This window comes from Peromyscus leucopus, chromosome 4 (genome assembly GCF_004664715.2).
Source record: "Peromyscus leucopus breed LL Stock chromosome 4, UCI_PerLeu_2.1, whole genome shotgun sequence".
In the NCBI taxonomy this organism is placed as follows: domain Eukaryota; kingdom Metazoa; phylum Chordata; class Mammalia; order Rodentia; family Cricetidae; genus Peromyscus; species Peromyscus leucopus.
Window position 1 is genome coordinate 64,462,222 of NC_051066.1, and position 72,089 is coordinate 64,534,310.

Genomic DNA, 72,089 nt, shown 5'->3' on the forward strand with positions numbered 1-72,089 from the left:
GGAGCAGATCCTTGTGAGAGCAGTAGCCAACTGTGGCAGTCTCTGGTGATGTGATTATGTCCCAGGCTAGAATGACAAATTTTGTTTTTTGTTGGCTTAGTGGCTGAACCTGAATCTACTGATATTTTAACTACTTTCTATGCCCTTTGGCCTCACAGTCAGCACTCTGCCACTTAGACAGTGGCATGGCAGGTTTTCTGGTCCTGCTGAACTCAGCCAGGCCACAAAATGTAGGTTTCAACTCAGTCTTTATACTTCTGTTTACCAACAAAGACAAGGGAGTCAGATGTTAGAGTGAAAAACTGCTAGATCAGAGAGGCCGAGAACCAGCCAGCTGACCTTCCTTTATGGCAGGAGACCCAACAAGAGAAGTGTCTCTCCACTTGTCCAAAACAAAAAGACAAGGAATCTCTAAGTCCCTTCCTCCTCCTTCCTCTGCATCTCTCTGTCTGTTTTCCTGGCTCCGCCCTCCTCTTTAACACTAATTCCTGTCAACAAGTCACTGGCTCCACCAAGGTTAATTTTATTACATAGTCTCAGAGTTTCACATTGTGATCAAATATCCCTCAATAAACTTGTGTGAGTCAGTTTTCTCTAATGTGAAATAGTATTATTAGTGCAGTATTTGCAGAATAATTAAACAAATTATAAATAAAACTTATGTGAAGTGTCAGACACAGAGACTAGTATGTTTTACTGAAAAAATTTCATACAATATATTCCTATCACACTTTCTCCTCCAACTCCTCCCAAACCCTCCTGACTGCCCCATCCAACAACTCCACTCTTTCTTCCCCTTTCTCTTTGAAAAGCAAACAACAAAAGGGAAAAAAAAGAAACACACAATGCAATCCACAAAATGAATCCAAAATCTAAAACAAATTATATGAGCAAAAGAACAATAAAACAAACAAACAAAATCCCAAAACCAAACAATATGAGACCAAAAAAATCTACAAAAATACTGTTGAGTTTATTGTTGGTTAACAACTTCTTAGCATGGGGCCTACCCTGAAGGGTGACTTATATACCTGATGACACCCCATTGGAAGATATTAAAATTTCTTTTGTAAGCAGATATAATTGTAAATAACTTTCTGGTTGGTGTGAGAGCCCGTGTCTATTTTCCTGTCTAAGCACTGAACCCCACCTGGCTTGAATCTGCTGTAGGCATTGTGCCTGCTTCCACAATCTCTGTGAGTTCATATGTGCAAAAACACATGCACACACAAACACATATACATACATATACTTATATGTGTACATATACATATATATGATATATACACATGTATGTACATATATTATGATATGCATTTGACATGCTAGTATATATAGTATAAATATCCATGTTTAATGAAATAAAATTATTTTATTAAAAGTATTCCTTCAGACTGTGAAGAAGTTTCAGTAAAGAAGTAGTCACATGAGTATGAAGACCTGAATTCAAGCCCTCAAAATAATATTTTTAAAAAGGTAGGCACAATAGCCCATATCTTTAATCCAAGAACTGCAGAAGTGGAGATGGGAGGATCCCTGGTACTGTCGGAACCATGGGAGACTGTGAGACTTTTCTGGAAGAGATATGATCAAATATCTAATCTATTTATTCATCCCAAGCAGGGATTAAAGCAGCAACAGAACAAAGTAATTAGTCCAGTAAAGTCATTCTGGATATACTGAGATAACTTACAGGAGTATGGGTAAGGAGTTATTCACAGGACTACTCCAGTGTATGTATGTCACTAGAGAGCATACTTATTGGAGGGTTTGAACTAGAAAAGCTACAAATCTGGACCTCTCTCAAGACCATGCAGTCCACAGATTGGGCAGTCTCTTAAAGGCTGCTTGGCTAGTCAAAGTGTCTCTACCTCCTGTGATCATTTACTGTTCACAGGATCTTTTAGTGAACAGTTTATGCATCTTGTTATTTTAAAGGAGTTCCAGAGACGGATGAGCTGTTCATTTCCTGAATCTCATAATTCTTCCTTCTCTCTCCTGGAAGGAATGTTTCAATTCACACAGTTGGTACATTACAGCTGCCATCCAGTCTGGTAGGAAAGGTATCTTGGCAAAAGTAACTGAGCATGTAGAATATGGCTGCTTTGTCACATCTTAATTGATCATGTGGCAGAGAGAGAGAATTTGGGTATGAATATGGGCCAGACTACAATCAATAATCCCTGCCCTATGGCCATAAGGAGGCCAGATAAGCCAGTGTAGAGAATTTTCCACAAAATTACAGAATAGCACGCCTAGGTGGAGACTAATGTTTCAAAAAACAAAAGCCTGAGTGAGACTGCTGTGGGATGGTTTGTATGTCAATTGTGTTGCTCTGACTGGTCAATAAATAAAACACTGATTGTCCAGTAGCTAGGCAGGAAGTATAGGTGGGACTAACAGAGAGGAGAATGAGAGAACACGAAGGGGGCACTGCCAGCTGCCACCATGACAAGCAGCATGTGAAGATGCTGGTAAGCTGCCTGCCATGGCTATACAGTTTGTAAGCAATATAAGTCTCTTGTGTTTACTTGGTTGGGTCTGAGCAGCTGTGGGACTGGCAGATGACAGAGATTTGTCCTGACTGTGGGACAGGCAGAAAAACTCTAGCTACTTGAGACATTTTATACTCACACCACAGCAAATTATCAAATAACCTGAGTTATCAAAGCAAATAAAAATTTATTTAAAAAAATCAAAGAAACGAATTACTTGCCTTGTAATGGCTGAGGGTATTTAGTAGTGGTCACAATACTTGGTGTATGTTTTTGGTCTGTAATCTATGCTCTAGACAGAAATTCTTATTTGAGAACATAAACTGTCTTCCCTGGATTCTACATATTTTTTTCTCTTTGTGCTATGAGATTGACATTACATTCTACCCATATGTTTACAAACACACTTCTAGAATAACAAGAGACCAGAAAATTCTCCCCTCTGAAAAAGGCCTTTTGACTTAGGAAGACCTGTGAGAATTATTTGTTTTTGCAAATAATAGTTGTATGCTGTATAATTTCATTAAAAATATTGTTCATGGTCCTAATTTTTCCTTTCTTATTTGATAGGATAACTTCAACATTTTCTTGATTTATACCACTTATAGTAAATCACATATAATATGTAGCCATGACTATATCTCAGATGACTTTATTATAGAGGGGAATGTTTGCATGGATTACATAGACTAAATATGAAATCTATAACCAAATAGTGCTAGTAAACTTTAAAATTTTGATAGAGTAACACAGGGAGGCAATTTGAGGCTTAAATATGAATTATCTTTTGAAAATGGGATAACTAGAGTTCTGGAGAGGTGGCTCAGTAGATAAAAGTGCGTACTGCTATTGCAGAAAATCTGAGCTCAGCTCCAACATTCACAACAGGTGGGTGGCTCTTCTTGTTCTACTCTATCTCCAGAGGACTTGACATCCTCTTGTGAACTCTGTGGGGATTTACACTAACGTACACATATCTATATATTCAGACCCACACATATATACATAGTTTAAAAATTAATAAAAATATATCATTAAAAATGAAAAGAACAAAACTTAAGGCATTGGAAAAGAAAACTGGGTTGACACAAGTTTAAGATGAATTTTTTTAAAGTATGAAATGATGAATCATAAGGTACTTTCAGAACCCTGAATTTTTTCTCTCAATTCATGATATAACTGATCCATCAAAAGTCATAGCCCTGTAGGAAACAAATGGGAAGCCATCATATGACCAGTAAATAGTTATTAAAAGACTCTCTCTACTTTTGTTATAATTTTTTGTAAGATTTTATAAATTCCTGCTATAAATGTATCTTTGGTTGAGTCATGTATTGATCTTGAACTTCTGATAGTTTATACACAGAGTCTTGTATATCACTGATAAACAAATAATATATTGTGGCAATTATATATTGTGCTTTTATATCTTAGTATGGCAAATTTATATGCATGTAAAAGTATTATTTTAAAATGAATTACTTTATGATTTATAATAAGAACATGTTTAATTTTAATATCTGTTTTATACATCAAGGTTTATATTGTTGCAGATGGTAACATTACAAGAAGCCCTGCTCTGAGCAGCCTTGAGCACCTTCACTCAGGAAGTCACCAACCAATTTGCATCTGTACTCACTGAGGTCAGCTTGGAGGACTGGGATGGTAGACACCTTCCCCTGTGTCTCAGTGTGAAACTGGTTATTGATAGAAGACAGCAATACACACTTGAGGTTTATGACTGGTACATTTGGAAATCATGACCCCCCCACACAAAGAGAGAGAGAGACAGACAGACAGACATACAGACAGACAGACAGGGGAGGGGGTTGAGAAAAAACTGCTTGGTGGAACTGGAAACTGAGCTAAAACATACTATTCTCCCTTCTGAAGTTTATAAGGAGACTAGTTTTCATGAGTTCTTAATAAAGGCTTCTGAAAGGCTTTTTATAGCCTATTATGAGTTTTACATAATAAAACTCCTGAAACAAGACTCAGAGATCAATGATCAGGTTGCAAACCTGGGCAGAAAGATTGTAAGAGCAATAAGATCATGGAGTTTGCTGTAGAATTGTGTCTCCTAGTTATGTTGCAAGTTCTACCCATGAAGTTTTAGCAACACGGCTGACTAAATGTGAGCTGAATATGAACAACAGCGAGAGACACTATACACATGCTAACAATGATGGGGAAAGTCCAGGAGGCCTCAATTCTACAGAAAGAGCTACAGGAAACTAAGGAATGCTAAGAATGGGAGAAATAGTCTTCCCCATGGAAGATCACTCCAATTGGTTACCCAATACCTAATGGTCAGCCCTAAAAACATACATACAAGTAACAATATACAGATTGAGAAGGTTATATTTAATGTGTATAAAAATGAATATCAACAATTTAAAATGAGCCATGACTGTTAACCCAGGTAGAAATCCACTAACACCATGGGTCACGATGCCAACACTAAGGAAAAATTATATCTTGACTAATTTGTGACTTTTTCTAACTAGAGAGCAAAAGGGAATGCCATCCATCCATTTCTGATATCCTGCCTAGCACTCCAGAGGGCTGAGAAGCTCAGTCTATGTATTGTATCCTAAAATATGTAGCTGTAGAATTTGGACTAAGTCAATGGCTATGGGCTGGTGATTAGGACTCCTGGTTCAACCTGGTGATGGAATGAGACTAAAGACTAGTATGGTAAGGCAAGATTAGATCAAAGATAGTGGAATTATTTTTGGTACCAGAGAAATCTTAGAAGTACATTCTATGAGCACAAGTATGTAGCCTGACACTTGCTATTGCTTTACTCTGTAAGCTGAGATAGTAAACCTTCCATTACTTCATAGAACAACTTAAAAATAATATATTTAGCCGGGCGGTGGTGGCGCACGCCTTTAATCCCAGCACTCGGGAGGCAGAGCCAGGCGGATCTCTGTGAGTTCGAGGCCAGCCTGGGCTACCAAGTGAGCTCCAGGAAAGGCGCAAAGCTACGCAGAGAAACCCTGTCCCAAAAAACAAAAACAAAAAATTAATAATATATTTAATATATTAAAGGGAATAACATACAATATATTATATAATATATAAATATATTTATATAATATATTACATTAAATAATAATATTATATATTATATAATATAGTCATTTCAGAAGCTTTAGTCCATGGTCATTTGGCTCATAGCATTTAAGGCTATGGTGAGGCAGAATAGTCAGGTATACGATGCATAGTAGAGCAAAGATGCTCACTTCATGATATCCAAGGAAAAATGAGAGAAAGGGACTTGTACATCTCAGCATAATTTTTTAAAGTGTACTTAAATGATATATCTCTTGCATTTTGGACCTCCCAGTAATATTAATGGCTGAAGACCAATCTGAAACCTATGAGCCTTTGAGGAACATTATGGATCCAAGATATAAGAGAGCTGAATTTGTGGTTCCAGTTTTATGACTAGGGCTCTGGGACCCAGGGCTCTTTAATGCCCAGAGTCAAGCCACCCATCATGATTTTCATATTACTAAATATTACTGTCCAGTTCCTCTTTATTGCTCCATGGTAAAATATTGTGCTTTCTTCTCTCACCTTCCAACACTTGTAGGTACCTCTGTCCATGCCAGGGTTAGAAAAACCATGTGATACAGAAAAGATGGGATTAGTCTTAGCTTTAGCAATTACTTATTTTTATATGCCCGTGATAAACTCATAGGCTGTTATCTTATCTATTTCCCTAGTTCTCGTGAATGCAGAGAACATATTGGTACATACATAGACCATTATTCAAATTCAGGTTTCATTACAGGGAGATGAATGTTAGAAATTCCTATCTCATCAATTTGCCGATGAGCATTAAATAAATTGGTGTCATCATTCCTAGTAGGAAAGTCCTACTTGCAATAATACACCACCATCAGGATTCTTAGTATTAAATAAATAATGGACATAATCATTACAATAATAGCATACTTATACTATATTGAATGATTCTTGAAGCAAAATTGTTTAAAGAGTTAAAATGTACAAATACATTTCTCTCTTCACTTATTTCCTCCAAAGCTAGCGTATCCTTTAAATTCATTACCTCTTTGCCACTAATTCTTACTGTACACAAAATATATATGTATACATATATATAGTAATATGCATATATTATATTTATGTGCATATACATATATAGTACTATACATTCACACACACACACACATATGTATTACTAAATATAACCTGTTCAGTTCACACAATATTATTCTTATGTATGTTTTCAGAGTTGTCCATTTGTCTCTGGATAAACCATTGTCGTGCTCTATGGTGAGGAATATCACCTATCCCACTCCCAAAGGAAAGAGCAATGAAGTTTTATTCAGCTATGATACGTATAAACCACACTGACAACCAGCATGGTGGGGTAGCCCTAAGGCTGCAGTAGTGGCATGTATACATTGGCAATCACTAACAGCCCTCTAGTGGAACTTTAAAATCACACAACAAAAGGAAAATCATGCCTAGTACTGGACACCCAGATAGCCACTCCATGCTAGTGAAGTCATTGTTATTGGAGAAGAATCTATAATGACTGATTGACTAAACCAGCACAATCCTTCAAAATAAAATAATCATTTGTCCTTATGACCAGAGGTAAGTGCTGTCCTCACCCCTCATCAAAGAAGCTTTTCTTTAAAACAGGTAGAGACCACTATAGAAAACATTGACCAATTAAAATGCAGAGGTGTGGAGCCCAGTCTCAATGGATATATCTACAAAATACTCCCATAATTAAGTCTCAGGCATCATTGCAAAGGGGGGGGGGATTGTGAGAGCCAGAGAGTATCAAGGAATTTTCTGTAAGGTTGTGTCTCCTAATAACATCATAAACTACATGCATAAAGTTTCATCAACATGATTGTGAAATATGAGGTAAATGAGTATAAACCAATAGACATGCCAAATACAGTGGTGAGAGCACCAGAAAGGATCTCTATGACACCTATCTCAGACAAGTTATCAGTATCCCAAAGTAGAGCAAAAATTGCCAAATTATATAGTTTTCTAATTTTCACCAACAACAATATTAATAGTAGCTATTATGCCTAGGAGCATGAAGGACAAAATAAGTTCCATTTACCTAAAATGGAAAAGACTTGTAATTGATTCATCCATATACACAGTCCCCATGGCTAAGTGTCTTATCTCTTTGTGGCTTGCAATTTTTGATGGCCACTCCCCATCTTGCTATCTTGCTGTGTTGCTCACATTTATTCTGTAGAAAGAACAAGATTGAGAAAAAGGACTCCACCAGAAGAGACTTCACTTTCCTTCAAACAGTTTTTCTTGGATCCATACTTTCTTCATAGCATTCTTCATGTCTGTATTCCTCAGTGTGTAGATGAGAGGGTTGAACAAAGGGGCAATCATGGTGTAAAATAGAGCAAATACCTTGTCATTTCCAACAGTATCACCCATTGGGACATAGGTAAAGATGAGTGGCAGGAAGAACATGAACACAACTGTGATATGTGAGCCACAAGTAGAAAGGGCTTTGTGGCGGCCCTTGGATGAGTGGGTCCTCAATGTGGACAAAATGATGATGTAAGAAATGACCAAGGCAACAAAGGTCAAAATGGACTGCACCCCTGTGGTGGTAATGATTATGATAATAAGGAGTCTTGTGTCAGTGCAGGCCAGTTTCAGCAGGGGGAATATGTCACAAAAGTAGTGGTCTATCTCATTGGCACCACAGAAGGGAAGTCTGATAACAATCAGTACATGCACAAGTGAGTGTATAAAAGCACCAATAACTGAGACTACCACAAGAATATAACACACTGGTCTGTTCATGGTGATCATGTAGTAAAGGGGTCTACAAATGGCTACATAACGATCATAGGCCATAACCACCAAGATAAATATCTCAGTGGCACCAAAGAAGTGGGCATAAAACATCTGGGCTATGCAGCCATTGTAGGATATAGTGTTACACTGTACCAATAAGTCTATAATCAATTTAGGGGCCACTGTGGAAGTGAAACATACATCCATGAAGGACAGGTAGCTGAGAAAAAAATACATTGGATACTCACGAAGATTGCTGCCCCTGATGGTGAGAAGAACCACCAGGTTTCCGAAGAGAATTGCAAGATAACAAAATGAGAACAAAACAGAACACATTGTCTTGACCTCCTCATTATGGAAAAGTCCCAGTAAGATAAACTCTGTGATGTTCCCATACCCCTTTGCTTCTATGAGCTCAATTATTTAGAGGGAAAGAAGGCTGTGCCTGAAGCACTGGTCTTTCAAGGCCTTTGTTTCATTTTCAAAGTCATTTTTTAATCAGTAAGTATATGCATTGAGTGTTTAGGATAATTCAATTGTAAATCTGTTACTATGGATAGAATAATAATTAAGATACATAGAAGGCTTGAAAGTATATTATAGTTCATGAGAACAAATGCACACAGTGATACTGTAAATACTAAATTAATGGTAGTTGTTGGAGATATTCCAAAACTTTACATACATTTAGTAGGAAGAACAAGGTAGATGTTTTAAAAATTAAATTCATACTTGAAGTTCAAAATCAAGATGCAAGTTCACTATAGTACTTTAAGAATAAATTTTTATATTATAGGTGTATATGTTAACAGCCATGGAATTATCCAATTTTATTCAAAAGTGAGTAGGTTATAATTATTCTCAGCCCTTCATAATGACTAAAACTACTGATTTCCAAAAGTATGTGCTAGCACTCTACTTCAGATGACTCATGATGTCACATTATTGAACCACTTCACAGCAATCTCAGGAGTGCCATTGAAATTTATCATAAAATAAGTAATAAAGGCAATAAACAACACAAGCAAAATTTTAGAGAAGAAGGCAGATTTCTCCCCAGGTTCCAGAATGACTATGATGTCCTAGATTTCACCTAATTTCCAAGTTGATTTTCAGGTCTTTTCTGGAGGTTCTTGTTGTTGTCATCTAGGATCACCTTGGATGTTAGCACCTGCAGGGGCACAAAGTGTATCTATTGGAATGTCCTCACATCACCTATTTCAACAACTTGAGTTTCTAAATTAAACCACATGTTTTCATTTTACCAGACACTCTGAATGTGCATAATGACAAACCTTAACATATGTCAGTGAAAAAAGAGAAACTATAAAATATTTTCCTCATTTTCTTTTTATTTTCTATACCTGTAGTAACCTGATCTAAAATATGTTACATAGATGCTCAATTCAATACAGTTTTATAAAAGTACATCAATCAGCCTTATACAAGAATGAAAATGTCACCATACTACAAAGAATTAGAACAGCAAGAAATCAATGCCCTTTGCACTGTATGACTCCTGAGGTAAAACTTCAGGAAAGGTACATTTTAAACAAAAAAAAAAAAAAAAAAGAGATTATGAAAGGATTTTATAGATTGACTCAAATTCCACCAATTGATCTCAAGTTAACACATTCTTGCATAATTATCCCCCCAAACGCTGAAAGTGTCGCATGAAAAAAGGTCCACTTATAAATCTAAATCAGGGAAATGTAAATTAAGCAACAATATAATATTACTCTGATTTGTCAGCATTATGCGCATAAAACTTAAAATATTTTTAAGACAACATTTAATGATGGATTATGGAATAAGTATTTACCATGCTAAAAGAATTCCACTAAGGATTCCAAAGAATAGTCATTGAAACCTAGTGAAAATTTGAAAATTGGAAAACGTTTAAATATATAGTAGTAACAAAGCAGAAATAGAGTATGGTACTATTTTTTTTTAACTGTGGAGTACAAAGCAGAAGCTTCAATAGCTTAACTGGATCTGTATGACAGTAAGGAGAACCACATACTGTAGGCATAAAACATAAGCAGTTAGAAAGTTGGTCCAAATGTAATGAACATGTGCAAGAAGTCACACCTAACTAATTTCTATGAGTACCTGAGTGCTTATAAACGAATTAAGAAAGGTGTGGAATGGCATGATTACATTTGAGGAATAAAGAAGATGATGATCAAAAGATATTATAATCAAACTAGATGTTGCTTTCCTTACCAAAGATATTTTCCTTACTTCTTTAATTAAATACACATGCCCATTATTTTAATATGGCTTTGGAAGAATTCATTATATATCAGATGGAATTTAGATCAATAAAGAAGAAATTATAATCTCTCATTAAAACTCTGCAAAAACTTGAAGGCCCTTTTCTTTATTATTTAACATTCCGTTTCCTCCTTTAATAAGGTAATGAAGTTGTAGAAGCATTAGAATCCTAAGCATTCAAATCCACGAATTGTCACACATTATGTAAATATAAGTAAATACACTCTTGTGCCACACACAGACAGCCAAAGAAATAGTCCACAGAAGAAAACAAGGAACACTTTAGGTGAGCAACTGCATTTACACATATATCCTTAATTCTACATTTGCTCTCAGAGTGAAGAAAACCAAATCCCCTTGTTCTTTAAAGTCGGTAGGATTTGACTAAAATTCATGAACTCTTAGATCTAAAGTTGATATTTTGGATGTAAAATGTAAAGGAAAGGGAGAAATTACTCAACGTCAGATTTCCACAATGTGTTGGATTTCTTTTCTCTTTCATAAATTATTCTCTTTAGAAATAAGCTTTGCCAATTATCTCTTAAGATGCAATTGAAATCTTTCGTTGTGTCCACAAGGAAGGCAGTCCATCACTGTTATTGTACTGGTTATTTTCTATGAAATTAGCTTTGGTCGTCTCTTAATCATTGCCTATCTTACATAACTCTGACCTTTGATTTTTCTCATGTAAAATGATATTATCTAATATTTTACACCACAGGGGATTCTTGTTAAAAACAAAAATATCCACATTAAACAAGTAAGTGTAGACATAGATTGCTAATATGTTTGCAAGAACTAAGTAAAGATTAGGCATTTTGTTATTATTTTCTTTTCATGAAACTGCATCTTCTTTAATTGGCTGATTTCTAAAAGGACAAAAATTCTGAAAATTTCTGAGGCATTTGTGAAACAAGGAAAGCCCTAACGATAGATTTTCTTCAGTGATTTTAATGCTTCCCCAAATATGGATTTCTATAGAAATGGTAGGCTATTTTCACCACTACTTTTCTGGTAAAAGTCTTATATTAATAAGAATACAGAGAACATAACAAGATCTGGCATCATGGATAAAGTGATTGAAATCAGTTAAAAAAATTTCTCAAGAAATTCTAATATAATGACTGCAAAAGAAAATCCCCTTTATAAAGTGGAATAATCAGACAATACTTGCAGAAGATAACAATTCTCTTTCTGTATTAAGATGTTTTTTATTAGATTGTTTAAAGATTTGTGGGATTTATTATATATTTGTTTATTGTTCTTTTATTTCATTACTTATACTATTTTTAAATGTTTTAGTTTATCATCACTTTTCTATCTCAAGTAATTAAAAGCATATTCTCACTTCCTTCCACAGCCTATCCCACCAGCCTTTAACAGTCCCAAATTTAAAATTAAGACTTAATAAAGTATTCCTGTGACTGGTTTTCTATTGTAATACATCCTCTAAAATATTCTAGCAAACTATTAAAATATGAAGTTAGGATACAAATGAAAAGGATTTAAGGTTATCCAAAATAGTTACCAAGCAGCTAAGTTCAGAATACATAGTTCATCAAAATTACAGTTATCCTGGAAAACAATTAAATAAAAATATATTAATCTATGATTTCATTTAAACTCAGTGTTTTTAAAAAAGCAAAGGAAAGAATAAAGAATGAAATAAGAAAGTAAAATAGCAAAGCTTTCACTTTTGATGTTGGTCAATTCCTGTCAACATTTGAAATAATATCTATAATTCATAAATTCATGACAATAATTTTAAAAACATATTCTAAAATGCAATAACAAGTAGCTCTTTCAAGAGGTAAAAATGAAGTAATATAATTCACATGCTTTGTGTACTGCTGTCAAATTGTAGTTAAAATCAATGGTGTCACTAAAACTTACTCTGTGAGTACTAGGAATAAGAATGAGAGGGCATCAGATTCCTTTGAAAAATTTGAAATGCATCTGGGCTCTCTGCCCTTGTCTTCCTCCGTTGTGGTGATGAAATTCCAAGTCCAGCCCTGCAGGTCTCAAAGCTTTCGAGAAGCTGCAGTTCAGTAAAGGAGAATTTAAGGGCACTGGAGGGACTTGGATGCAACCCCACAGACAATCCCCTAGGAAATTCCTGAAGCAATCTGTCAAAAATAAACTCTTATGATTTTAATTACCTGTGTTTAGCTTTTCAGCTGTACCTTTAAAAATACTTGAGATTGTTTAGATATATGATGCACCATACCACATGATTTATGTTAAGTGGAAAAAAAAGCATTCTAAAAAATTTGCCACTATCTACACTGGAAAAAAATCTTTACATGTTCATTGCATGTTGAATATATTGATAACAATAAAGCTTGAAATCTATTAATAATAGGCAAATTTGCCCTTTTCTTAACAGAATTAAGGTCAAACTTAGATGCATCCATTTCAAATTTCTCATAAGATTCACCTCTTATAACATCATTCCATGTTTCAAGTTATCTCATCAGGTTTGCAATATAGCATCATTCCATGTTTCAAGTTATCTCATCAGGTTTGCAATATCTATTTTATTTCAGATCACATGATTCATTTTTCTATGTGATATATTTTATTTTATCTCATTTAACACTATTGTTTCCTTGAATTTTTATTTTTAGTCATATCTTTTATTGTTTGAGATTATAATTACATCATTTCCCCTTTCCCTTTCCTCTTCCCAAACCCTCACATATGCCCATTCTTGTTCTCTTTCAAGTTCTGGTTTCTTTTTTTTTTTTTAATTCTCTTATAAAATGTATCCTGAATACAGCTTCCCTACCGTCCACTCCTCCCAGTCCCTCCAGCTTCCTTTTCCCCCACCATCCACCCTCAGCTCATTCCTGTCTTCCGTTAGAAAGGGGGCAGGCTTCCCAGGGATATCAACCAAACATGGCACAAAAAAAAAATACAATAAGACCTGGCACGAACCTTAACATCAACACAGTAAGAGGAAAAGGATCCCAAAAGCCGGCAAAAGAGTCAGAGACATCCCAACTCTGTCAGAACTGTTGTAAAGTACATATATGTATATTCATATATTTTCCTAAATACATAAATATAACCTGGTTCAGTCTATATAATGTTGCTTGAAATATGTTTTCAGATTGACCATTTAGTATTGGATAGCCAGTTGGGGCACTTTCCATTGGAGAAAACTTTTTCTCACATTCTCAGCATTCCCTAGTTGTCTCTAACTTTACCAAACATCGTAATAGATGAAATTAGGCTGCTCTCACTTGTTTTTTAGGAAATTATTTAAATTATATGTTGGCAAAAAGTGGAAGTTATAATTTGAAATACCCATTACAACATAAAATTATGGTTAGATTTTAGAAGAAAATTTTATTTAATATATTTATTTTGATTTACTGAATGGCAAGGTATTTAATGGTTCTACAGAGGTACCAGGAAGGAATTTGACCAGGCTAAGCAGATGATAAAAAACAAAACTAGAACTTAGTTTCTATTAAAATATTTCATCACTTAGACTGTGTGAAACTGAGATATAATAAAACCCATGTTGCTTTACTTTATGAAATTGCTATTTCTTTCTTTTAGTCAAATAGAAAAAATTATATAACGGTACTCCTCTATGTGACTGTAAGTGCCATGTCTTAAGGATCTCAAAAGAATATCCCTGATGAATTGAGTGGCTTAGCTAATAGAAGTTTCTTTTCTCATAGTTCTGAAGGCTCATGTTTGAGATCACACTAGTAGTAGAATAAGTTACTGTGCAGGACTCTGAGGAGAATCCATGCTTTGCAACTCCTAGAGCTTGGGAGTTTATTGGCACCTGTGGAAGTTCTTTTATTGTAAAAGCATCATTTCAATGGCATCAAAATTTTTTAAAACGTCATCATTTGCATAATGCATGCCTTTCCATGTGCCTATCTTTATTCCTTACTTTCCCTTTATACAAGGGTTCACGTTAAGGAGTGTTTTAGCATTATTATCTCTGTAAGGTCTCTATTTCTAAATATAATTGGTCTAAGGTACAGGGAATCAAGATTCATCCTATTGTTTTCTTAGGGGCAAGTAACCAAATCACAGTAATATCCATTCTTAAGTCATGACTTGGTGTCTCTTATCAAATGGTTTCTTACTCTCCAACTTGTGTTCTGACAACCTTTATTAAATCTTCGGAACTCACTTTAATAGTGAAGTTGTCATCAGGTCTACTCCTGCACCTATTCATTAACTCCTGATATTTCCTGGTATGTCTCATATCTTTGTAAGATAAGTATGTACTTTCCTAGCCAGGTTTTCCTAACATGTTTCACTGAGTTGCTCTTGTAAGCAAAAGGTGGTATAGGAATATGCTTGAGTAAAAAGCAAACACTACTGAATAACAGGTTCTTCTCATAGGCAACAGCCTTGTCTAGATGTGAAGAATATCTTTCTCTTTCAAAAGAGAGGAAGCTATTAGTGACAGCCCAAGACATGTAGTCTTTTTTTTTGGGGGGGGGGGTTGAGACAGGGTTTCTCTGTGTAGTTTTGGTGCCTGTCCTGGATCTTACTCTATAGAGCAGGCTGGCCTCAAACTCACAGAGATTCACCTGGCTCTGCCTCTCAAGTGCTGGGATCAAGGCGTGGGCCTCATTTCCCCACACAGATGTTTCCATTTTACTACTCAGATTTCCATCTTTTCCTCCACTAAAGTGTTTGCTTCAAGCTCAATACCTACTGGAGTTACACATTCAGTCTTATCTGCATCTTTATTGCAGATCCTTGAAATGGTTTAGTGAAGGGTCACAGTCTACAGGAGATGCATGGCAGCAAACATGGGGGCTCTATGTTCACTGCATGTCCAGAAGTAATGTTAGATAGACCATAAAGAAGGTCTGATGATGGAAAAATGACCCATTGATTCCTGAAGAGTTTTTCTTGAAGAAGACCCAGGTCTTATTGTCAGCACCTGCACTGAGTTTCACAACCTGTTGTGGAATATTGTTTTAACTTATCAAAGATTTATTACTTTTTTTTATGCTGAAGAATATTACTTTAACTGTGTAAAGGAGTGTTACTCTTGTTTATGCTGCATTTATTAAATTATGTAAAGATGTGTCACCTTGGTTTCACCATACTGGCCTAAGGCACCTGATTGGCCTAATGAAAAGCTGAACAGCCAAGAGCATTCAAAACTAATAAGGCTCCCTGTCATGGTTTGGAGCTTGGTGGTGGCCCAAAATAAAAAGCCTATTACAAAACCCATTTACAATTCCAGCTCCAAGGCATCCAATTTTCTCTTCTGATATCTGTGAACACCAGGCACATGCATGCTGTACAGATATACATGAAACCTAAACACTCATACATAAAGTAAAATAAATGAAAAGGATGCATTTACATTCAATATACATTTATTTTAAATCAATATATATTGTATAAATCAATAAACAATTATTTTCCTTGTCTTTTTATTCTTCTCTCATATATTGCATCCCAGCTGCAGTTGCCCCTCCCTCCTCTCTTTCCAGTCCCTCTCTTACCTTCCCTCTTCCCCAGATCCACTCTTCCTCCATTTCCCTTCTGAAAAGTGCAGGCCTCCCAAGGATATCAACCAAACAAGGCATATTGAGTTACAATAAAAGTATGCAAATCCCCTCATACCAAGGCAGGATGGAGGCAACTCATTAGAAGGAAAAGGGTCTCAAAGGCAGACAAAAGCGTCAGAGACAGCCCCTGCTCCCACTGTTAGGAGTCTCACAGGAAAACCAAGCTATGAAACCATAACATATGCAGAAGACCTAGGTCAGACCCATGAAGACTTGCTGATTGTCAGTTCAGTCTCTATCAGGACCTATGAAACCAGGTTAGTTGATTCTGTGTTTTTTCTTATGGTGTCCTTGAACTTCTGGCTTCTACAATCCTTCCTCACCCTCTTCCACAGGATTCCTCCAGCACCTTCTAATATTTGGTTGTGTATCTCTGCATCTGCTCCTATCAGTTGCTGGATAAAGCCTCTGTAATAATGATTATGTTAGGCTCTTATCTACCAGTAGAACAGAGTAATCATTAGGAATCATTTCATTGACCTTTGTTTTCCCATTTGTGTTTGGTTCTATCTTAGGTCTCTGGGCTATCCAGCTTCTGGTTCCTGGCCATGCAGGCTGAGTCAGTCATTGGTTCCCTCTCATGCCATGAGTCTCTGTCTGGACCAGTTTGCCACTCCCACAAGTTCTGTGCCTTCTTTTCCAGAGCACATCTTGCAGTTAGAACAAATTGTAGGTTGAAGGTTTTGTGACTGAGTTGGTGTCAAAATCTCTCCACTGGAAACCTTGCCTAGTTATAGAAGATGGCCAGTTAAGGTTCTATAACCCCATTACTAAGAGACTTAGCTAGCATCACCCTTGAAGATTCTAAAAAATTGGAAAATATAAAAGAAATGGACAGTTTTCTTGAGAAATACCACTTACCAAAGTTAAATCAAGATAAGATAAATGATTTAAATAGACCTATAACCCCTAAGGAAATAGAAGCAATCATTAAAAGTCTCCCAGCCAAAAACAAATCCCAAGGCCAGACAGTTTTAGTACAGAATTCTATCACATGTTCAAAGAAGAAATAATACCAACACTCCTCAAATTATATCACAAGATAGGGACAAATGGAACATCACCAGATTTATTTTGTGAGACCACAGTCATCCTGATATCAAACCATACAAAGACTTAACAAAAAAAGAGAAGTACAGGCCAGCTTCCTTCAGGAATATTAATGCAAAAATACTCAATAAAATACTTGCAAACAGAATCCAAGGACAAATCAAAAAAGATCATCTACTATGATCAAGTAGACTTCATTCCAGAGATGCTGGGAAGGTTCAGCATAGGAAAATCTGTCAATGCAATCCACCATGTAAACAAACTGAAAGAAAAAAGTCACCTGATCATCTCATTAGATGCTGAAAAAACCTTAGACAAAATCTAACACCCTTCATAATAAAAGTCTTGGAGAGATCAAGGATAAAGGGATATACCTAAACATAGTAAAGGCAATTTACAGCAAGCTATTACCCAACTTCAAATTAAATGGAGAGACACTCAAAGCAATTCTACTAAAATCAGGAACAAGACAAGATTGTCCACTCTCTCCATATCTATTCAATACAGTACTTGAAGTTCTCGCTAAAGCAGTAAGACAATTTTCTTTTTCTTCAGAAAAAGAAGGTACAAAATATTATTCTGTCAAATGGAATTTAGAACTGAAAATCCTGTGATAACAGAGTCAAGCTATAGGTATTACATACTGACAATATTCTCAAAATTGACAGGAGACTGAAACACACAGACTATAACAGGAAGAAGTATATACTACATATACCAGTGTAGTTTATTGTAGACTTTACTGTCTTCTGCTAACACACACAAAAAATATGATCATATTTTGAGCTAAAGAAATTATAAGATGGAGTTATTTCTCTGTCATAGAGCCCATGACCTACATGTGCAATGACCTACATTTAATCTCAGGCATTCAAAAAAAAAATCAAAGGAATACAAACAGAAGAAAGAAAGAAAGAAAGAAAGAAAGAAAGAAAGAAAGAAAGAAAGGCAGGAAGGAAGGAAGGAAGGAAGAAAGACAGAAAGAAAGCAAGAAAGAAAGAAAGAAAGAAAGAAAGAAAGAAAGAAAGAAAGAAAGAAAGAAAGAAAGAAAGAAAAAGGAAGAAAAAAGGGAAATTTTATGGTTTCTAATATAACAAAATTGATAAAATTTTGCTATATAATTTACTGGTTTAAAAAAGTAATTGAAATCTTAAGGAAAAAATAATACATGTTAACTTTTTCAATTAAAAACCACACAAGAAAATATTAACATTAGCAATATTATTCACATTAATATTCTTTAGTACTAGAGTATTAATTAATAATGAAAAAATTAACTCTAATGTAAAAATATCATCTAAATGTCGGCTTTTCCTTTGCTAATATTTTCTTCTGGATTGGATACAAAATTCATTAAATAATTTATATTTGCAATATGAAACTTCTGTTCCAAGACCTAAAATATTCCCTTGTGTCATCCTTTTTCTGTTTAATCTGTTAATATATCCAAATACCCTATCTTGAAGTGATTGTTCTTTTGGTACTAACCTGTATAGAAATCTCTACCTTAAACTATCTTATACATGCTGCACTAAATCTAATACTTTGCTATAAAGGAAATATTATAATTAGTATGCCCAGGAGAAATCTTAATATTTAAAGATGAAGAGATCAAGTCAGGAAAAGGGAATAAGGATTACAAAAGAATCATTGTGATTGCAACCCTAACATTGACAGCAGAACATCCCAGAGTCTCAAGAGTGAATTTTTCTCTGTGTATCTTATTAGTGTTCTAGAACAATCTAAATAAATACATGGCAAGAGTTTTGAGTCACAGGGTGGTGTTGGTGCATGCCTTTAATCCCAGCACTTGGGAGGCAGAGCCAGGTGGATCTCTGTGAGTTTGAGGCCAGCCTGGTCTACAGAGTGAGATCCAGGACACGCACCAAAACTACACAGAGAAATTCTGTCTTGAAAAAAAATGAAACAAAACAAACCAACAAACAAAAAAAGAATTTTGAATCAATCTCCAAATAAAATATATTCCTCCAAGTGTATGCATTTTCACCTATACTCACACTTGCTACAATTATTTGAACATAGCACAATTTACTGAATCCAGAGAAAAACTTAGGTTGATGATAAGACCAACATGTCTTTATAAAAAAATAACTAATTGGAATATATATGCATATACATATACATACATGCATGCAATAACAAGTGGCAGGGGAGAGGTTACAATTTATTTCCGATTTTCTTTTCCTTTTTTTTTAAAAAAATTTATTTGTTTTATATACCAACCACAGATCCCCCTCTCAACCCTCCTCCCACTCCTCCCACCCCTGCCTACTGCCCCTGTCACTCAAACCCATCCCTCATCTCCTCCTCCAAAAGAATAAGTTCTCTCATGGGGGGACAGCAAACCTTGGTACATTCAGTTGAGGAAGGATTCAGCCCCTCCTCCCTGCCTCAAGACTGAGCAAGGTGTCTGACCATAGATAATGGGATGCAGAAAGCTGGCTCATGCCCCAGGCATTGATCCTGATCACACTGCCAGGGGCCAAGAGGTTACAATTTTGAAGGAGAGCAGGAAGGTATATATGGGAAAGTTTTGAGGGAGGAAAGCAAAGAGAGAACTATTGTAATTATATTAAAATCTCAAAAATAAAATGCTAAAAATAAGGAATCACTAATCAGGAAAGTAAATCTTATCAGGCTTCAAATAGGAAATGTGATTATGTAGATAGATATATATTAGGTGGAAACTTCAGAAATCTACAGGAAGGTGGTCAGAAAGTTACAAATACAGCCAAAAGTTGTTGAGACAGAAAGGCTGGAAATGCAGAGAAACAGGATCAAACATCAACAAATACAAAAGTTCTTCACACTTAATTTATATTTCACAGTTTATCCCTCTATGTAAATTGATTCAACACCATTTCACATTGTCTTTTTACTATATGAGCTTATAATCTTATGCCCTAAGAAACTGATATATTAAACTAATAATAAAAATAATATTTATTAACTCCTAATTTAAAGCTATGGAAAAAGATAGAAGACCTTCATTTATTTCCTATCATCTGAGATCAGTTTCTTCCTCCATAAATTTTTCATGGCATTTTTCACTTCTGCATTTCTCAATGTGTAAATCAGAGGGTTGAGCAAAGGTGTTCCAATTGAATAAAATGTAGCTATCATCTTGTCCATAGGAAATGTGGTTGCAGGGCGTGTGTATATAAAAATACAAGGTCCAAAAAACAGGATGACCACAATGATATGGGAGACACAGGTGGACAGGGCTTTTCTCCTCCCTTCAGCACTGTGGTTTCTTAGGGAACGCAAGATGATGACATATGAGACCATTAGCATGAGGAAACTCACTGTACAAATGGCCCCACTGTTGGACACCAGAAGTAGGTTGATCATATATGTGTCTGAACAGGCAAGTTTCAGCAGTGGCTGCAAGTCACAGAAATAGTGGTCGATCTTATTGGGACCACAGAAAGGTAAACTCAAAGCAAGAAATATCTGAACTAAAGAATGCACACAGGATCCCACCCAGGCCATGGCCACCAGCATCCCACAAACCCGGTGGCTCATGATGGTCATGTAGTGCAGAGGCTTACAGATGGCTACATAGCGGTCAACAGCCATGAGGATGAGGATGAAGATCTCCAGGCAGCCAAAGAAATGGAATGTAAAGACTTGTATTATGCACTCACTGAAAGAAATAGAGGCCTCTTTCATCAGAGAATCCACAATTGTTCTAGGGGCTATGGTTGTAGAGAAGCAGGTGTCAGATAAGGATAAGTAGAACAAGAAGAAGTACATTGGACTCCCAAGTGCCTGGCTTGTCTTGATGGTAGCAATGATCAGCAAGTTACCCAGTAATGTTCCCATATAAAAAAGCAAAAACACAACAAAGAGAATTTTCTTTCTAAATGGATCCTGTGTCAAACCAAGTAGAATGAACTCAGTCACATTGTTACTCAGCCACATTGTTTAGTGATCAGAAGTGGTAAATATGAAATACTTTATCTGAAAAAAATAAAGACATTTATTTTGAGAGTGGTATATGATTCTGTGGAGCACTTTATGCAAAAGTAAGTAATCCTCATTAGTGATATTCTGTTATTTTTTAATAAATGATTCAACACTTTTTCCTAAAATTTTGTGGCAATCTATTTGCATTATTATGTTCCCATAACACTCTGCAAACACAAATCCCTGTTATCACAATTATGGTTAATTTTACAACTTAATGATTATAAATTTGGAATATGTTATCTGTAATATTTTATCATTAACTTTATTTTTCATATGAAATGGGAAGCCTATCATCACCTCACAATAAAGAATGTCATATTTTTAAAATATTGTTATGCATATTTTCAGACTTGATTATATAATATTTCAGCACTTTACAAAACTTATTTCAGGTATTTTAGCCTAAACATGTGAAAAATAAATATTTATAACTTCCAAATAATCTTAAAATATCTTGTGATACTTATTACTTGACATAATCAATGGATCAGAATAAATGTTTTTGGTGACTAGAACTATCATTAGTATTACAACTTTTAATTATTACTTATTGTAGGAGAGGCATACTTTTGAACATCCAGAGCCCCAAGGTTATAGTTGAATAAGATGAAAGTGGTAGGCATCATTCTTCAATTTTTTTTCTTTTTTTAAATAATTTGATTTAATTTTACATATCCACCACAGATTCCCCTGTCCTCCCTCGTCCTGTTCCCCCCACACTCCCCCTATCTCACTCCCCATTCCCAACTCCTCCAGGGCAAGGACTCCTTTGGGGATTCAGCTCAACCTGGTAGATTCAGTCCAGGCAGGTCCAGTGCCCTCCTCCCAGGCTGAGGGAAGTGTCCCTGTATAAGCCCAAGGTTCCAAACAGCCGGCTCATGCACTAAGGACAGGTGCTGGTCCCACTGCCTGGGTGTCTCCCAAACAGTTCAAGTTAATCAATTGTCTCACTTATCCAGAGGGCCTGATCCAGTAGGGGGTTCCTCAGCTATTGGTTCATAGTTTGAGAGAAAGCCTGAACTGACCTACTCTGGGGATCGGATGGTCAAACACCCTAACTGTCGTGCTAGAAATCTCATCCAATGACTGATGGAAGCAGTTGCAGAGATCCACGACCAGGCCCCAGGTGGAGCTCCAGGAATCCAATGGGGAGAAAGAGGAGGGATTGTATGAGCGAGAATTGTTGACACTAAGATTGGAAAAAGCACAGGGACAAATAGTCAAACTAGTGGAAACACATGAACTATGAATCATTCTTCAATTTTTAATGTTTTTGTGATAACAGTTTTATTTCACATGTGTTACAGTCAGCTGCCAGGGGACTAGAAGACAGATGCAATCCCTAGTAGTTTTAATATCAATATGTCTATAAACACCATGTTCTTGGAACAGAGCAGTAATTCAGAAGAGAAAGGAAGCTGTGATTTTGCTGAAAAGGAATGTAAATAGTCAGTAATTGACTCTTTGTTCATTTTGTTTTGCCTGCAAATGTCAATAATTATCCATTTTTAAATATCACTTCTTTCAATAAATAATTAACATGGAATATTCTATTATGGTTTTCAATCTTAAGAACAGAGCTTTTTTACTAATTATTACTTGCCAAAATGATTCTGTATGATTAGATAGATCGATTGATCTATAGATAGATAGATAGATAATAATGATGATGAAGATAGATGATTGATTGATAGATAGATAAATAGATAGATGATAGATAGATAGATAGATAGATAGATAGATAGATAGATAGATAGATAGATAGATAGATGGATGATAGATAGATAGTCAGGTCATACTAATATTGAAGTGGAATCTATGTGGAAGACGTATGTATTACACTGTGCTCCTACCAATCTCACCAACATATTTGTGGCATGATGTTGAAAGCTATTAGTCAAAACAAGAGATATGACATACAAGACATACACAAAATTGTCGTTATATTTATTTACTTTTCTCTCTTTGCAAATTTTCATCTCTTTAGTAGACTTGAGAAGTGTTTGCTTTCTATAAATAAAAAAAAATACTCATTCAGATGTCAATCAAAGTTTCTCACCTTAGCTTCTATGATCTTTGGCAAAGATGTTAGGCTGTAATAGAACTGAATTTCTCTATTAATTATTAAAATGGGCCTGTTCATTCCTTATTTTTGCACTCAAATGGCATGTTTGTACATGAAAATAACGTATGCTTAGTGGACACGATGATGGAAAAAATGCATTCACCTCAAACTTATTTAGTCACTTCTTGGAGAATACAGTGTTTTGAATGTTTGCTATGAATTCCATTAGCATTTTCCATTTCTAGAACAAGCTCATTAACCTCAAACATGAACATAGACTTTTTATATATAAAGAATTCAAAGTACTAGATTTAACAAACTTGGTAATATTTATAGTTCTTGATCAAACATCTGATCATTATTTTCATCAATAGTCAAAGGCCATCATTCTTTCTGGAACATATTAAATTTATAGCTATTATGACCATCTAGACATTTGAAGACTCAGTTTTAAAGACAACTCAAAGAATCTTTCAATGATTGTTTTGTAACAAGGAAAATAATCCCTGATTTCTGAAAAGCCTTTCCTCATAGCCTTTGTTGTACTAATGTAGGTATTTGATTCATTGCAATTATCTGAATGGCTCTTTAGTTTTCTTTCTTGAATAAATATGCAGAAAATCTATGCTCCCAAAATAACTCGCTCCACTATAACAAGCTCAACGTCTTGCATAGAGTGATACCTAACAGTTTAAGTTGAGCATTGTCTCTTAGTTCTTAAAATGCAATGCTTCTCTTGTAGATCAAGAGATGTTTCAGTGGGCAAAGTGGTTGCTGAGTATGAGGACATGAGTTCATATCTCTACCACGTAAAATACTAGGCATGGTGGAATGCACTCATAACCCAAGAGCACAATGCAAACAGCCCTGCAATTCTAGCCCAACTGAACTTTGTAATATTGGAAACAGCTGAAGAAAACATCCTGATGTCCACTTCTGACTTCCACACATGGGCAAACACACCCTCACACACGTGTGTACATACACACACCCACACTTCAAATTTAATTTTTATCTGATTATTTTAGTGCTTTTCTGACTTTATATTCAAATCATGAATTTATTAGAGTTTCCATGTACTATGGATGGAAGGCAAGAAAATATTATCCTTTTTTTTTTTTAAAAGCCTCAAGATCTAAATAACTGGTGAAATATCAGCATGATCTGTAAAACAAGATGTTGTGTTTTAAACCATGCTAATATTACTGGGGTTCTGACACCCACTAAATTAAAATTTTCAGAATCTGTTGGGTTTTTACATGGGTAATCTTGACATTTTCACATCCTCTTGATACAAATCTATTCTTCTTGGGTATCTGTACATATAATCCTTTGTCCATTTTCCAACAGAAATTGTTACCTTTTTCAGCAGGTTCTGAAAGCAATCAGGCATGAAAACTCTATTGCACTGGTCTGAAAACAGCAGTGCTGGAGAGACTCCAGGATGTCTACAAGAGACCATCACAATAATAAACACACAATGAGTTGATGTTGTAGGTGGTGGAAAGAGCTGAATGAAAAGCAACCCAGAAAAGGTGGAGAACAGAAGTGGACCAGAATGTGTAGTGATTATTCCCATGGCTCTATGCTGTACTTTGTAGTCCCCATGAAAAGCATCACTACTTCTACATATTCCTATCCTTGCTAATTCAGCTATACTGCTTGTCTCTCTTGTAGAGAATCTCTACATTCCCTTTATTCATGAGGAGGTTACCATTCTCACTGAAAAGAAAAATGGCTTTTTCTTATCCGTAGAAAAACATCCTTTCTCTGGGAGTTCTAGTCCTTCCTAAAGACCCAAATAAAGAGTGATAATCTTCCCTTCTGGTGGAATGATACATGAAAAGTAGCTTGCCTGAGGACTCATTATATAATTGAAAGCTCCAACCTAGTTATTGCACACCAGGTTCCTTAAGTAATTATTTTTTCAAATATTACTAAGCAGAGGACATGATCCTTATATTTGGGGGGTAGTAAATCATAATAGTGTATTTTTAGTTAAAAAAAAAGAGTTAACTAGGGACAAAAACTGAGGAGAAAGAATATTTTTTATCCTCAAATATTTTCAGGATTTCACATGCTAACTTTATAGCATTTCTCTCTCACCTTTAATATATATTCATATTTATGTGTCATTAATTTATGCTATTATTAAATAGATTACATATTGCATATATTATGTTTAGAGTCTTTTTTATATTTGATTTGAAAAGTCTCTGAAATAAAGTCATTTACTTTCCAAATCTCAGATGTGAATAAATCACAAATTACAATCTCATGATATCATTGCAGAAATATGGGAATAGTATAGTATTCTGCTCTTTGTCAGTAAGAGGTGAAAAAAACTGACATCCTCCAGAAAACTAGGTAATGTCACTAGTTTTTGTTCACCTTACTCTTACTGTTGATAAGGCACACAATCTCCTCTAAATTCTGGCACCTATAGTATCTTAGTGATATCGTGTATTATCCCATTACCTTGCAGGTAAAGTGTTTGGGAATTATTTTGCACTCTCCAATATCAATAGATTATGATCAAGTTTAACATATGAAACACATCCTTGTTTTCCCACTATAATTGTTCATCACAAACATGGAATTTATATAAAACTTTTGTCAACATCAAAGAATGTTTTCATTCAAATATTTCACTTGATTTATTTTCTTTATAACAGTAAGTATTTTAAAGTGTAGGATTTTTTATATAGCTTGCTCATAGGGTGTCAGAAAAATGCAAATTTAAGACTGGACATATATTAAAATATACTTAATTAATCTGTGATAATGACAGTCAGTCCTCAGAAAGCAAAACCTGTCACTTACCAGCTGGAGGGCTCAGGAAGTTAATATCATTGTCTGCCCATCGCCTTTTAAGACAGGTTTTCCATAGAGTACCGGATAAAACAAATTTATTTTTGCATCCCAGAGGGAATTTTTTAACACATAATGCTATAATATATCAGTATTCTAAAATAAATTAGTCCCTAAAGTTATCATTATTTTACAGATGAGACACCTGAATGATACTGTAAGTTCAAATTTGAGTTCTGTTTAGCCCACAAGAATACCAAGGTAACCCCTATCTCACTTGAAAATCAGATGGAAACCAAAATGTGTTCTTAGAAGCTTCAGACACAACAACAAAACCTAAAGAAACAAGAAATACAAGTGGATAATGAAGAAGATAGCAGAAAATAGGGAAAAAGTAATTTTATTAGTGAAAGAAGAAATGGAGAGTGAAAGAATGTTACTGCTCCCACCAGTGCCTGAAGCTACTACTCAGGGTGTTAGTAGATAAGTCTTTGAGCTCCTGTAATATAATGTGTTATGTTTTCTCATTTTCTTTATTTTCTTTTTTCTTTAATATTTATACAATATACATTTGGCCATGTTTTCCCCTCCATAAACTCCTTCCAGAACCTCAACTCCCTACCCAGCCAGTTTTATCTGTGTCTCTCAACAATAAAAAAAGAAAAAGAAAAACAACTGAAAATCAATTAAACAATATAAAACTATACAAAAAATATCCAGTAATATTAAAATTGTCAAAAAAAGCCAAAAAGTCCCTCAAAATGAAGATTGTGTGTGCGTGTGTGTGTGTGTGTGTGTGTGTGTGTGTGTGTGTGTGCACGCGTGCCAGCTATTCCTGGGAATGGGGAGTGTGATAGAAATATACAGTGACAATTTATTGATGTAAATTGATTATCCATTTGTCATGTGGTATCAATTGCATATAGCTTATTGACTAGAGGTGGGAACAAGTATCCATTCTCTCTTTTCAGTGCTGAGACATCATCTGACTTAAACCTGTACAGGTCCAATGTACTCTCATACAGTCTCTGTGAGTTCATATGAAGATCTCTCCTGTGGCTTCAGAAAGACACAACTTCTTTGGATTCCTTGACACCTCTGGCACCTATGAGGAGAGATGTTTGATGTTTGATGAAGGCATTCCATTTATGACTAAGTGCTCAAAAATTCTACTCTCTGAATTTTTTTCAGTTTTCAGTCTCTGTGTTAAATCCCATCCACTGCAATATGTAACTTCTCTGATGAGGGTTGAGCAAGGCACTATATGAGTATCATAGTATATAGGTCATCAATTGTGATTTTATTGCTATGTCCCTTAAGCAGAATAACTGCAGTAGTTTTAACCCATGGTCCATGACCTATATAGCCTCAGATTCTTAGTAACTTTACCAGTGTCAAACATGGGTTTCATTTCATGGACTGTGCTCTAATCTAACAGCTCCCCAGCTGTTAGTCCAAAGTCCTTGAGCTCCCACTAGCTCTGATCAGCTCTTTCTGTGGTTTTTGCATAATGATTTTGACCTGTTTTTCTCCTATAAACCCTGCTTCTTTTCTTCAACTGAACTTCAGGAGCTCAGACAAGTGCTTGGCTGTGTGTCTTTGCATCTGCTACTGGATGTGGGTTCTATGATGACAATTAGGGTTTTCACCCATCTGAGTACAAGGGAAGGCCAGTTCAGGAACCCTATCCACCATAGCTAAGAGTCTCAGCTGCAGACATCCTTGTGGGTACCTGGGGATTTCCCTAGGACCAAGTTTCTCCCTAACCCCATACTGACTCACTTTGTCAACATATTTCTTCCATTGCTCTTCATCCCTCCCCAAACTTAGCCATCTCAATCTCTCATGTTCCCACCCCCATTTCATCCCCTCAACTCCCCCTCCCAGTTTACCTAGAAGATCTTAACCCTTTCTCCTTCCTAGGCCAATCCATGCATGTCACTCTTAGGGTCCTCCTCTTTACCTAGCTTCATTGAGGTTGTGGATTGTAGCCCGGGTATCTTTTGCTTTGCATCTAATATCCACTTATGAGTAAGCACACACTGTGTTTGTCCTTCTAGGCCTGGGTTACCTCACTCAAGATGACTCTTTCTAGTTCTATCACTACAAATTTCAAGATGTCATTTTTTTTACCACTGCATAATATCCCATTGTATAAATATACAACATTTTCTTTATCCATTCTTCCATTGAGGAGCATCTAGGTTGTTTCCAGGTTCTGGCTATTATGAATAATGTTGCTATGAACATAGTTGAGTAAGTAAGTGTCCTTGTGGTGTGGTTGAGTATCTTCTGGGTTTTATGCCCAGGAGTGGTATTGCTGGGTCTTGAGGTAGCTTGATACCCATTTTTCTGAGATACAGACATACTGATTTCCAGAGAGGATGTACAAGATTGCACTCCCACCAGCAATGGATGAGTGTTCCCCTTTCTCCACATCCTCTCTGACATAAGCTGTCATCAGTATTTTTGATCTTAGCCATTCTGACATGTGTATGATGATATCTCAGAGTTGTTTTGATTTGCATTCCCCTGATGGCTAATGATGGTAAGCATTTCCTTAAATGTCTTTCAGCCATTTGAGATTCTATTGTTGAGAATTCTCTGTTTAGCTCTATAGCCCGTTTTTTTTAATTGGATTGTTTGATATATTGATGTCTAGTTTCTTGAATTCTTTATATATTATAGAGATCAGCCCTCTGTTAGATGTGGGGTTAGTGAAGAACTTTTCCCATTCTGTAGGCTGCCATTTTGTCTTCTGTTTCCTTTGCCTTACAGAAGCTTCTCAGTTTCAGGAGATCCCATTTATTAATTGTTGCTCTCAGTGACTGTGCTACTGGTGTTATATAAATTAAATGGTCTTCTGTGGCAAGGCATTCAAGCCTACTTCCAACTTTCTCTTCCATCAGGATCAGAGTAAATGGATTTATGTTGGGGTCTTTGATCCACTTGGACTTGAATTTTGTGCATAGCAATACATATATTTGTATTTTTCTACATGTTGACATCCAGTTATAACAGCACAATATGTTGAATATTCTTTCTTTTTTCCATTGTACAGTTTTAGATTCTTTGTCAAAAATCAGGATTTCATAGGTGTGTGGATTAATGTCAGGATCTTCAATTTGATTCCATTGATCCATGTGCCAGTTTTTATGCCAATACCAAGCTGTTTTTGTTACTAGATCTCTAAAGCAGAGCTTGAAGTCAGGAATGGTGATGCCTCCAGAAATTCTTTTATTGTATAAGATTATTTTGACTATTCTGTGTTTTTTGATTTTTCCATATGAAGTTAAGTATTATTCTTTCCAGGTCTGTAAAGAACTATGTTGGAATGTTAATGAGAATTGCATTGAATCTGTAGATTGCTTTTGGTAAGATTGTCATTTGTATTATGTTTGTTCCACCTCTCCATGAGTATGGGAGATCATTCCATTTTCTGTTAGCTTCTTCAATTTCTTTCTTCAAAGACTTAAAGTCCTTGTCATACAGGTCTTCCACTTGTTTGGTTAGAGTTACTTCAAGATATTTTATGTTACTTGTGGCTATTGTAAAGACTGATGCTTCTCTAATTTCTTTCTTGGCCTATTTATCATTTATATATGGGTGGGCTACTGATTTTTTTTTTTGAGTTAATCTTGTATCCTGCCACATTACTGAAGGTATTTATCACCTGCAGGAGTTCCTTGGCAGAGTTTTTAGGGTCACTTATGTATGCTATCATCTCATCTGCAAATAGTGAAAGTTTGATTTCTTCCTTTCCAATTTGTATCCCTTTGATCACCGTTTGTTATCTTATTGCTCTTGCTAGAACTTTGAGTACTATACTGAATACCTATGGAGTGAATGGACAGTCTTGTCCTGTTCCTGGTCCTAGTGGAATCATTTTGAGTTCCTCTCCATTTAGTTTGATGTTGGCTATTGGCTTGCTGTATATAACCCTTATTATATTTAGGTGTTCCTTGTATTCCTGATCTGTTCAAGACCTTTATCATGAAGGGGTGTTGGACATTGTCAAAGTGCTTTCAGCATCTCATGAGATGATCATGCTCTGTTTTCTTTCAGTTTGTTTATATGATGAATTACATTGACAGATTTTCCTATCTTGAACCATCCCTGAATCTCTGGGATGAAGCCTACTTGATCATGGTAGATGGATTTTATGTGTTCTTGGATTTAGTTTGCCAGTATTTTATTGATTTTTTTGCATCAATGTTCATGAGGGAGATTGGTCTGTGATTCTCTTTCTTATTTACATCTTTGTGTGGTTTGGGTATCAGGGTGACTGTGACCTCATAAAAAAGAGTTTGGCAAAGTTCTTTCTGTTTCTATTGTGGTAAACAATTTGAGGAATATTGGTATTAGCTCTACTTAGAAATTCTGGTAGAATTATGCACTGAAACCATCCGGCCCTAGGCATTTTTGGTTGGGGGAACTTTAATTATTGTTTCTGTTTCCTTAGGGGCTGTTGGTCTATTTAAATAGTTTATCTGTGTAGAGGGCTGCAAATAGATCCATATCTGTCACCATGCACAAAACTTAATTCCAAGTGGACCAACGACCTCAACATAAATCCAGCTACTCTGAACCTGATAGAAGAGAAATTAGGAAGTAGTCTTGAATGCATTGGGGTAAAAACTGAGAGATCGGGGAAGCAGAAAGAAGCCAGCCACATTCTTACCACTAGGAAAGCCTCGGCCAAAGAGAGACCTGCTTCCTGTATACCCACATCTATGTGCCTTTCTGTCCCTGCCTTCTTACTTCCTCTCTCTGCCCAGCTATATCACTTCCTCTTTCTGCCCAGAGAAAGAGGGCTCTATCACTTCCTGTCTGTCTGTTAAGACCTCCAAACCTCCAGACCTCCATGATTAGTCCTGGGATTAAAGGTATGGGCTACCATGCCTGGCTCTGTCCCTGGTGTAACCTTGAACACACAGAGATCCAGATGGAGTGCACAAATAAAATATCAACACACAGACCAAGGAGTATCTTTTCTTTGCTAGGTTTTTTTTGTTTGTAACATTCATGACACAAGCTAAGAGAAGAGCTTCCATTTGTCAGGTGGGTCTTCCCACATTGATAAATTATTCAAGAGGAACCCTCAATGGTGTTTCTAGAGGCTAGCCTAATCGAGAAAATCCCTCACATATGTGCCTGCAAGCTTGTCTCCTAAGTGACTGAAGATTATGTAAAGATGAGTATCAAAACTATCTGTCACTGTATCCATTTTATTTCTTAGCCTTGTCTTATTGCATTAGCTAAGATATGAAGCACTGTATTGAATAGGACTGAGAGTGGACACCTATGAGTTGTTCCTGATTTTAGTTGACTGATTTAAATTTTCTGCTCTTTCAGAAAATTCATCTTGAGAATTCATATGTTATTTCTGAGAACTGCCTCTTTCTTTAGACCAGGCTTGCCTTGAACTTGCAGCAATGTTTGCCAAAAAAAAAGTAGTGGATTTAAGGTATGAGACTCTAATTCTAGTTTTTATCACAGTTAAAAATTTCTAAAAATGTAGATTCTAGACATCAGAGGATATTCATTCCTTTCATAATATCTGTAAGATGATTTGAAAGCATGTTTAATATAAGAGGACTGAGCATTGAGTCCATTCTTGATAAAGAAAAAAAAAAACATGAATTTGCACATTAGACCCATCCAGAAAGGGAAAATAGTAAACAGTTTGGTATATTATATTCTTCAACATTGATTCATACCCATTCTGTATTAATTCAAACATGACAGGACATGAAAATTTTAAATGATTCTTGAAATTTTAGGATAATGTTACCCAGAAGAAGCACAATTTAAATATACACAAATTCAAAATACAAAAGATATATTCTTTCTATGTAAATTTTACATTTGTGTTCTAACACAGAAGAAAAATTTTACATGAATTATACTCTATATCTGCTGACATTCGTTAATTAATGTGAATCATCAGACACTAATAATTTCTGTACACCTGACTCTATATGCTCAAGCATGCATGGGAAATTGGATTCTGTAGTCTCAGGCCTACCTGGAAGTGCTAGGGAGTTAGATGACTTAGAAATAGGCTGCTTATGGGAGTTCTGAAAGGAGTTTAATAATATTGAATCACTATGAGGAGATCCAGGAAAAGCCACGAAGCCTATGGGATGAGGAAGAGCTATGCTTTCTCAGTGGTTCACAGAATAAACAGTATAGAATATAAATGGAGATAGCAGTGCCAATCTGATACTCAAGAGAACAAGTTCCTAGAGAATCGGGTTTATGGGGTGGAAAGAGTGGGCCTAGCTGATGGTGTGGGATAAAGTGTCTTAAGTAATCTAGAAGCATCGACTCTTATAGATGATTTTTTAAACAGTCTTATTAAATAAAAAACACAGAGCCACATACAGAGGTAATAGCCAAAGAGATCAGAGCAACTAGGGAAGAGCCAGACTACCTGCAGTCTTCCCCAGAGAGAGCTTCTTCCTGTCTGACTTGTGTTTTGATTGCCTTTTTGTTCTGCCTTCTCAATGGCTCCAAGCCCAGACACATGACTTCCTCATAACTGCCTGTCTATACAGACCTCCAGGTCTCTATGTTTGGTACTGGGATTAAAAACTCATGTTACCACTCTTGGCTGTGTCCTTGACCACATATAGACTCTGTGTGCCATGTGATCAGATTAAGGGTGTGTGCTACCACCGCCCGGAATTGTGCTTATGGCTTGCTACCTCACTATGTGACCTCTGTTCCCCAGGCAAACTTTATTTATTAACATACAAATAAAATCAGATTTCAGCACAATTAAAATATCACTACAGACTCTTAAGTTAGTGTTGCCATTAAAAGTGTTGTCCAAGATTTAGTTTTACTGGAATCAGAAATTCACATCAAGATGGAAAGGCACATCAAGATCCCAACTCAGGTCCTCATGAACACACACCAAGTTCTGGAACAAATTAAGCCATATTCCTATCCCTATAAATTAAATGACTTAATGTTTACCAGGAAAATTAAACAATCTCCTCCACATTTTCCCACTGGCATTCTTCATTTCTTTATTCCTGAAAGTGTAAACTATGGGATTCATCAATGGTGCCAAGACATCAAAAAATACAAAAATATTTTTCTCCAAAGATAATGCAGAACTATTTTGTGCATATATTAATATGCATGGGACAAAGAACAAAAGCACAACAGTAATGTGGGATCCACAGGTGGAGAGAGCTTTATGTCGCCCTTCAGAGCTGTGAAATCTCAGAGAGAACAAGATGACAACATAAGAAACAACCAATAAAGAAAAAATAATGACACAAAAGCCCCATTGTTGGCAAACACTAAAATGACAAAAATATGTGTGTCAGTGCAGGCAAGCTTTAGTAACGGGAACAAGTCGTATATGAAATGATCAATAAAATTGGATCCACAGAAAGGCAGCTGCAATGTGAAGATAATTTGTATGATAGAATGCAAGAAGCTTCCTGCCCAGGCTACTCCCACCAAAATGCCACACCCCCTCCTGTTCATGATGGAAGAATAGTGAAGGGGCTTGCAAATGGCCACATAGCAGTCATAGGCCATGGCTGACAGAACAATCACTTCTGCCCCAGAGAAGAAGTGGACAGCAAATAGCTGTGTCATGCACCATTCAAGGGAGATGATCTTCCTCTCAAAGAAGAAGTCTATAATCATCTTGGGTGTGATTACAGAAGACATGCATGCATCCAAGAAAGATAGAAAAATCAAAAAGTAATACATGTGACCAAAGCTATGCAGAGAAACCCTGTCTCAAAAAAACAAACAAACAAAAAGTAGTACATGGGGATACCAAAGAGTGTGGGACTGCACACAATTGTTACCATAATTATCATGTTGCCCACAATAGTAGAAATGTAGACCAACAAAAAGAAAACAAACAATATTTTCTCAACTTTTGGGTTCTGTGAAAGTACCAGAAGTATGAACTCAGTAACAAAGCTCTGGTTTAGCATGATTCTTGAGAAAAAGACAAAATAAATGAGTTCACATAAACCTGCAAATATGAGAATTTCTTCATGTATATTACCAACAACAAATAAAATAATGCAAAAATGCTCAGTACCTCAACTTACTTGTCAAAAGTATGTGACAAGATATAGTATAACTGTTTTTTGTGCAAATGTTAATAAAGATATTAAGATCCAATGAACAAAACTATTATTAACTTGGTGACTTAGGAGACATAGGTCCCAGCACACATGACTACTTAATAGACTGAAGGGGATGATGATTGAGATACATTATCTCAGTGAGAACTTTGGAGTAATAACTGTTTTTCTGAAGTCTACTTCTCTATATAATCATTCAAGTATCGATTGTTTTCTTTGTTTATGCATGAGGAATCTTGATAAGACAATCGGGTAGATGATCAAGGAATAGAAGCCAATGGATCAATGACCTACAAATGAAAATTGGTGAAAATCACATTGGTGGAAAAGAGAAACTTCATGTTGAATATAATGTCTGGTCTTGAGACTTAATTACCTACCAACTATGTATATAATAAAAATTTGATACAGTAAGACATATGGCTTGAAATTCATATGAATTTTCTATAAAACGTGTTGACTAAAAAAATTATCTTCATATCACCAAAGATCAAGAGGAGGTTCAAGCTGAAAATGTCTAAATAAGGTTCACATTTACATGCCATTAATTCTTCCAGTGAAAACTCTTTCAATAGAAAACTCTTTAATAAAAAATATATGTAAATATTCTACCTCTTGAATTCATTTTTCCTAGGTAGATGCAGCTTTAAAATGTTATAGATTTCTCTTTTCTATATGTACAACAGAAATGTATTCATAAAATGTTTTTCTGTGATTTTTAAAATACATATATGTAAATATGTGTACATATACATGTGTAACTTCATATATGTACATATATATGCATATAGCAAAAGTGAGTAAAAGAATAGTGTGTCTATATGGAAAAGCAAAATGATGATTGATATTCATGACTACCATGTAGAGGCAACAAACAAATTTTACATGTAAGTAAGTCTATCCTCTGAAGTTGATTACAGTTGACAATGCATTGTTCCTGAGGAGGGAAAATCACTCTATTGAGGATAGGGCCACTAGTAGGTTTCCAATGTTCCACTGAAAGGCACTATATCCATAGGAGCAGCATTAATTGATTTAGTGGGTTCAGCAACAATGACAAAAGTAAAGTAGAGAGGAGGTCTTTGCTGTTGATATATTGATACATTTCATTGTATACAGTAAGAAAATCTCATCTATAAAGCAAATATTAATGAATATAAAACAGACAAAATAAAATATTATGTAGATAGAAAAATTGTTCACTTTCTGTTGTCAAATAGTATGAAAACAGCTTTATGTGTAAGACTCACGTACCATGAGAAGAACTGTCAGACATCAAGGTTTCAGGTCCACAGAAGACAAACACATGGCTCTTTATCATAAAGGGGATGTTGAGAAAGCTTGATGTAGCTCAAGTTGGCTTCAAAGTAACCATTTACACTAGGATGACCTTAATCTCCTGATCATCACTCCTCCACCTCCAAGTGCTAGGATTACAAGATGTGCCACCACAACCTGCCACATCAATAGTTTTATAAAGGTATTCTGTACACTGTACGTCAACAAGATCATGAGAGTATTAACAACAGCATTATTTCTAACAATGGCCACATGCATATGTTGATGTGAAAACTGAAGCACTCAAAAAATAAAGGAATGTCACTCTGCATGTGCATGTGTGTTTAGAGAGAAAAAGACATAAAATTGAGGAGTATGGAGTTGGGAAGGTATTGGGAGAAGTTTGGGTAGGAGGAAACATGCAATATATTTATGAAAAAAATATTTTTATGTCTCAATTTAAAAGTTATACCAATTAGAAGAAATTTATTCAGGCAGTGCTTTTGTTGAACATATAAGAAATAACTTCAAATTATAACCATGTTTATATTCTTTATACTAGTATACCCACTCTTAAAATTTATACTAATTATTAAATTAGAATATTTTACATTAGAATATGACACAATGTCAAAATATTTTCTATTAGTTTATAAATTAACATTTAGTGATTATAAATTTTCCTTCCTTGTTATTAAAATCAATACAGATTTCTAAAATAAAGAAACATTGAATACAGAAATACCTAAAATATCCATAATAGGAATGACATATAAATACAACTTGCAAAATAAAATCACATGGTATAAGGCCGGGCGGTGGTGGCGCACACCTTTAACCCCAGCACTTGGGAGGCAGAAGCAGGTGGATCTCTGTGAGTTCGAGGCCGGCCTGGGCTACCAAGTTAGTTCCAGGAAAAGGCGCAAAGCTACACAGAGAAACCCTGGTTCGAAAATCAAAAACAAAAACAACAAAAAAAAATCACATGGTATAAATGAGACATTAATACTATGAAGATCTCAACTACAGAGAATTTTCATAGTACATTAGGTTAAAGAAAATGAAGTCTCCATTTATTGATTTTATAGAATACAAGTGTAGATATTTTAATATAAATTTTGTTACTGTTTACAAAATATTCTATATTATACATCAATATTTAAACCACAAAATCAATTTCCATTTAAAGTTCTGAAAAGAATGATGTATTGTCAGATCATTTTTTACACTATCAAAAATGGAACTCATGTGCTAACAGAGCACAGCATCATATATAATAATATGTTTAAACTATTATACTCTTTTCATAAATGGTCATACTGCTGAGTTAATGCCCTCTCATCTCTAAATACTCTTAGATTACAAGTCTACACTTTCATTTAAGGGTTTACATAATTGGTTTAATGGTTTACATAAATGGCTGATCTTCTTGTCCCCAACAGTCATGAATTCGAATATTAAAGAGTGGTCTCCAGTCTTGCTCAGGGACCTCTCACTGTAGAAACTGGTAACCTAGTCATTTCCTTGAATGGTGATCATGGGGCATGTTCCTCCCTATGCCAACTGGCTATATTGACTACTATTTCCTTCACTCTGACTGTAGCAAAAAAAAAAGCTAATTGTAGCATCAATCTATCTGTAGATATCAGAACATTTTTGTTAATGCAAAGTATGTATATTCTTAAAACTATCAGAGGAAATAAATAGAAAGTTTGTAGCTAGAGTTTTCCTGCTTTGCCCACAGTTAGGACAAATCTCTGTCACCCGCCAGTCCCACAGCCGCTCAGACCCAACCAAGTAAACACAGAAACTTATATTGCATACAAACTGTATGGCTGTGGCAGGCTTCTTGCTAACTGTTCTTATAGCTTAAATTAATCCATTCCCATAAATCTATACCTTGCCATGTGGCTGGTGGCTTACCAGAGCCTTCACATGCTGCTTGTCCTGGCAGTGGCTGCAGTGTCTCTCCCCTCAGCCTTCCGCTTCCCAGAATTCTCCTCTCTCCTTGTCCCACCTACTTCCTGCCTGGCCACCTACTTCCTGCCTGGTCACTGGCCATCAGTGTTTTATTTATATAGAACGATATCCACAGCAAAAGTTTGTCACTCTATGTAGCTGATTTGAAATATATTTCAAGCAAGTAAAATATTGTTATCAACAATAATAATAATAAGTTGAAGTTGAAATGTTATTTTAAATTACAATTTATGTTAAATTCCATAAGTCAATCTTATTTTAATATAAAATTATCTACAAATAAAAATTGATTTTGTGTGTGTAGCTAAGTAAATTTCTATAGCTGTCAGGACAAAGAGTACATTTTAGAGTCCTAATCCTTTTTCTCTTTCTTCAGTGTGGCTCTGCTGATTTTCTTAAATGGCTCAACTCACTGGTATTATAATTTCTGTAATCTAAGGGAGTTCTATTTCTTCCCATTTCCTTCCTAATGGATTTTTTAAACTTCTCCTTTGATAGCTAGGTGATTCATCACATTTTAAATGATGAGCCAGGCCATGACTACTGCCATTCAAGCAGTTCAGTGCATTAACCACATAATTTCCTAAACAGACCAGAGGTAGAATCCTAATACTGAGAGACACTTAAGAGGACGAGATAAACTTAAATCAGACAACTTCAGTTTATGAGGTTAATTATTCTGACCATAATGTGCCCTGTGTTAGTCACCATTACATGAACTGATTTCAGTAGAAAAATATCTACTGTTCTAGAAAAAACTCGCAAGGACTGTTCATTAAAGAAAAACATTTCGCCAGGCCGTGATGGCACATGCCTGTAATCCCAGCACTCGGGAGGCAGAGGCAGGGGATCTCTGTGAGTTCAAGGCCAGCCTGGCCTACAGAGTGAGATCCAGGAAAAGCCCAAAGCTACACAGAGAAACCCTGTCTCGAATTTCATATATAAATATGTAAGAATGTATACACTCATAAAAATACTCATTTCCTTAAAGAGTATTTTTGTTTTTGTTTTTTGACAAGGTCATGTGTGTGTGTGTGTGTGTGTGTGTCTCTATATATATATGTATATGTGTGTATATGTATATATATTATATGTATAGATACTTCTATGTGTGTGTGAGAGTGAATGTGTGCATATGCAGTGTTCTATGACCACATTGACTACACAGTATACTTTCTTATAGCCATTCCAATAATGGTGACCCCTTCCTTCTTCCCAACTATTCTTCCTCCTATATAAGTCTATTGATTTTGATCCCTTGGCTTTAAGGTTGATGAATTGTGGATTATTTGATGGATCATAGGCAACATGTCTGTGGTTACTTACATGCTTAAAGAAATGGTACTCCTTAACCAGGAACATTTCATTGTCAGTGGCTCCTTAGGGAGACTTAAGAATTCATGACTCCCTTCCCTATACATGATGGACAGTCCAGTGCAAGAATCAACAGGTGCTGATTGTTTCACGATGGAAATGATCATGCTATTTCCTGAAGCCAATGTTTCATTGTAATCTTCATCATCTTCAAGTCTCATGATATTCCTGTCTTCTTTTCTAAGATATATTTTTCAAGATAATTTTGGATCTAGGGATTGGATCATATAGCTGTCCCATTTGGGGATGAGCATTCAAAAGTCACTTAAACTCTATACTTGGAAGCTGTATAGTTCTTTGCATTAAGCATCACACACTGCAAAAAGAAGCTATTCTATACTAGGGTAAGAAGTACACTGGGGATAAAAACACAAATGTATACAAGGCTTCCATCGTGTCTATTCAGGAAAAGAAAAGAAATTAATAGTAGATTCTGCCCTAGGTCCATGAACTTCTTCATAAGCTTTTATCTGCTATCTTCAGGACTTTGATATTGATATGAATTGGGTGAAAGGAAATAAAGAAATGACAAATGTGTATAGAAAAGTGAGTGAGGTAACCCAGACTCAGAAAGACAATCATGGTATGTACTCGCTCATAGGAGGATACTAGATGTGGAACAAGGATGACTAGACTGCTACTCACATCACCAGTGAGGCTACCTGGAAAACAGGACCCCAAGAAAGACACGACGATCGCCCAATGAAGGAGAAATGGCTGAGATCTACATGAGTAATCTGGACGTGAGTGGGAGCAATGAAGGACAAGGGTCGAGGGAAAGAGAATGGGAGATCCCAGCTGGATCAAGAACAGAGAGGGAGAACAAGGAATAGGAGACCATGGTAAATGAAGACCACATGAGAAAAGGAAGAAACAAAGTGCTAAAGAGGCCCACAGAAATCCACAAAGATACCCCCACAATAGACTGCTGGCAATGGTTGAGAGACAGCCCAAACTGACCTACTCTGGCGATAGGATGGCCAAACACCCTAAAGTCATGCCAGAAATCCCATCCAAGGACTGAGGAATCTGGATGCAGAGATCCATGGCTAGGCCCTGGGTGGAGCTCAGGCAGTCTAATTAGCGAGAAAAAGGAGGGTTTATATGAGCGAGAATGGTTGAAACCAAGGTTGGATAAAGCACAGGGACAAATAGCCAAAGGAATGGAAACACATGAGCTATGAACCAAAGGCTGAGGGGCCCCCAAATAGATCAGGCCCTCTGAATAGGTGAGACAGTTGATTGGCTTGATCTGTTTGGGAGGCATCTAGGCAGTGGTACTGGGTCCTGTGCTCATTGCATGAGTTGGCTGTTTGAAACCTGGGACTTATGCAGGGACTCTTGGCTCAATCTGGGAGGAGGGGACTGGACCTGCCTGGACTGAGTCTATCAGGTCCATCTCAGTCCTCAGGGGAGGCTTTGCTCTGGAGGAGGTGGGAATGGGGGGGTGGGTTGTGGGGAAGGGGGGGCAGGAAGGGGGAGAACAAGGGAATCTGTGGCTGTTATGTAGAACTGAATGGTAATGTAAAATAAAATTAAATTAAATTAAAAAAATAAAAGACCACATCTTCAATTATGAAGATAGATTCACAGAGGGATTATAATCCCAGTTCAGTGACATAGATCATACAAGGTCATAGAAGAATACTTCCCAAAATGGAAAAAAAAATACCTAAAGAGATACAAAAAATCACACAGTACACTAAATAGACAAGACAACAAACAAACAAATAACAGCAAAATCACCAAAATCTCCCAAGGCATATTATAGTCAAAACACTAAATACACAGAAGAAGGAAAATATATTTAAAACTAAAAGATAAATCATACACACACACACACACACACACACACACACACAAAAAAAAAAAAAAAAAAAAAAAAAAAAAAAAAAACCCTGGGGTTGAAAGAAGCATGGACTCTGATGGAGATGCACCAAGAGAAACCTGGAAATGTAGCATGTTCCTCATACACTTCAGTAGGAAGGGGGGAGTGGATTAGTGAATCTCCACAGGTAGTCTCTGCAGGGCTGCAGTCTAGCTTGCAGTCATCCTAGAGTAGGAAGCTGTAGTTGATTGTTTCTTCATACACTGGTTTTAACCAAGGGTCAGTCATTTATAAATATCCACAACAGAACAAGAGGAAGCCTTTGTCATTCCTCTGAGGCTGACTCAGTGAAAGCTTTCCTGGGTTTGAGGCATTGGCATCCTTGGCATGGCCATGATTATTTCAATAATGCACATTCACTCTGGATTTCATCTGCTCCCCACACATTTGACTAAATTACAGTACATGTATTTCCTTCTATGGTAATTGACTAAAATACAATAGGAAGGAGTTTGGTTACCTCTAAAACATTCATGCATTTCTTACAATAGTAGATATTTCTTTGCTGGCTAATCAATATTTGAGTATCCAGTGTCCACAGATGGTTAAGTCCTTTGAAGAATTTTCTCTATCAACACACTGAACAGCACCTTCTTTGACTATAAATGCTTGCCAGAGTAAAGAGCATTCTTTAAAGCTCTCTATCTACTTTGAAACCCTAAGAAATTTAAAATCAAGTTACACGTTTTCCATATGTAACAACACAGAATAAATGTTCTCATTCCAAAAGGGAAGAAAAAGGCCATAGGAGAGAATGCTATCATGAAAGTGACAGAAAACCCATTAGGATGAACTCCAAATCCTGTAGTTTTATACACCCTGATCTCTGGGAGTTATAAAGCATATATACATCAGTGATTTGGAGAAACTAGGTTCTACCATGTCTATATGTCTACTGCCTATTTTGCAAGCAACCTTTCTCCTGATTTGTTTCTGCTCCCTACATGGGAACTTCTTTTTTATATCCCATGGTCTACCATGTTTGACACCCTGTTATCTTCATTGCACCTAATGTTTACTTACATTTCTTTAAAGAATAGTTTATCAGGGAATCTTTGTAGGAATTCCAGCCATTTCACACTTTGCATAACCTCTTTATTTATCTGGAACTGTAAAACAAGACTCCATGACATTTTTCTGAAGTGATAAAATTTACTACTTCAGAAAAATCCAAATTAATAAAAGCTGATATCTTGTTTTTATACCTTCCAACTTCAGAATTTTCCAAATAAAAAGTTCTTGGTTTCAAATCTTGTTTTCATGGTCTTCAGTCAGGTGGAATACTTCTGTTCAAGATTTCCTGGATGACTTACAGGCTGAGTAACAGGGGCTTTGCATTGATTTCACCACTTCTTACTAGAGCACCTTTCTTCTGATTTCCATTAAAGCTCGGTTTAACATTTCTCATTACAAGGACATCCACACTTCTCATTTTCATGCTTGTCATTCCAGATTTTTTTCCTTTTATTATATTTTACAATACCATTCAGTTCTCCATATCAGCCACGGATTCCCTTCTTCTCCCCCCAGCCCACCCCACATTCCCATCTCCTCCAAGGCAAAGCCTCCCCTGAGGACTGAGATCCACCTGGTAGACTCAGTCCAGGCAGATCCAGTCCCCTCCTCCCAGACTGAGCCAAGCATCCCTGCATAAGCCCCAGGTTTCAAACAGCCAACTCATGCAATGAGCATTTCAGATATTTTATTATTAAAGATTGTTTGCATCTATTTATTCTCATTGACCCAAATAATCTACTAGTTTTGCGTGATGAATATATGTGTGTTTGGGCACACAGATGCATACACAGGAAAGAGGTCATCCTTAGTGTCTCTTCCTCTTTCTCTCTCCCCTATAATTTTTGTGGCAGAGTCTTTTACTGAACATGAACAAGTATTTAGCTTGACTCACTGGCAAGTGCACTCCACACATCTCTGAGTCCCTCTTCTTAGGGAAAGAGAATCAAGAACACACATTTCCTATGAGTCTGAATTCAAGATTGCCTACACAGAGAATATGTAGGCCAATCACCCCAAAATGTCTAAACCTCTATTATACATTTAGTCTGATATTGTTATTACACACTTTATTCAGATATTGTTTTAATCTAGATCTTAATTATTTTACACTTTCCAATGGGAATGCAGTACAATGTCATGTATCTTCTGCTGGGTCTAATACTTTGCCATTTTCATGTATAATATGTATAGTATGTATACTATTAGTATTTAGAAAATTTGCCCATAAAATTTAATTGGCCTGTCAGTCCTACTGAAGAGGAAACATGCTGCATTAAATTATTTTCCTGCAAATTCAATTTGACAGTCTACAGATATTTGACATAAGTGATAAAGAATAGGCTTAAATCTCAATGCTCTTCATTGATAATCTTATTATATATATGTATATATATATATATATATATATATATATATATATTACATACAGAAAATTTAGAGTGAAGAAATCACTCAATAATTTCAAATAAACTACTTTTATGAAAACTAATCTTGAATCTGGTTTCTCTGGATTTTATTTTCTCTGTAAAGAGTGGGAAAAATATGCTGTCCGCATCTTAGCCAGTAAAGGGATGCTCAATGCCTGCCGTTACATGAGTTGGAAGAGGGAGATTTTATGGGTTTTTCCCTGTGGAATTAGATCATATAGCTCATTGGGATGAATTAGTGACATCACCTAAAAGAAATCCATGATAGTCTAGTCATACTTATTTGTCAAGAAACTTAATAACTTACTCAAGTATTCTACCTGATATGAATGGAACTAATTTAAAAAAGAAGTCAAGTGATAAAGAAACATCATGAATTCAGTTCATTTTAATGTTTCTTTTGATGCATTTTCTGGAAGTGATGTCTCCAATGTTACTTAGAATCTTATTTTTCCCTTGAAATAATTTTGGTAATTTTCCTAATTACAATACCGATTCAGGTTATCAACCTACTTCTGTATTATTGTGATAGTTTAAATGGCAAGCATTTTAATACTTAAATGTCTTCCAATGATTCATTAGTTTTATGAAAGTATAAAGTTGTAATTTTTATTGTCATATGACCTAGGGTTGTGATGTGACAATATTAAGTAGGTAATTTGTTGTAAATATGTAATCTCAAAAATAAATGTCTTGGGATCCTCCTGCTTCTGCCTCTTCAGCATATCCTACCAGTTGTGTCATGATAACCAGGCACTGGGGGAGAAATAGACTTCAGGAAACAGCATGCCTATTGGTTACCCAATATGAAACTGGGTAACCTGAAAAAAATATGCATGAGTAACATTACACAGACTGAGACAATTATATGTAGGGATATATATATATATATATATATATATATATATATATATATATATATACATATATGCACATAACAATTAATGAAAAATGCCATAACTGTGAGAGAGAACAACAAGGTGTATATGAGATAGTTTGCATGGAAAAACGTTGAGGAGAAATATTGTATTAAATTATAATCTCAAAAAAGAGAAAACAGCTGTTCTGGCCATCAGGCAGGATCCCTTCTAGCCCTAGCCCCACCAGGAAGGCTCCCCTTCTCCAAGATGCCAGCAGACCCTGCAATCTCAATGCCCTGACCCCACGCCCATCATCGCCCGAGACCCCAGCCACTTCCTGAGACTTAGAGATCGGGTCCCAGCTCCCATCCTGCCCCCGGACTACCCTTCTGGACAAGAGGTGAGTGTCTGGGCTCAGCCTAGACCCCATCCCTGGGCACCAGCTACTCCAGGGAAGACCTGACCAAATTGGTCCCAGGTTGTGGCCATCAGGAAGGATCCCTTCGACCCCCAGCCTTACTGGGAAGGCTCCCTTTCTCCAAGACCCCTGGCTGACCCTGAAATCCTCAAGCCCTGCCGCCACACCCATCATCACTTGAGACCCCAGCCACTTCCTGAGACTTGGAGACTGGGCCCCCAGCTCTCATCCTGCCCCAGAGTTCCCTTCTGGACAAGAGGTGAGTGCCTGGGTTCAGCCTAGATCCCATCCCTGGGCACCAGCCACTCCGGCAAAGACCTGCCCAACTTTGCCCCAGGTTCTGGCCATCAGGTAGAATCCCTTCTACCCCCACCCTCAATGGAAAAGCACTCCTTCTCCAGGACCCAGGCAGACCCTGCAATCTTCAAGCCCTGCCCCCATGCCCATCATCTCCTGAGACCTCAGACACTTCCTGAGACTTAGAGACAGGCCCTCAGCTCCCATCCTGCCCTGGACTTCCTGTTTGGACAAGAGAGCTCCCACCTGGACAAGAGAAAGAAACTTCCTGAATCTGTCAGCTCTGTCTGGACCAAGTAAGAACAAACCACAAGGAGATGGGCAGACATCAAGGCAGAAGTACATACAACAAAATGAAGAGCAATACAGCATCACCAGAACCTAGCCCTCCTCCAACATTTAGACCTGAACATCAAAAATTGGAAGAAGCAGAAGAAAACAGCCTTATGAATAACATCATGAAGAAGGTAGAGGCTTATATAGAAGGAATCACAAATGAAATTGAGGAAAAGACAAACGAAAAATGGGAAGAACGCTATAAAAAACTAGAGGAAAGGACAAATAAAGCAGAAGAAAACAATAAAGCCCTGGAAGAAAACAATAAAGCCCTGAAAGAAAATCATGAAAAAGCAATGAAATAGATAAGGGAAACAGTCCTGAAAAGGAAAATAGAAAAAAATGAAGAAGACAGAAACAGAGGGAATGCTGGAAATAGAAAAATCTGAGTAAATGAATGGTGACTTCAGATGCAAATATAACCAACAGAATGCAAGAGATGGAAGAGAGGATCTCTGGCATTGAAGATACAGTAGAAGAAATATATTCATCAGTCAGAGAAAACACTAAAGCCAACAAAGGCATGACCCAAAATATCCAAGAAATTTGGGACACCATGAAAAGACCCAACCTACGAATAATAAGCATAGAGGAAGGAGAAGAATACCAAATCAAAAACACAGAAAATATATTCGACAAGATCATAGAAGAAAACTTTCCCAGCTTAAAGAAGGAAATGCCTATGAAGATACAAAAAGCCTATAGAACACCAGACTAGATGCCCAAAAAAAGTCCCCTTGCCACATAATAATTAAAGAACTAAACGTACAGAATAAAGAAAGAATATTAAGAGCAGCAAAGGAAAAAGGCCAAGTAACTTATAAAGGCAAACCCATTAGAATAACACCTGATTTCTCAAAGGAGACTTTGAAAGCCAGAAGGACCTAGACAGATATAATGTAGATAATAAGAGACCATGGATGCCAGCCTAGACAAATATACCCAGCAAAACTTTCAATCATCATAGACGGAGCAAACAAGACAAAGCCATTTAAACAATACTTATCCACAAACCCAGCCCTACAGAAAGCACTAGAAGGAAAATTCCAACCTAAGGAAGTCAGATGCACCCTCGAAAACACAGGCAATAGATAAAGCCACAGCAGTAAACCTCAAAGAAGAGAAGTACACACACACTGCCACCAAAAATAACAGGAATGAACAATCACTGGTCATTAATATCCCTTAATATCAATGGACTTAATTCACCTAAAATCAGGAACAAGGCAAGGCTGTCTGCTCTCCCCATACTTATTCAATATAGCACTTGAAGTTCTAGCCAGAACAATAAGACAACATAAGGAGATTATAGGGATACAAATTGGAAAGGAAAAGAAGTCAAGCTTTCCCTATTTGCAGATGACATGATAGTATAGCTGAGTGACCCCAAAGATTCTACCAAGGAACTGATAAAGCTTATAAACACCTTCAGTCACATAGCAGGATACAAGATCAACTCAAAAAAATTAGTAGCCCTCCTATATACAATGGACAAAGAAGTTGAGAAGGAAATCAGAGATACATCACCCTTTACAATAGCTACAAATGACATAAAATACCTTGGGGTAACACTAACAAAGCAAGTGAAGGACCTATATGACAAGATCTTTAAGTCCCTGAAAAAGAAATTGAAGAAGATGTCAGAAAATGCAAAAACCTCCCATGCTCATGGATAGGCAGGACCAACATAGTAAAAATGGCAATTTTACCAAAAGTAATCTACAGATTCAATGCAATCCCCATCAAAATAAAAACACAATTCTTGACACACCTGGAGAGAAAAATACTCAACTTCATATGGAAAAACAAAAAAACCCAGGATAGCCAAAAGAATCCTGTATAATAAAACAACCTCTGGAGGCATTACAATCGCTGACTTCAAGCTCTACTATAGAGCTAGAGTAATAAAAACAGCTTGGTATTGGCATAAAAACCGACATGTGGACCATTAGAATCGAATTGAAGACCCTGATATTAACCCTCACATGTATGAACATACAATTTTTGACAAAGAATCCAAAACCGTACAATGAAAAAAGAAAGCATCTTCAACAAATGGTGCTGGAATAACTGGATATCAAGGTGTAGAAGGCTGCAAATAGATCCATATCTGTCACCATGCACAAAACTCAAGTACAACACTAGTAGCACAGACACTGGGACAATCAATCAATCAATGTGACCTCTTAAAACTGAGAAGCTTTTATAGAGCAAAGGATGAGGTCGACAAGGCAAAGTGACATCCTAAAAAATGGGAAAAGGTCTTCACCAAACCCACATCTGACAGAGGACTGATATCCAGAATATATAAGGAACTCAAGAAATTAGACCTAAAAACAACCAACAGTCCAATTAAGAAATGGGCTATAGAACTAAACAGAGAATTCTCAACAGAGGAAACTCAAATGGCTGAAAGACATTTAAGGAATTGCTCAACATCCCTAAACATCAGGGGAATGCAAATCAAAACAACTCTGAGATACCACCTTATGCCTGTCAGAATGGCTAAGATCAAAAACACTGAAGACACTTTATGCTGGAGAGGATGTGGAACTAGGGAAACTCTCCTCCACTGCTGGTGGGAATGCAAGCTTGTACAACCACTTTGGAAATCAATATGGTGCTTTCTTAGAAAATTGGGAATCAATCTCCCCCAAGATCCAGCTATACCACTCCTGGGCATATACCAAAGAAGTGCTCAATCATACCACAAGAGCACTTGCTCAACTATGTTTATATCAGCATTGTTTGTTATAGCCAAACCTGGAAACCACCTAGATACCCTTCAACTGAAGAATGGATAAATAAATTGTTGCACATATACTCAATGGAATACTACTCAGCAGAGAAAAACAATGACATTATGACGTTTGCAGGAAAATAAATGGATCTAGAAAAAATCATCCTGAGTGAGGTAACCCAGACTCAGAAAGACAAACATGGTATGTACTCACTCATAGGAGGATACTAGAGGTGGAACAAGGATGACTGGATTGCTACTCACATCACCAGTGAGGCTACCTGGAAAACAGGACCCCAAGAAAGACACGAGAATCACCCAATGGCTGAGATCTACATGAACTACCTGGACATGAGTGGGAGTAATGAAGGGCGAGGTTCGAGGGAAAGAGCAGGAGATCCCAGCTGGATCAAGAACAGAGAGGGAGAACAAGGAATAGGAGACCACGGTAAATGAAGACCACATGAGAATAGGAAGAAACAAAGTGCTAGAGAGGCCCACAGAAATCCACAAAGATACCCCCACAATAGACTGTTGGCAATGGCCAAGAGAGAGCCGAGACTGACTTACTCTGGTGAAACACCCTAATAGACGTGCCAGACACCCCAACCAAGGACTGAGGAATCTGGATGCAGAGATCAATGGCTAGGCCCTGGGTTGAGCTCAGGCAGTCTAATTAGTGAGAAAAAAGAGGGTTTATATGAGCGAGAATTGTTGAAACCAAGGTTGGATAAAGCACAGGGACAAATAGCCAAACGAATGGAAACACATGAACTATGAACCAAAGGCTGAGGGTCCCCCAAATGGATCAGGCCCTCTGAATAGGTGAGACAGTTGATTGGCTTGATCTGTTTGGGAGGCTTCTAGGCAGTGGTACTGGGTCCTGTGCTCATTGCATGAGTTGGTTGTTTGAAACCTGGGACTTATGCAGGGACTCTTGGCTCAATCTGGGAGGAGGGGACTGGACCTGCCTGGACTGAGTTTACCAGGTGGATCTCAGTCCTCAGGGGAGGCTTTGACCTGGAGGAGGTGGGAATGGGGGGTGTGAACAAGGGAATCCATTGCTGATATGTAGAACTGAATGGTATTGTAAAATAAAATAAAAGAAAAAAAAGAAAGAAAGAACAGTATAACCTATTCATATATTTGAGGTAGCACTCCAGACATGAAACTTGTTCTAAAAATAGGATGGTAGAATTTTACAACAGAATATAATGCAGTATCTAAAATATTGGAACATGAGAACTACCTAAAATATTCATAACAGGTATGATATCTAAACAAGTCTATTACAAATAACTACCACATAATATTATAAATACACAATTAATATGAATACATTAGAGATGAAGCAATTTATCTGTTAAGCAGAAGAATGTTAAATGTTAATTTATAAGTATTTTAAATATATTATATAGTTTAAAAGTAAACATAAAAGTACAGATTTTATTTATAATAAAGGTTATTTTTAGCAAAACATTTAAAACTAAACACCAAGATTAAAACCTGCTTAATCAAATTTCCTTTAAATTTCTGAAAACAGCTTGAGGCTTTTAGACCACTCCACATATTATTAAACATGGAACAAATTAGCTCACTTAAGAAGTTTCTCACATGATTATTTTGATTGGTTATCATCTTTTTGTAAACATCCATATGGTGGAGTCTACACTTTCCATTTCCAGTGATCTTTGGTTTCAAATCAATATTCTCATATAGGAAACAACCCATTGTCTCTATATTTATCCTTAAATATTCCATGATCTCTTTGCTCAAACAGCCATACATTTGAAAATGATGGATCTATTCCTGATCTGGCTGTGTTTTCATAGCAAAAACACTGTCTCCTGAGCAGTGACCTTGAGATGTGACCTTGGGAAAACCCTTGATCTGCCATCTGTGTTGACCATTATTTCCTTCACATTCATTTTAGCAACAACGTTAATTATGGCACCAATTTACCTGCAGATAATAGGATGTCTTTGTTAATTGTGGCATGATACAATACTCAAAGTTATCAGAGGAACAAGTAGCATGGTATCAGTATAAACAATTGCTTTCAAATATAATGCATATAAATAAATACTGTTATTACAAATAATAATTGATTTTAATCTTAATAATAAATTATTTATAATATGTAATATAAATTTTAATTGTTCAATATATTAAATTCCATAAGGCAATAATATTTTTATCTAAAATAATCATTTACTAGTAAAAGATTTATTTTCTTTTTTTTTTATAGCTAAGAAAATTCCTTTCCATGATCCTGTGGGAAATACATTCTCTTCAGATTCTTTTTCTGTCCCCAATTGTTGCTGTCCTGATTTCCTTAAATATCCTAATTTGTCTTGTCGTAGGGTTTCTGAAATGAAGGTGAAAGGACTTTTCTCCCTTTTTTTCATCCTACTTGATGAAGGGTGCCTTGGTGATTCAGAGAGAGAGACTAAGCCAAGATACCAGCACTGAAATGGTTCACTTTCAAACACTTAGTTTTCTTGAAATTTTTGAAGTAGATCCTAAAGCTGAGGGGAAATAAAGTAGACAAGATTAAATTAGAAGAATTTACTCTGTGACTTGAGTCACAGTTTTTGAGCATTAGTGACCTCCCTGTGCTTTGTATTAGTCTGTGTTTGTGAAAATAGAGAATGTTCTTTCACTATCAAAAACTGTAAAATGTATAGGTGCATTTCAAATACCATGCTCCAATATCAGCATTCTTTAAACAACCTCAAATCACACCAGATTTTAACCAAAATGTCATATTTATGAGACTATTAATAAATAAATTGACATGACTTTAGAAAAACAAAGAATTGTTGGTGAGATAAAGAAAGACTTGTGTCATATTTCTGAACTATTTGGTTCCAACTTGAAGATGAAACACTTAAAATATGGTTATACTATTAAACTTGAGAAATACATAGTCAGAATGAAACAGAACTTCCTTGGACAGGAGGAAGGATGAAAAGAAAGAAGGAAAAAAGATGGGAGGAATTAAGGGGAGAGAGAGGGAGGGGGAGAGGAAGAGAGAGAGAGAGAGAGAGAGAGAGAGAGAGAGAGAGAGAGAGAGGGAGGGAGAGGGGGGGAGAGAAAGGGAGTTTGCAAATAACAGTTATTTGAGCCCTGTAGGCACTTGAGCAGCTACTCATCATGAAGTGCTAATCTATGGTCTCCTCATGCATCATTTCATTCACTTCTGAACCACTGAGGTTAGTCATACAATCTCCTCTATAAAGGTAAACATTCTGAGCATCCAGGGTTTTCTCAAGAATAGTTATGAAGTGAATGGGTCATGCTTATACTAAATGTTAAATGTTATCACAATGTAAAAATCATCCCTGAAAATGAAAAATAAAGTTCCTTATGAACCTCACCATGTGTCAACTATGTAGAGGAATTTCTAAACAGTCTTATTTAAATAAGAAACACAGAACCAAATACAGGGGTGAAAGCCACCAGCCAATGTTATTCATCACTTCACCATAGCTTCCCCAGAAAGAACCAACCTCTTCCCATCTAACCTATGTCTTTATTGCCTTACTGTTCTGCCTTCTCATTGTCTCTTAGCTCAGCCACCCCACTTCCTTATCATTGCCTGTCTATACAGACCTCTAGACCTCTATGATTGATACTGGGATTAAAGGCGTGTGTCACCATGCTTGGCTGTCACAGAGACTCTGCCTGCCATGTGATCAGATTGAGGGCATGTGCTACCACCACCTGACTTTTGTTTATAGATAACTATCTATGTCCTCTGATCTCCAGGCAAACTTTATTTATTAACATGCAAATAAAATATTACCACACAACTGTGTGAAAAAAATCTGAAGATAGCCATTCTTTATTATCTGTGGTCAAATGTCCATTTATTGGTGACCAAGATTCTCTGCTTTTCTTCAGCTCATCCTTCTACATCTAAGGGAAAGCAGGAGGGCCTCTTGGTAGTGAAGGTGGAGTTTGTGTTCGTCATGGTTGCTGCACAAAACAAAACTGAAGGATCCAAATTTTCTGCTTGACTGCATTTTAAATTATAAAAGGTTTTCCTGAGCCAGCATGAGTCTGTGAATCTAATTCCTAGTCCCCTCAGGTTTGTAAAATTTCTGGTCCAGTGTTAATCCAACATACCTTTTTACTTAATTGTGTATTATAGTTCTATGTCCATCCAAAATTATGTTGTGTTTTTATTTAATTCAGGGAGGATTTTGTTAGATAAATGTTTTTGTATGCCATCATAGTAATAAATAGTTCATAATTTTATAATAGATGGAATGCATTATCTGTGCAGAATTGAGAGAAAATGCTTTCTGTCATGAGGGATCTATCAATGAATATGTAAACAATATGCATTGTTTTGGGAAATACTATCAAGGTCTGTTCACTAAAGAAAAACATTTTATGTATAAATATATGAGATATGTATGTTGATAAGAGTATCATTTACTTCATCTAAAACCATTTTATCTTTCACCTAATTCTGACAATTTTATGCATGTATACAATGTATTATAATTATAGGGTGTTGCTGGAGTTTTCTCCAGTCCTGTCCAGCTCCACGGACCCCACAAACACTTATAAAATAATCACTCAGAAGCTCATATTAATCAAACTGCTTGGCCATTAGCTCAGGCCTATCATTGTCTAGCTCTTAACACTTATACTCAGCCCATTTCTGTTAATTTGTATGTTACCACGTGTTCCATAGCTCTACCTGTTACCTTTGCATGCTGCTCCCTGGACTGCAGGCTGACATCTCCCCTTGGCTTCCACCTCCCAGTTACTTTAGTTAGTTAGTTAGTTATAGTTGCCTATATGAACACTGATAGGTGATTACTTACTAGACCATAAACTCACTGATGCCTACATACTTGAAGAAAAAGATATGCCTTGCCACCTTTAACTGTTGATAGCTCCATAGGAAGTAGTGGGGCCTCATGAACACATCTTTTAACCATATTGTGGAAGGGCCTAGGCTTATGCAAGTTTTATTCAGATATTTAGAGTTGGTATTTTTTCATGGTTCATTGACCATGACATATCCACCAGATGAAGCACCGTAACACACTTCCCTATTCTCCAGGTCAAACATTCTGTTCTGTCTTCTACTTTAAGATACTTTTGAAGGAATTATTGTAGCTTTCCCATTAAGGGATGAGTATTCACCATTTACTTATTCTCAGTATTTTCAAGTGTTAAAAATCTCTGCATTAACCTCTGCTCACATCAAAAAGAACTTTCTCTGTCCAAAGCTGACAGTTTAAAAGTTTATGGTGAAAATATAATCATTGAAGGGGCATTTGACAACTTGTCCACTTAGGGGAAAAGAAACAAAAATATTCTCCCCTAGGGTCTATGGTAAGTACACTAGGTACAGGTTTTTGCTAAAATTCATAGTATCAAGCATGTGCATCTGAGAATATCTCAAATCATATCTGAAAATTATTGGTTATCCCAGAAACTCTTAAGTCACTATTGCTGCAGTAGACACATCTTACCTAAAAGCTCCATATTCTGATATTTACTGACGAGACACCAATAAGACATTTGATGAGTTTTCTGCTCCAAAAGCAAATATGACACTTTGGTAAATATGAACAGTAATCAGAAGAAAGGAATGCTCAAAGGAGCTCTTAATTTGAGCTTCTCTGAAATTAACATACACTTATAAATTTCACACACACAGTGACATGGAGTAACCATTCCCATTACAGAAGTGAAAAGGGTGACATGACAACAGACAATGAGGAAATAAAGAGAATCATCAGGTCATACTTCAAAAACCTCTATGCCAAAAAACTGGAAAATCTAAAAGAAATGGACAATTTTCTGGATAGGTACCACATACCTAAGTAAAATCAAGACCAGATAAACTATTTAAATAGTTCAATAACCCCTAAGGAAATAAAATCAGTCATTAAAAGTCTCCCAACCAAAAAAAAGCCCAGGACCAGATGGTTGCAGTGCAGAATTCTAACAGATATTCAAAGAAGAGTTAATACCAATACTCTTTAAATTGTTCCACACAAGAGAAACAGAAGGAACATTCTGAAACACCTTCTATGAGGCTACAATTACCCTGGTTCCTCAACCAAACAAAGATGCAACAAAGAAAGAAAACTACAGACTGATCTCCCTCATGAATATTGATGCAAATGTACTCAATAAAATATTGACAAACAGACTCCAAGAACACATCAAAACAGTTATCCACCATAATCAAGCAGGCTTCAACCAAGGGATGCAAGGGTGGTTCAACATATGAAAGTCCGTCAATATAATACACCATATAAACAAACTCAAAGAAAAAAACCACATGATCATCTCACTAGATGCAGAAAAGGCATTTGACAAAATCCAACACCCCTTCATGATAAAGGACTTGGAGCGATCAGGAATAGAGGAAACATACCTAAACATAATAAAGGCAATTTACAGCAAACCAACAGCCAACATCAAATTAAATGGAGAGAAACTCAAAGTGATTCCACTAAAATCAGGAATAAGGCTGTCCACTCTCCCCATACTTATTCAACATAGGACTTGAAGTTCTAGCCAGAGCAATAAGACAACATAAGGAGATTAAGGGGATACAAATTGGAAAGAAAGAAGTCAAGCTTTCCCTATTTGCAGATGACATGATAGTATACTTGAGTGACTCCAAAGATTCAACCAAGGAACTGATACTGCTTATAAACATCTTCAGCAACATAGCAGAATACAATATCAACTCAAAAAAAAATCAGTAGACCTCCTATATACAATTGACAAACAGGCTGAGAAGGAAATCAGAGATACATCACCATTTACAATATCCACAAATGATATAAAATACCTTGGGGTAACACTAACACAAGCAAGTGAAGGATCTATATGACAAGAACTTTAAGTCCCTGAAAAAAGAAATTGAAGAAGATGCCAGAAAATGGAAAGATTTCTCATGCTCATGGATAGGCAGGACCAACATAGTAAAAATGGCAATCTTACCAAAAGAAATCTACAGATTCAATGTATTCCCCATCAAAATACCAACACAATTCTTGACAGACCTGGAGAGAATAATATTCAACTTCATATGGAAAAACAAAAAACCCAGGATAGCCAAAAGAATCCTGTACAATAAAACAACCTCTGGAGGCATCACGATCTCTGACCTCAAGCTCTACTATAGAGCTACAGTAATAAAAACAGCTTGGTATTAGCATAAAAACCGACATGTGGACCAATGTAATCGAATTGAAGACCCTGACATTAACCCTCACACCTATGAACATATAATTTTTGACAAAGAGCCAAAAGTGCACAATGAAAAATGGAAGCATCTTCAACAAATGGTACTGGCAAAACTGGATATCAAAGCATAGAAGGCTGCAAAGAGATTCATATCTGGCACTGTGCACAAAACTTAAGTCCAAGTAGATCAAATACCTCAACATAAATCCAGTTACTCTGAACCTGATAGAAGAGAAAGGAGTAAGTCATCTTGAATGCATTGGCATAAGATATTACTTCCTAAATATAACATCAGTAGCACAGACACTGAGACAAACAATCAATCAATGGGACCTCTTGAAAATGAGAAGCTTTTGTAGAGCAAAGGATAAGGTCAACAAGGCAAAGCGACAGCCTACAGAATGTGAAAAGGTCTTCACCAACCTCACATCTGTCAGAGGACTGATATCCAGAATATATAAGGAACTCAAGAAATTAGAACTCAAAACGACCAACAGTCCAATTAAGAAATGGGCTATAGAACTAAAGAGAGAATTCTCAACAGAGGAAACTCAAATGGCTGAAAGACATTTAAGGAATTGTTCAACATCCCTAATCGTCAGGGAAATGCAAATCAAAATAACTCTGAGATACCACCTTATGCCTGTCAGAATGGCTAAGATCAAAAACACTGAAGACACTTTATGCTGGAGAGGATGTGGAGCTAAAGGAGCTCTCCTCTACTGCTGGTGGGAATGCAAGCTTGTACAACTACTTTGGAAATCAATATGGTGCTTTCTTAGAAAATTGGGAATCAATCTCCCCCAAGATCCAACTATACCATTCTTGGGCATATACCCAAGGAATGTTCAATCATAGCACAATGGCACTTGCTCAGCTATGTTCATATCAGCATTGTTTGTAATAGCCAGAACGTGGAAACAACCTATATGCCCTTCAACTGAAGAATGGATAAATAAATTGTGGTACATATACACAATGGAATACTACTCAGCAGAGAAAAACAATGACATCATGTGGTTTGTAGGCAAATGAATGCATCTAGGGAAACTCATCCTGAGTGAGGTAACCCAGACTCAGAAAGACAAACATGGTATGTACTCACTCATAGGAGGATACTAGATGTAAAACAAAAAATGACTAGACTTTTACTCACAACTCCAGTGAGGCTACCTTAGAAAACAGGACCCCAAGAAAGATATAAAGATTGCCCAATGACAGGGAAATGGAAGAGATCTACATGAACAACCTGGACGTGAGTGGGGTTAATGAAGGGCAAGGGTCGAGGGAAAGAGAGACTGTGGGAGCGGGAGATCCCAGCTGGATCAAGAACAGAGAGGGAGAACAAGGAATAAGAGACCATGATAAATTAAGACCACATGAAAATAGAAAGAAACAAAGTGCTAGAGAGGCCCACAGAAATCCACAAATATATTGCCACAATACACTACTGGCAATGGTGTAGAGACAGCCCGAATTGACCTGCTCTGGTGATAGGATGGCCAAAAACCTTAATTGTCATCCTAGAAACCCCATCAAATGACTGAGGGAACCAGATGCAGAGATCCACGGCCAGGCCCCAGGTGGAGCTCCAGGAGTCCAATTGTTGTTGAGACCAAGGTTGGATAAACCACAGGGACAAAATAGCCAAATGAATGGAAACACATGAACTATGAACCAATAGCTGAGGAGTCCCCAACTGAATCAGACTCTCTGGATAAGTGAGACAGTCGATTAGCTTGATGTGTTTGGGAGGCATCCGGGCAGTGGGACCAGGTCCTGTACTCAGTGCATGAGCTGACTGTTTGAAACCTGGGGCTTATACAGGGGCACTTGGCTCAGCCTGGGAGGAGGGAAATGGACCTGCCTACATTGAATCTACCAGGCTGAACTCAGTCCTCAGGGGAGTCTTTGCCCTGGAGGAGATAGGATTAGGGGGTGGCCTGGGGAGAAGGCGGGGGGGGGGCATCGGGAGGGAGGAGAACAAGGGAATTGGTGGCTGATATGTAAAATTAAATTAAATTATAAAAGAAAAAAAGAAAAGAGAAATAAATAAAACCGTATTTTAGATAAAACAGAGTGATGTCTCTGAAAGAAGACAGTTATGGAATGAGTGAGCCAAGAATGGTCTCTAAGCTTTCACCAATATTTAAAGGAATATTCAAAGGAGCACAAGAATCTTGGGTTAAAGAATCATGAAAAAGTCATGCAGGGATAATGTAAATGTTAGAATATCGCCATGACAGAGTATGAGCTTCTTCATGATATAGTGTGGACAGCAGTATCCAAAAGAAAAATTTATTTAGTTCAATCTTCAAGGATATTTGCTGCTTTCCTACGCAGAATTTAAACATTTTTGTAGATATATCCAGACTGCTTAAGGATGGTGATAATATGATTTGATAGAATTGTCTCAATGGATCCTAATTGTTCACACCTAAAACTTCCATTTCAGTTTGAATAAATGAAACACTTTAGGACTGTTTTCACTATTTACCTTATTACATTTTAATTATTTCAAAGCCATTCACTCATTAGCCTCTCAGCAAACATTTGATTACTATGAACAATGCAATCATAAGCATTTTAAAATATATCTTTGCAATGCAGTTCATAAACTACAATACATGGCAATACTTAGTTGCCTATGATGATAACATATACTCTACACATAGTCAAGGAAATTCTGTCTGTGGGCCACAAAGAAAAAGAGCTATTTGTAAACAAATCTAGTAATTTGTGTACTATAAGGAAATGAGTGACATGATGAATGCTCTATTATGTCTTTGTGGTTCTAAATAGGTAAATAGATGAATTTAAAAACCATAACAATCTTGAATTTGCATTCTCAGATCTATTTTTAATGTCAACTGGTACAGGTCATCATATTTGAAACATTTCTTAAGCACTAAAATAGATTAATATTCTTGAAACAATACTTTATATGAGATGCAAAGCCTTACTATTATTATTCATAAATATAAATATCTGATCTGGAAATTTAAATGTGATTATATGAGTATTATAATATATAATTAAAAACATTTATTTGATAATTTCTTTATATTCCTAAAAACATACATTAAGTAATAATGAGTTGCAAAGCCTACCAGAAATATAAAAATGAAACTTTTAAAACACTGTGTGAAGTGTTATAGTTCTTTCTTTCCTAGAATGTCACCTGGGAACATAAAACAGATTGACCTCCCTAACCATATCTTTAATATACCTGATACCTTCTATAGTCAGATTCTGCATGCAAAGTCTTTGAAATATAAGAGAATTTTTAGATGTGAAATTATGACCTCCCTAATAAAAGAATTATTTTCAGTGTACATCATAATTTAAAAATTACTACTTTGCAGATAATCAGAGATGCATAGGCACATGCCTGTTACTTCTCAGTGTTATTATTAAATCTGGCTGGGAAAATATATGCACATGATGCTCATGAAGATTCTTTTTTCAAAACAATCTCATGCACAGAAACCTTAGAATGTCATCTTCTGCTTCAGGCATATGCAGCTGAAAGAGGACAGAGCATCCCCAGAGATGCCTGGCACACTGTGGTCAGTATCTCCTGCCCACATGGTCTCTTGGTCTCCAAGGCTGATGCAATCTTTTAATTGTTTGCAGTGCTTGTTGCCAAAACCATTCCTACACTAACAGGCCTATTGTTTATAAATTCCCCAATGATGGATTCTAGCAGTCAACTGTTTTTGGCAAGAAGCTTCAGAGTTGGGCTACTGAAAATAACTCTTGCAAACAGGGCCCAATTACCCAAGCATGGCAAAAGATTCTCTGAGCTCATTATGTTGGCAGCCTTGGGTGATGTTTTAGTCTCCAGTGCCCTGCCTGATCAAGATCTGTCATTAACACAGTTTACTTCATTCCTTTCTCCCCATCGGTGAATCCATGCCAACACTGTTTTTACAGTATCTGCTTCCTGAGATGACTTCCCCCACTCCTTTCATACAGAGCATGGCCACCCTCATTCAAAACCTAAATGTTCCTAGGAAGTTCTTATATTTATATTCAAGGTACCTAAGAACATTTTGTGATTTGTACACATTTTTTCTTAAACTTGAGATCTTATTGCAAGCCTCTAAGTAGGAATATCCTGAGGCTTAGCCTTAGCCAATTGCTAATCTCGACTTCAACATTTGCCTCAGCCAATTACTAAACTTGACTTCAACATTTGACAGGTTGAAATTGAAATGCTTACATGACTGTTATTTCTTATACCTCTACACTTCAACAATACAACTGCACATGTTACTATCAATTCCATGCTTCACAATGGTACTATTACCACTAGTCACAGATATTTGATTTGTTGTCAATCTATAAATATGTATTCTCCAAATTTTATGAACAGCCTGCTTGTAATCAATGTGATTTTATATCAAACATTAACTAGATTGATATTCTAGTAATAATAATAGTAAACAACTTGTTTTCTAACATTTAAGCATAATCAAAACACAAATAACTGTACCTTACATTGAATCATATCAAGGTGAAACATGAACAGGGTCAACAGCAAACTAAATTACACAAGCTTCCCTCACTTCAGTTTTAAAACAATGCCATGTTAAAAAGCTATGAATACTGTTTTATGCTCCTTTCACAAGCTAATTAATAAAATGTCCTAGTGAGAGAAGGACAGTATTGTGATACTGGACTGTGTTAAAGTTTAGATCTGGAATGTCCTCTAGAATGCTTGTGCTAAAGGTTGATCATCAGCCTGTGAAACTAATGGGGAATGACAGAACTTTCAGGTGGTAAGTCTATGTTCTAGAAGGAATTTGGTTCATATATGTGTATCCTTGTGTAAATATTGGGTTCCTGCCTCTCTTCATGAGACAAGAATAAATAAACCCTTTCTATTCGTGCTTTCAACATAATTTACTGTTCTGCTACATGCCCTAAACAACTGATCCAGGGAAACATGAAGTGAAACCTATAAAACTGTAAATCATTATAAATCATTACTTTGTTTAAATTATTTACCTTGGGCATTTTGTGAATGTAATATAAATTTTATTAACATATATCCTTACCCAATTATATGCATGTGTAGACACATACAATCCCTTAAGGGATATAAAATTAATGCTGTATTAATACTTTTTATTTGCTTTAGGTAAAGAATGAGAGACTGTTATTATATTAAATATTATATATTATTGTACTATGAGACTATTGAAAGGAGACTATTATTTCTCCAATAATATTATATAAAAATGTTTCCAGTGTGGGCTAGAGAAAAGAAAGAAGATAAAGAAAAATCTTGGGTCATTTCCTACTTCTACCAGGCAAACAAATGAAAAAAGAAAAATGTGATCATCTCATTAGATGTAGAAAAGTCCTTTGACAAAAATCCAACACCCCTTTATGATAAAAGTCCTGGATAGATTACATATACAAGGGACATACCTAAACATAAAGAAGGCAGACTACACCAAGCCTATACCCTACATCAAATTAAATGGAGAGAAACTGAAAAACATTCCACTGAAATCAGGAACAAGATAAGATTGTCTATTCTCTACATGTATATTCAATATAATACTTGATGTTTTAGGTAGATCAATAAGTCAACTAAAGAAGATCAAGGGGATACAAAAGGGAAGGGAGGAAGTCAAAATGTTGTTATTTGTAGACAATATGATAGCATTCATAAGTTACCTGAGAAATTCTGCTAAGGAACTCCTACAGCTGATAAACACTTTCAGCAAAGTAGTTATATAAAAGATTAACTCACAAAAATCAGTATATCTCTTTTAGAGATGATAAACCGACTGAGAAAGAACTCAGGGAACCACTAACTTTCACAATAACCTCAAATAACATTTAATATTTGGGATAGCTGTAATCAAGCAAGACAAAGAGTTGTATATAATAAAAACTTCAAATCCTTGCAGAAAATATCAGAAGATGGAAATATTTCCCATGATCATGGATCAGTAAGATTAGTATAGTAAAAATGGTCATCTACCAAATTAATCTACAGATTCAATGAAATTCCCATAAAAAATTACAACAAAAGTCTTCAAACTTGAAAGGACTATTTTCATCTTCATATGGAAAAACACAAAATGCAGGGAAGCTAAAACAATCCTGAACAAAAAAACAAACAACAACAAAACAAACAAACATACATACAAAAAACTACTAGAGGTATTAACATTCCTGATTCTAAGTTGTACTACAGAGCTATAGGATTACAAGCCATATGGTATTCACATAAAAATAGATATGTTGATCAGTGGAATCAGATTGAAGATACAGACATAAACTAACACACCTATGGATTTCTGATTTTTGGTAAAGAAGCCAGAAAAACACACTAGACAAAAGGTAGCACCTTCATTAAATAGAGCCGGTCAAACTAGATGTTTGTATGTAGAAGAATCCAGACAGATCCATACTTATCACCCTACATAAAACTCAAGTCCAAGTAGATCAAAGACCTCAACATAAAACCAAATACACTGACACTGACAAAAGAGAAAGATGGGGCAGAGCATTGGAAACATTGGTACAGGAGACAACTTTATGAACAGAAGAACACTAATAGCTCAGACATTAAGATCAACAATTGATAAATAGGACCTCATGCAACTGAAACTCTCTCTAAGGCAAAGGACATCATTCAGACAAACTGGCAGCCAACAAAATGGGAAATGAATTTTACCAACTCCATATTTGATAGCATACTAATATCTAAAATTTATATAGAACTCAAAAGTAGATATCAAAAAATCAAATAATCCAATTAAAATGGTATACAGATCTAAACAGAGAATTCTCAGTAGAAGAAACTCAAATAGTTGAGAAAAATTAGTAATGTTCAATATCCTTGGCCATAAGGGAAATGCAACTCCAAACTACTTTGAGATTCCATGTTATACCTGTCAAAATGACTAAGACATCAACACGAAAGAGAGCATATGCTTGCAAGGATGTGGAATAAGGAACTCAGTATTCATATTGCCAGCAGTCATGCAAACTTGTACAGCCACTATGGGAATCAGTGTGACATTTTCTCAGAAGGTTGGGAATCTATCTACCTCAATCCAATTATACCACTCTTGGGCATATACCCTAAGGATATTCTATCCTTATGTATGGACCAGCAAATCTTCACTTGCTCACACGTGTTCACTGTAGTTTTATTCATAATAACTAGGCATTCCTAAACAGCCTAGATATTTCTAAACAGAAGAGTGGGTAAATAAAACGTGGAACACTTACACAATGGAGTATTACTCATCTGTTAAAAAGTGACATCATGAAATTTGCAGGCAAATGGATGGAAGTAGGAAAAATCATTCTAGTGAGATAACCCCAACCCAGAATGATAAATATGGTATGTATTTGGTTAAAAATGCATATTAGCTATTTAGTAAACAATAACCAAGTTTTTACAACCAAATGCATAATATCTGTGTACTTTATTTGAGGTTGACATTGGGTAGCCTCACCACTTTGATATCCAGGAATGGCCTTAATTCAGGTGGCATCATGAGTGCCAGTGGGGATGAATATATGGGAAATACATTCACATTACAAGATAAAGATTTTTGAGTCATATGACATTCATATGACCTAGAAAGCTTCATTAGTCAGTGTCTGAGTTAGGGTTTCTATTGCTGTGAAGAGACACCATGACCATGCCATCTCTTATAAAAGAAAAACACTTAATTGCGGTGGTTTACATTTTCAGAGCTTTAGTTCATTATCATCATGGTGGTAGGCAGGCAGACATGGTGCTAGAGAAAGAGCCCAGTGTCCTACATCTTGATGTGTAGGCAACAGGAAGGGGTCTTTATCACTGGGCATGGCTTGGTCATATATGAGACCTCAAAGTCTGCCTCCAAAGTGACACACTTCCTCCAACAAGACCACACCTACTCCAACAAGGCCACATCTCCTATTAATGCTAATTTTTGGGGGGACATTTTCTTTCAAACTACCTCATTCCACTCCTTGGTCCACAAGGGCTTGTGTTGTTTATTATGCAGCACAATGTTATTCATTAAGCAGCACTGTTTACCATGTGAGAAAACCTATGAAGCACAACAAAACCCACTATAAGTGTTTATTAACAGAAGGGAATAGAAGGGGGTGCTTGGGCCTATTGAAAGATTATGCAGGAAGAGGGGTAGGGGTATGTGGGACCCACTTTTTTTGATTCTGCCGCACATGTGCATATGGGCTTACATAGCTATGCCATACATGCACATAGATTATATGATATGCAATGCACAGATTACACAGGATATAAGGTCCTGCCATGATTAATTGTCTTGCAAGTACATGTGCGGTCATGGGGGAGTGGCTAGAAATTCTATCATTCCAGACTCTTTGTTCTAGTAAAAAGGATTGGTGAACAGGAATAGGGGTGTCATGTCTCCCAAAACTGCTTCCTGCTGACTCAGTTGGCATTGGTTAACTGCTGTGGATATTGCTCTATATAAATAAAACACTGATGGCCAGTGACCAGGCAGGAAGTAGGTTGCCAGGCAGGAAGTAGGTGGGACAAGGAGAGAAGAGAATTCTGGGAAGCGGAAGGCTGAGGGGGGAGACATTGCAGCCACCGCCAGGACAAGCAGCATGTAAAGACTCTGGTAAGCCACCAGCCACATGGCAAGGTATAGATTTATAAAAATGGGTTAATTTAAGATAAAAGAACAGTTAGCAAGAAGCCTGCCATGCCCATACAGTTTATAAGTGATATAAGCACCTGAGTGATTATTTTATAAGTGGATTGTGGGACTGCAGGGCTTGGGGAACCTGGAGAGATGCCCTCCAGCAACAAATGGCGCCCAACGACTTGAGTTTCCACCTTAAACCTGAGAATATTTAATAACCAATTCTAAACAGAGCCAAAACCAGGTTTCTGCTTCTTGTCTCATATGGGCAGCTAGACTCTGCAAAATGCAGGTTTGAACACTGGCGGGTTCCTGGCGTGTGCATTTGACCAGCAGTATGGCGAAAATGAGGTGTCTGCCAGTGGCACATTAAGCTGTGTGATAGATTTAGTCTTTACTAGTATAAAAAAAAAGAGGTTTCTGGGCTACACACTGCTTTGATAAAAGCTTAGACCCACTATTTCTGAGACTTGATGACTCCCAGAGCTGGCAGAAAACGTACCACTGCCATGTTGGAAAGCTAAAGTGGGTGGAGCCAGCAGCCACAGCACCTTTTTAGTCTTAGAATGGTACAGTTTAAAGCAATAGGCTCAAGGTAATATAAAAATAAGCCACGTAAAGATGACTACCACACAGAGAATCTGGATTATGTTCTCTTTGATATTCGTAACTGAAGAAAAACATTTGACTGCAAAAGCTGTTGAGTTATGCCAAAATGTATATTTTAAAGGTACCTTGACTTCAAAATTTGGATTTAAGGATATGTTGCTTTGGAAAAGAGATTCTGCTTTTGTTTCCACAGAAAGTCAGAGGCTGTGGATTTGTTCCAGATTAAGATACATCAGGTTTCACCAGCCAAGACCCCCTGAAAGGTCTCTGATGACACCATGGCCCAGATGATCCAACATCCAGAGCGGTTTCAAGGCAACTGGTTCACACAATACAGTCTCACGGACTACCCCTTAGGCCTAAAATTTTCTTTGCGTCCCCATAAGATACAGCGCCCTCCTCCAGCAGGAAGTAGTAAGAGATGCTACACCCAAATTCCCAAATATACCAAGCTGGCTTTAGAGGTGGAATTGGCTCACTCCCCCTCTAAACCCAGACATATTGATTTAAAAAAAATGGTTAAGAGATTCTTGTGTCCCAAATCAGAAGAGCCCTTTGGTGTGGGACAGAGAAAAACCAATATTTTTACTTAAAACAGGTTGATTATAAATGTGATCTCTTTCTAAAAAAGAAAAGGGGATATGATATAGATATATAGGAGGATATGGAGATGATAAGATAAAAGGGTAATGAACCTACTTTTAAAGAACAACTTGTTTAAAATGTTTTACATTGGTATAGATTTTAGTTTATTGATACAAACTTGAAGTTAATTTTGTTATACTGTATATATATATATATTGATATATATATATATATATATTTCTATTCTTGTTTGAGGTATTATGTTTATGTAACTCATTTAAAATTGTAATGAGTAATTAAAAATAGATTAATAATTAGTCGTCTATGATAATCATATTTGTAGCCATGTTAGTTAAGTCTTCTAGGTATACAGAGATATATTTCAGATAGATAGGTAATCTTCAAACACTTCATAGACCTAGAGAATATGGCATTTAAATAACTTAAAATTCTGTTGACGTGAGACACAATTGCTCCTGGCTGCACCAATTGATCCCGAGAGAAAGTTGGACTTCTAAGACATTTCCATTTGGAAGTTTGTCTTTTTGGCACAAAATGGCCTACTGGGCAAAGAACTGCCCTTGCCTTGATGGCTGACAGTACAAATATAACGCTGTCCTCTTTGGACAAGCGGGACACAAGGAAAACGACCACTGTACTCTGCCAAGACAGGGTAAGATGGTCTTTCAGAATTCCTGCTTCTGAAGATGGTCTGTCAGATACTCTAGGCCTGTAGCAAATTTGAATGCACCAACAATGCTGAGAAACATTAGGTGACTGTCCAGGCTGCCAGCTGTCTCTGTCTACTCTTGCAAGATTCCCGAAAGTTGCTTGAATCCATCTACCATTTCTCAGGTACCATTATGTTCCTTCTCAGGTCTTTGATGTGGTTGAAAACTAGATAGTTGTAATTTCCTCAGTTATGATAAAAGATAAGTTAGATATAAAACCTTAAACTCACAAATATAAGATAGATAGGACATCTTCTTTAATATTGTAACTGTAATTCTTGCTCGATAATTGTTTTGTTATATGTAATTTTACTATGTTAAAATTAAAACCTTCCTTTTTTTAAAAAAAAAAAGAAAAAAAGGGGAAGTGCTGTGGATATTGCTCTATATAAATAAAACACTGATGGCCAGTGACCAGGCAGGAAGTAGGTTGCCAGGCAGGAAGTAGGTGGGAAAAGGAGAGAAGAGAATTCTGGGAAGCAGAAGGCTGAGGGGGGAGACATTGCAGCCACCGCCAGGACAAGCAGCATGTAAAGACTCTGGTAAGCCACCAGCCACATGGCAAGGTATAGATTTATAAAAATGGGTTAATTTAAGATATAAGAATAGTTAGCAAGAAGCCTGCCATGGCCATACAGTTTATAAGTGATATAAGCACCTGAGTGATTATTTTATAAGTGGATTGTGGGACTGCAGGGCTTGGGGAACCTGGAGAGAAGCCCTCCAGCAACAGTTAACTCTTGGGGGTAGGAAAGGGGAATGTTGAGGTAGCCAGACTTCCTAAGGTAGTGGGTTGTCCTCTGCTGCATTAGGAATCACCCATCCTCTTTTGCTGCTCAGGGCTCTGTGGCTGTTTGGGTCTGAGAAGGTGCTGGCAAGGCAGGAGAGGAAGTTTAGAAAAAGTTTTATGTTGGGGGGTTCCCCAAAGTGAGGAAGTGGGGTCCCAGAACCATGAAAGTTTGAATTATACTTGTCTGGAGTGGATCTGACCTGTCCAGGTGGACTCAAGCTGGCTCTGGAGCTCTGGAGAATTTTTAAACATGTTAAGAAGCAGCCACAGGGAACTGGCAAGAGAAAGGAAATGTCAGAGCTAGTGGGCTGGGTGACTAGGTGGAGGAGAAAAGGTGTTGCTGATGTGTCTGGATTGAGGCAAATGGGGGGGAGCAAATGAAATAAAAGCTCCTACCTTAGCTTGGAATTTTCTTCCCATTAGGTGTACAGGACAGGTTGGCACAACTAAAAATGTGTGGGTGAGAGGGATACCCCTGAAAATAAAATTAAGTATATTTTCAGGGGTCTGGTAAAGTGGGTAAGGTTGTCACCCTACCCCAACAATAGGGAAACAAGGAGAGGTGGGATCCCAAAACTCCCTCAGGACTGAGTAAGTGGCTCACCTCAATACTGTAATGGCTACCCTGGGTTCCCTGTGAAAGATGGCTGTGGTCAGGCTGGGAATAGGGCACCTTCAATCCTTCCCCAACACCAAGTCTAGCAGATCAGCTGGAGGGTGGTCTTCATTTGATGTCCCCACACCACAAGGTTCATGGGGTCAGTCAGCTGACCAGTGTCCCTCTTGGTAGTATTTTAGATCAGGCCTTGTTGGTGGCCCATGTTGGGCATAGCTTGCAAGAACACAGTTGCCCCCTCAACCACATTTAAAACAGGGACCTGGAGGCTTTCAGGATGCCGGTGGGATAATGTGTGCCAGCATTTAGCAGTTCTGTTTATGGGCTTTCTCATCTCTCCCATGGTACACCATAAATGCCATCACTAGGATCTAGCTTTGAGGTCAGAGGCACTCTCTCCAGATGCTTAAGTTTATCCCTGATGTCGGGGAAGTTCTGCTAGACAAAGTGGGTCATAAGGAGCTGTCTGCCCTTTGGGCTCTCAGCATCTCCTTATATTGAATTATGTTTTTTAGCTTTCCATAATTTACTGGTTTGAGGGTAGCTTTATGAAAGCCTGCCAGGAGGCAGGTTATAAATTTATCCTTAGCTAGAGAGCCACCCGGAATATTATTATCCCAATGTAGGTCCTGATTGGGAACCACCTCAGACCCAGGTAGATAAGGAACTCTAGTTTGATGAACATCATCTGCATGTATCCCAGCCTGCTCCCAAACTCATCTGCACTCCTCAGGCAGTAGGTTATTAGAAAATGTCAGAGCATGTCAGCAGAAAAAAAGGAATTAAGAAAGGAAGGTTTAGAGCTTAGATAAAAGAAAGCTTGGATATAAGCTGGGAGAAGTTAGAAAATTCCTGTAAAATATTGGGGTCCAACGAGCTAGTAGGTGGCCATTTTTTTTTGTTGTTGTTATCTAAGGGATATTTGGGCCATTTCTCAGAGGAGGAGTAGAACTGATAGGAGAAAGCCTTATTTCCCATGGCTGCAGCAGAGAGGAAAAAATAAAATAATTAAAAAAAATGTGATCCAAGTCTACAATCTCAGGCATCCCAAGGTCAAGTGAGGATCAATGATTGGCACTAATCACCAGCTTGACTAAGCACTAGCTTTGTCAAGATAAAAGGGTAAGAGCTATGGCCTGAAGACCCCCCAGGGGTCTGACAGCATTCAATGCTTCATCAAGCAAGAGGATGAAGCAGGGCATACGCTGCCAAAGGATGAAGTCAGAGGATGGGCGTCTGACAGTGAGAACAATATCTCAGACTGCAGTCATGATAATTATTTGGTGAAATATGATATTTTATTTGTATGTTAATAAAGTTTGCCTGGAAATCCAAGGTCATAGCTATAAACAGAAGTCAGGTGGTGGTAGCACATGCCCTTAATCCAATCACATGGCAAGCAGAGTCTCTGTGTTCAAGGACACAGCCAAGCATGGTGACAAGAGCCTTTAATCCCAGTACCAACCATAGAGACCTGGAGGTCTATATAGATCTAGGTAGTGACAAGGAAGTCATGTGGCTGGGCTTAGAGCCAATGAGAAGGCAGAATAGGAAGGCAATAAAGACACAGGTCAGGCAGGAAGAAACCCTCTGTGGAAGCTACTGAGTAGTGGTAAGCTAAGACTAGTCATGGCTATTCGCTCTGATCTCTTTGGCTATTACCTCTGTATTTGGCTCTGTGTTTTTTATTTAATAAGACTGTTTAGAAATTTGTCTATACTTTTTCACAAATATCCAATTTAGCTCGGTGCAATCTTGCCATAAGGTCACCACTCCCTTTATTCCATACTCCTACTAGTATGGCCCATTAAGCAGCACTTAAAGTGTCCAACTGCTTTTCTAATCCACAGTCCCAGGGTTCATATTCCTTCACACAAAAGCATGGTCAGGCCTATAGCAATAATACCTCACTCCTGATACATTCTTCTGTCTTAGTTAGGGTTTCTATTTTTGTAAAGAGACACTACGACTATGGCAACTCATAAAGGAAAAATATTTAACTGGAGAGTCTTATATTTTCTAGGTTTAGTCCATTCTCACTGTGGTACAACATGGTAGTATTCAGGTAGATACAGTACTGGCAAAGTAGCTGAGTGTCCTACATCTTGACTTGTGGGCAACATCAAGTGGTTCATGTCACTGGGCATGGCTTGTGCATACATGAGACATCAAAGTCCGCCTCTACAGTGACACACTTCCTCCAACAATACCAAACCTACTCCAGCAAAGTGACACCTTCCATTAATGCTACTCCCTTTGGGGGACATTTTCTTTCAAACCACCACAGTCAGTGTCTTAGTTGGGGATTCCATTGCTTTAATGAAACTTCATAACCAAAAAAGTAAGTTGGGAGGAAAGAGTTTAAATAAAACATACACTTCTATAGCACAATTTATTATCAAATGAAGTTAGGACAAGAGACAAAACTCAAACAAGGTAAGAACCTGAAGGTAGAAGCTGATTTAGAGGCCATGGAAGGATGCTGCTTATTGGCTTCCTCCTCCTGGCTTACTGATCCTGCTTAGTTATAGAACCCAGGATCACCACCCCAGGAATGGCACAAACAACAATGAGGTAGACCTTCCCCCATCAATCACTATATAAGATAATGTTTTACAGGTATGCCTTCAGCCTGATATTATGGAGACAGTTTCTTATTAAGAATAGATGACTTTTTCTAGCTTCAAGCTGACAAAAAAATTATCTAGTGAGTCAGGCTTGCTCCTTTCCCAACAAAATGCTCTATGAGATACCATTCACTCTATAAGAACAAGATCTTAATTCCAAGCCCAGAAACTATATAAAGAATCCAGAAATAATGGAATACTTATAATCACAGAGTTGTGGAATCAGAGACAGGCTAATTCCTAAGCCTCACTCACAAGCCAGCCTAACTAATTGGAATGTTCCTCACAAATGAGAGACAATGGCTCAATGCTGTGGGATGGTCTGTATGTCAAATTGTTCTGATTTGTCAATAAATAAAACACTGCTTGGCCAGTGGCCAGGCAGGAAGTAGGTGGCCAGGCAGGAAGTAGGTGGGACAAGGAGAGAGGAGAATTCTGGGAAGTGGAAGGCTGAGGCAGAGAGACACTGCCAGCCGCCACCATGACAAGCCAAATGTGAAGACACGGGTAAGCCACAAGCCACGTGGCAAGGTATAGATTTATGAAAATGGATTAATTTAAGATATAAGAACAGTCAGCAAGAAGCCTGCCACGCCATACAGTTTGTATGCAATATAAGTCTCTGTGTTTACTTGTTTGGGTCTGAGCGGCTGTGGGACTGTTGGGTGGCAAAGATTTATCTGGACTGTGGGCAAGGCAGGAAAACTCTAGCTACAATGGCGCCCAACGTGGGGCAAGAGTTTCCACCTAAAACCTGAGAAAAGATGCTACAATGGCGCCCAACGTGGGGCAAGAGTTTCCACCTAAAACCTGAGAAAAGATTCTAAACTAGAACTAAAAACAGCTTCCTAATTGTTTCTCTCAAATGAACAAAAGCTGCCAGTTTGAGTTCCTGGCAGGTTCCTGGAGTGTGCGCTTGACCTACAGTATGGCAGGAATGAGGCCTCTGCAAGTGGCACATTAAGCTGTGTGGTGGATTTAGCCTTTGCTAGTACAAAACAAAAAGAGGTTTCTGAGCTACACGCTGCTTTGATAAAAAGCATAGACCCACTATTTCTGAGAATTGATGGCTCCCAAAGCTGGTGGAAAACGTACCACCGCCGTGTTGGGAAGCTAATGTGGGCGGAGTCAACAGGCTTAAAAGGCTGCAGTTTAAAGCAATAGGCTCAAGGTAATATAAAAAATAAGCCATGTAAAGATGGCTAGCACACAGAGAATCTGGATTATGTTCTCTTTGATATTCGTAACTGAAGAAAAACATTTAATTGCAAAAGCAGTTGAGTTATGCCAAAATGTATATTTTAAAGGTACCTTGACTTCAAAATTTGAATGTAAGGATATGTTGCTTTGGAAAGGAGGCTCTGTTTTTGTTTTTACAGAAAGCCAGAGGCTATGGATTTGTTCCAGATTAAGATACATCAGGTTTGACCAGCCAAGACCACCTCAAAGGTCTCTGATGACACCATGGCCCAGATGATACAACATCCAGAATCGTTTCAAGGCAACTGGCTCAGATGATACAGCCTCATGGACTATTTCATGATCCTAAAATTTTTTTTGTGTCCCCATAGATACAGCGCCCCCCTCCAACAGAAAGTAGTAAGAGAAGCTATGCCCAAATTCCCAAATATATCAAGCTACTTTAGAGATGTGTAAAAGTTAAAACCGTCCTTTTTAAAAAAAGAAAAGGGGAAGTGCTGTGGGATGGTCTGTATGTCAAATTGTTCTGATTTGTCAATAAATAAAACACTGATTGGCCAGTGACCAGGCAGGAAGTAGGTGGCCAGGCAGGAAGTAGGTGGGACAAGGAGAGAGGAGAATTCTGGGAAGCAGAAGGCTGAGGCAGAGAGACACTGCCAGTTGCCACCATGACAAGCCAAATGTGAAGACACTGGTAAGTCACAAGCCATGTGGCAAGGTATAGGTTTATGAAAATGAATTAATTTAAGATATAAGAACAGTCAGCAAGGAGCCTGCCACGGCCATACAGTTTGTATGCAATATAAGTCTCTGTGTTTACTTGGTTGGGTCTGAGTGGCTATGGGACTGGTGGGTAGCAAAGATTTGTCTTGACTGTGGGAAAGGCAGGAAAACTATAGCTACAGCTCAGCAAAACTAGAAGAATGACTCCTGAGATACAACACAGAATGTTGACTTCTTCTCTTCATGGACATAAGCACACACTGAATATGCACAGCTGTAGATGTTTGTGCTTATGTGCATACACACACACACACACACACACACACACACACACACACACACACACACCTCTTGAATTCCTTTCATAGATTTGATTTACTAATGTGTTTCAGATGGTTGAGCCCATGCCTGGCATATACAAGGTGCTGGGTTATGTGCCAATGCTTCAAGAACAAGGCACAATGCCAAATGACTGAATCTTGGCACTTTG

At 37.0% G+C, this 72,089-nt stretch overlaps 3 protein-coding genes and 1 pseudogene across 3 annotated transcripts in view; all 4 read right to left on the reverse strand.

Moving 5' to 3' along the window:
* Window positions 1-7,708: 7,708 nt before the first annotated feature.
* On the reverse strand, window positions 7,709-8,771 carry LOC114683662 (olfactory receptor 4P4-like). Its single transcript, XM_028857977.1, has one exon. It carries the CDS (start codon window positions 8,658-8,660, stop codon window positions 7,800-7,802), a length of 861 nt encoding a protein of 286 aa, XP_028713810.1. The 5' UTR covers window positions 8,661-8,771; the 3' UTR covers window positions 7,709-7,799.
* Window positions 8,772-20,227: 11,456 nt separating this feature from the next.
* Window positions 20,228-21,170, reverse strand: LOC114683701 (olfactory receptor 4C16-like). Its single transcript, XM_028858010.1, has one exon. The coding sequence runs from the start codon at window positions 21,158-21,160 to the stop codon at window positions 20,228-20,230; it is 933 nt and encodes a 310-aa protein (XP_028713843.1). The 5' UTR covers window positions 21,161-21,170.
* An 11,887-nt stretch (window positions 21,171-33,057) lies between these two features.
* LOC114683704 lies at window positions 33,058-34,054 on the reverse strand (annotated as a pseudogene).
* A 35,672-nt stretch (window positions 34,055-69,726) lies between these two features.
* The window catches only part of LOC114683672 (olfactory receptor 4C15-like), a 7,918-nt gene continuing 5,555 nt past the window's right edge, over window positions 69,727-72,089 (reverse strand). Inside the window, exon 2 of the mRNA XM_028857984.1 lies at window positions 69,727-69,730. Within this exon, the coding sequence (XP_028713817.1) occupies window positions 69,727-69,730 (4 nt within the window). The remainder of the gene's footprint in view (window positions 69,731-72,089) is intronic.

Coding starts and splice junctions, on each gene's coding strand:
- LOC114683662 (XM_028857977.1), bottom strand. CDS start 8,660: ATGTGTTCTGTTTTGTTCTCATTTTGTTATCTTGCAATTCTCTTCGGA.
- LOC114683701 (XM_028858010.1), bottom strand. CDS start 21,160: ATGTGGCTGAGTAACAATGTGACTGAGTTCATTCTACTTGGTTTGACA.